Source organism: Pteropus medius, unplaced genomic scaffold (genome assembly GCF_902729225.1).
Source record: "Pteropus medius unplaced genomic scaffold, Ma_sr-lr_union100, whole genome shotgun sequence".
In the NCBI taxonomy this organism is placed as follows: domain Eukaryota; kingdom Metazoa; phylum Chordata; class Mammalia; order Chiroptera; family Pteropodidae; genus Pteropus; species Pteropus medius.
Window position 1 is genome coordinate 4,213,546 of NW_024354503.1, and position 72,089 is coordinate 4,285,634.

The 72,089-nt window shown below is 41.0% G+C and overlaps 1 protein-coding gene and 1 pseudogene across 1 annotated transcript; one reads left to right on the forward strand and one right to left on the reverse strand.

Moving 5' to 3' along the window:
* Positions 1–296: 296 nt before the first annotated feature.
* MACO1 (macoilin 1) lies at positions 297–52,066 on the forward strand. Its single transcript, XM_039854946.1, has 11 exons — positions 297–580; positions 14,004–14,145; positions 15,441–15,567; positions 19,217–19,340; positions 20,827–21,005; positions 22,253–22,754; positions 39,536–39,694; positions 41,003–41,185; positions 43,306–43,426; positions 46,163–46,337; positions 50,893–52,066. Exons 1-11 carry the CDS (start codon positions 501–503, stop codon positions 51,093–51,095), a joined length of 1,995 nt encoding a protein of 664 aa, XP_039710880.1. The 5' UTR covers positions 297–500; the 3' UTR covers positions 51,096–52,066.
* LOC120596491 (uncharacterized) lies at positions 32,475–32,593 on the reverse strand (annotated as a pseudogene).
* Positions 52,067–72,089: the final 20,023 nt, after the last annotated feature.

Here is a 72,089-nt window from a genome sequence, read left to right on the forward strand (position 1 = left end):
TAATAATGAAGTGTACCTTCGCAACAAGGCATAATATAATTTGTTATATTTATAGGGCCTATTTATAAGCCTCTATTTAAATCCTTTCTGATTGGCCCAGGCACCGGCCCAGACACCATAATGATTGGCGCATTTTTCTGTCCTTCAAAGAGGCGGGTCCTAGAGTCCGTTTTGCCTCAGCGGGCCCTGGGATTGGTCAGTAGCGGCATAGCGGCGCCTTCGATTGGTCCCGAGGGCCGTCCTTCGGAGCCGGGGAGGCGGGTCAGGAGGCTGGCTGGTGCTGGGGCGGGCGGGCCCCGGAATTGTCATTTCTTTGTTTCCGAAGGCGGAGGAGGCTCTGAGCCCCCCCTCCCTAACCAACCCCCTCCCCCCGGGTGCTGGCTCCATGTCTGTGTGACTGGCCCCAGGGGTAGAATCCAGGCCCGACGCGGGGAGGGCCGGCGGCGGCGGCGGCGGAGGTGAGAGACGGCGGCGGCGGCACCCGGCCCCCCAGCGGGAGGATGAAGCGGCGGAACGCCGACTGCAGTAAGCTCCGCCGCCCCCTAAAGCGGAACCGGATCACCGAGGGCATCTACGGCAGGTGAGCGGCAGCGTCCGCGCCTCCGCCGGCCTGGGCCCTGCGGCCCCCAGTCGCTCCGGAGGGGCCCGGCCCCGTTATGTAACCCCGACTAGGCCGCACGCCCGCGCCAGGGGCTCTCCGGAGGAGCGCTGCACTGGGAGCCCTAGCCTGCCCGCCGGGGGTCCGCCCCGGGGGCGCGGGATGTGGCCGAGGGCCGCTGGCGGGGCTGGGAGGGCGCAGCGGGCGCGGTCTAAGGGAGCCGCCGCGCCGCCGTTGGGAGAGCCGGGGCCCCTCCGGGGGGAGGGGCAGCGCGCCCCCTCCCCACCCGCATCCCCCAGCCAGCGCCGCCGACTCCTAGATCTGCTCACGGGGCGGGCGGGCCTCCGCTGGCCACCCTAGTCCCGCTCTGGTTTGGGAGTCGGGGGCCTGAGCCGGGAGGCTCGAGGACCATATGCACTGGGTGGAAAGGCTGACAAAGTTGGGAGCAGACACTGACTCCGCCGACCCCTGGGAAACCCGGCAGGTGGCCACGTTGCCCATTATTTTGCCATCTACTTCTTTTGTGGGATCTCAAACTTGACACCGAGGGATGAAGCCAATACCCCCAAATCATACCCTGTGGCCCCGCTCCAGACTCAAAAGTAGCTGATCATCATTTTCTCAACAAACATTATTTTGACAATTACAAGCGGATGATTTTCTTCCAACCTTTTCAAAAGAATTCTCTCTAAATTCGCAATTTCTTTTTCCCTCCAAAAGAAAAGCGGTGTGTCTTTGAATAGATATTGAATTCACTGCTCTGAGGGGGGAGAAGGACAACAGGTTCATCGGGCAACTTAGTGACAATCACAGCTTACCTAAGCAGAATTTATGTACGACTGTTATTTTTTGGTTCTTCTTAGACTGTTAATTCTAAGTGGTACTTGTCTTGATAAAGAAATTATTTCGATGGAGAGGTAATTAGTTTACAAAGGAGAATTCTCAGCATGTGGGTATAGGCTTAACTGAGTCCTCGTGGCGTTTTACAATTTAGCTTTTAGCTGTGGGACTTAAAGAAATATGTGAGGTAGCTGATGACACCCAAGCTGTCTTAGCATAACCTTACACATGCTGCTGTTTCCACGTATGGAATGATTGCTTTTCACAAGCAGCTGACTGTTGTAAACATTGAGGGTTTTTTTTTATTTCAAGTTTAAAAGCATTAAGAAGTCAAAGTAAAAAGTTCTTGTATATTTTCTTATGTAATGAGCTATAGATCATAGGAATAATTCATTCATTTAACAGATATATCCACTATGTGCCAGGCTCTGTTCTAGCCAGAGTAAAGCAGTGAGTAAAACAGAACAAAATCTATACTGAATCAATCATACCTTACCGTTTTCAATAAAACTGTAGAAGAAAAAAAATTTTCCTATGGATTTAAAGGATTGGGGGAGAGGTCTCTTCAAGTTACGCACGCTGTAATTCTCGAATAAAACAGGCTTTTTCCTGGCTATTGAAAAAGATTTGGACAACTAAATATTAATAGTGGCACAAGAATAGAAAAAAATATGTAAAACAGAGTTGGTAGACCAAGGACAACTGTGGCATTTGAATTGCTGCTATTTGCAGTAACATATGATGATGTACCTCCATTTATAGCAAAAAGATTGGGAATCCCATTTTGTTTACATGTCTTCTGTTGTATTTCAACTTCTTTTTGTATTTGAACAAATATGCCCAGTTTGGTACCTGCCCCATTGTAACGATTCAGTCGATCTGAATCAATGTGAAGAAGTGAATTCGTTGACTAATGAAGATTATTTTACTGATGGTCTTTTGGAATTTGAATTATACTAAAGATTAATTAAATACTTCATGCAAGTAATTTAGTATTTCACCTGTAAATTTTTAAGAAACCAACAATACTTCAGCTCTCAAATCTATTTGTTTTCCTCTGGCATTGTTTAAATTTAAAGTTAATAAAATACCTAAATGTATTTTTACCTATCTTTTCTGTTGGAGCATCATGTATCAAATGAACATTTCAGTTATCTGTTTCTTAGTTTATATTATGGAGTAATAGATCGAAGAACAAGATCATAGTTTTTTTTTCCAATTGTTTTTAAAAATAGATTTAGAAAAATTTTAATCATTTTTAAAGCAAACAGAATGGGCTTATTATAAATTGTAGTATTTGAGAATTTGTGAATATCAAATTTCTGTTCGTCATCACATTTAAGTCTATACTAAATCATTTTTCATACCATCTATTGCCCATTTTGTTCTTCAACATCTGGCCAATTTGGGTCTCATTAAACAGAGAGCTTTGGGTTTTTTTCTGAGGCTCTGTTGACAGTTTTGACAACTATTGTCCACTTTTTCACAGCATAACCTTTCATGGACTATTTTCATGTTCCCAGTCTGTACAACTTTCTGAGCTTTGGCATAGCCAAGAGGCAGCTGTGGTGAAGAGAGCACTAGACTGAGGGCATCAGGAGACGTAGCTTCAGACTCAGAATCCTAGCTCTGCCACTTTGGACAGACTGAGCATCCACAGCTTTGATCTCCAGTTCTCTCATCTGTTGAATGAGTTTTGAGGACCAAAGGAGTTTGTGAAACACTATAAATTCTAGCATGCTATACAAATATTTTTTGCCATGGTGTTATCCCATGTTTGGCTTATTCTTTCAGGAGTCAGGAAAGATTTGGTACAACTATAAACAAAAGTTGAGTAGTCAAAACAAGGGTTAGTTGCTGCTTGGTCCTGTTGGAAAAATCCTGTTGCTGATATGCTTTTAATTATGGGCTCTAGTCCAGCAACTGTGACTGAGGTGATTGTCAAATGATACCATTATTGTCAGAATAATGGCTGTGATAGAATTCTATTTCAGGGGCAAGGTAGAAGGAAAATGGGATTTAGACATTATATTCATGTTAGCTACATTCGAAAATTGAAATGTATAGAAATATGTTATTTCAGTCAAGCTAATCAAGAACGAGAGAAGGGAAACAGGAGTGGTGATCATTTTCTTTTATATAATTGACATTTATATAAAATTCAGTGTCATTTAAAAAAAAATCTGAGCCAACATAGAACCTGACAAAGAGTAGGAATTCAGTGCTTAATAAATGTCGAGAGAGTGAAATAATAAGTAAATGACTATAAGCTAATCAATTCTACGCATTTAAGAACCTGCATTGTTCAGGGAATTATGGAAGATACAGGATAAGACATAGTTCCTTATCTTCAAAGAGTTTATAGTCTAGTAGGCCATAATAATTTCCTCTTAAATTCGTACAGTGGCTTTGAGGTTCTAAAGAACTTTGAGTTCTGTTCAAGTAAAAAATATTTGTGTTGAATTAAATTTTCGTTTGCTGTTTTACTGGTTCACCTGATACATTAACAGCTTTATTTTGCCCTGTGCCACTTTATGAAGTAGACACTAAGTGAGGGAGTATTTTCTAACTCAAATGAGACAGATATGAAAGTACTTTGGAAGTTATGAACAAAAGTTATTAGTAAGAGAAAGTAAAATGAATAATTCCTGTTAACTATTACATTTCAGAGGTCCTTGGTTTTAAGGCAGTGATTCTCTCCCCTGTGTCTGCCTTCACACAGGCACCAGACACTCCCAACAGTAATATCTAATTACATGCAGTGATTCTCCAGGTGAGATGGGGCTAGAGTGCTGTGTAGTTTTTAAAAGCCTTAAGGGGATTCTGTGTGATTCACCTACCTTTTACCTTGACATACTCCTCACTCCCTTACACCTGAGAATTACTGATAATAGGAAGATGAGGAGATAAGATGTGGTAAGTAGAAGACAGATGCAGAAACATTGATGTTTAAAGTCTCTGCAGTTAAAATTGTTACTTACCTTAGTAAGTATAATAAAAATTTTAAGTAAGGTGTGTATTTTAAGCTTCAGGAAACTATTTTATATCTTTGTTACTGGTGGTTGAAGGAAGCACCTCTTCACTTGTGAATTTATGAATACTTCCTGTCATCATGCTGGCTTCTGCTTGTAACATGTTGCCTAAAGCTTAGGCAGTGCAATACTGCTGTACCTGACTCTTACATTTTTACAGTTGATGCCTTAAAACTAGGACTGAGGACTCAGGACTTCTCTTGCGTATATATCTTTTTTCATCTTTCTTTCAGAGAAGAGTTTTCGGGCCTAGAAAATTTACATCTTTCTCAGCTTCTTAATTTCCTTTTTCAGACTCTTGTCTAAATAATCTTGTCTCCAGTAAAGATTTCACTTTACTGTTTCCTGCCTCCTTAATGATGTTTCCTAAGCCTAGTTTTGGACTACTTTGGGCTATGCTTATTAAGTTTCTGCAGGCTGGCATGACCCTTGGCTTCCTTGATTGTACATGTGTTCTGCAACTGAAACCCCAGATACCAATGTTGCAACCTCACAGCCTAAAAGCATTTTGATAATCTTGGTAGGCTTTAACTTCAACAGTGCTGGACCTGACATAAAAGTGATAAATTTGGTACAGTGGAAAATTGAAATGTTTTCATTAACCTTTCCAGTGAGGTGTTTAGTTAAACCCTTTTCTTTGTAGTTTCTACGAAATACATTTAAACAAATCTGCCACACTAGAATTTTGTACTTAATTTTTGCTAGTAGTGTATTATCTTAAAAAAGAAAAAAAGTACTTTCCTCCAACTTTCGTTTATGATTCTTCTTTTCTGAGCACTCTTGGAAGTTTAGTTTCACTAGATGTTTTGAAAATCCCTTTAAATTACTGCTAAGAGTTGAGGCAGGGAAAGGAGAGAACGTAATCTATTTCAGATCATTTGCTTAAAAGCTTCCTGCTCTATCAGTGATACTCTCCTTTTTCTTCACATTGATTCCTTATGGCCTTTCTTGAACCTCTCTAGATTTAGAGATTGATTTTCATGGTAGGCTTAATAACTTAATAGTTTTTTTCACTTTCTTGTTATATGCCTTATATATGGTGGACCCAATTCATATTCTATAAGCATTTATATTTCCAGAGTCTTTTTCTTTGACCATTTCTCCCAGATCTCCTCACTAATATTAACCCTTTGGAGTTTTATAAGTGTGTGTGTGTGTTTTGCTCTATTTTGTCATTTTCTAACCTACCATCCAGCTAACACTTAAGAGCATATAACAAGATATAACTTGTAGAGTGTATCTTACAGAGTCTGGACGGTGAGATAGAAATTTTACCAACATAGTTAAGACCTCAAAGTGAAATACTGTAATTGGGTTACTTTTCCTGATGAAATTTAGTGTGTTCTTTAAATATACTGATTACTTTATTCTCTAGGCTTACTAGATTTGGTTGTACTTATTTTACTTGGATCCTTTTCAAGAAATGGGTCCAGAAGAAAAAGAAGTTGTCTGCTCAACAAGCTGCATGAGTGTAATGGTACATACCAACAGTAAAAACACATATTCTTTGCTGGACTATTTTTTTTCCATCATGGATTTCTTCAAGTACCTGAGGAGTGACTATTTGCTCAAGGTGTCTCACCTTCAGGCACATGCATCCTAGTAATGGGAACTTTCAAAAAATGTAATCAACTGTTAGAGTATATTCATTGAGGCTTTATATCTTTACTTTGGCATTTTATTTACCTGACATCAGATTGACAGCTCATCAGCCTTCTAAAATGCCTGTAATCCCTATACCTTTTCATAGCAATGGACTTCATTTCTTTGTATTTTTTCCTGTGCTGCCTTTAAGGACCATGTGCTCACATTGAGTCATGAGCTTGTGACATCAGAAGTAATTTATCCCTCACCCCATCTCTTCTATTGTCTTTTATTTTTCAGAAGTTTTATGGATTGAAATGGTGCAACTAATTTACTCTAGGTGTATCAGTAGAAATTACTAATTCATGTGAGCTGTTTGGGATCTGTTTCCTACCCAGCACAGGAGAGGTGGCTAGAAATAATCTCCCTGTTTTTAAATTGTATTATTACTTTGTTCATCTTCAAAAACACTTTTTAAAACCAGCTAAGTTCCTTAGTACTAACGTCAGTACTTTGCCTGTCTTGTAACAAGGACACTGGAACTCTAGTGAGAATGAATACCATGTTCATGGTCATACAAAAATCCTGTCTCAGATGAGAGAAATACAGGCTGGAGTCTTTTTAAGATGTAATAAATATTATTTTCTTGTATTTTTTCTAGACTTGACAAGCTATACCTCATGGTTCGTTATGTTTCTGACTTTAAAAAAAGGAGTTGTCTTTTTTTTTTTAAATTATTTGTTTTTCAATCATAGTGACCATTCTGGAAGTGTGAATATTGTTGGAAAGCAGTCTTGAGTTTTCCTGTCTTTTGTGCCATTTGTTATTTCTGTAAAGAACATTTAACTTACAGTATTTTTCTGCAGAGTTTCATAGTGTGTTTACAAATTGTTTACAAAATCATACTTCATGAGTTAAAATACTGAGGGTTTATCCTTTCATAAATTACATCTGCTCATTTTTTCAAAACTTGATTCTCTTGGAAAATTAAAGAATTATATAACAAATATGTGTGAAGGAAGAGATATAAAGAAGGAAAATAATATTTATTGAGCACCTAATGTGAGATGACAAAAGTCCAGTGTGATGGAGAAGCACATGGGCTCTAAAGTCATGTAAATTTGGGTACGAATAATGTTCTTGACACTAGTTGTATGATCTTGAACAGGTCATTAACCTACTTTAACCCTTAGTTTGTTCATCTGTAAAATGAGGATAATAAATAATATCACCTATTTTATAGGATTATTATAAGATTAACTGAGATAAGTCACATAAAATATTTAGCACAGGGCCTGACACAGAAGAATTGCTTAAAAAGTTATTTGTTGTTACTACTATTGTTATTACATTTTTATCTTCATTCTCTTATTTAGTTTCAGTAAGGGTATTAGCTTTGGTTTCACAGAGAGAAAACCAAGGTTGCTGGAGGTTAAGTTACTTGATAGAGACCCATATGTATCTAACCCCAGAATCTGTCCTCTTGTTTTACTGTATTATTCAACTTCATCCTTTCTGAATGGTGTTTATGTGTAATAACTCATGATTCTTTCAGACTCTCTGTAGGGAAAATGTCATCATCTTCAGTTTTCAGGTGAAGCAGCAGGTACCAAGAGTGTCTTATGCAAGGCCATTAACCTTTTTCCTTCTCAAAATGAGAATCTCTCTTTTTAAAAAAATCAATGTAGACATGACGACAATGCAAGATATGAACCTGGACCAGGATTGATTGATTGATCTGTTTTTCTGTCTGTTGGTCTTTCTGTTTGTTTGTCTGTCTATTGCTATCAAGGACATTAGTGAGATAATTACCAATATTTGAATTAGGTCTATAGATCACATAATAGTACTGTATCACTGCTAATTTTCTGATTCTGAAAATTGTGCTATGGTTATATAAGAGACTGTCCTTGTTTTCAAGAAATTTAGGAGTAAAGGGGCATTATGTCTACAAATTATATTCAAATGGTTTGGGAAAAAATAATATGTATACGTATATAGGGAGAATAATAACAAACTCGATGAAATGTTTTTATCATTTGTGAAATCTGGGTGAAAGATATAAGGGAATTCTTTGTACTATTTGTGCAACTTTTCTGTAAGTCTAAAATGATTTCAAAATGAATTAAAAAATAAAAGTAACATACTCGTTATAAAAAAACTAAAGCAATATGACACTGTATATGTATAATGTCAAAATCCTTAGTATTCCTGCTCTGGGATGGAGTCCTGCTCTGTTATATCATTTATTAAGTATAGTTCTCTCTTTTTTTTTATATACAAGTAAATGTGTATATCTCTTTCTTAACAAAACTAGGATTCTATTTTACATAAAAGTTTCTTGGCTTTTCTCGTCACTTAATCTCTTGTGTATTTCTTTACATAGAAATTAATGTTTTTTAGCAGCAACACAGCATCCACATGGAATTCACTCTGTTCTTTGCTGTCTCCTAACTCCCATTTCTGTGCTCTTTCAGCAGTGCCCTGCAGCCTATTAGTTCCCTGTTCCTCAGGTTTCTTTCCTATAAAATGGTAATAACTACCCTGCCTATTTCACAATTGTAAGGCTAAAATGAGATAATTAATATGAAAGCATTTGGAAAAGTTACATGTGTGATATAAATGTAAGATATGGTTAGGTAGATGATATTATTGAAGATACAAAGCATAATACTTGATTTGTTTATAAATTTCTCATGTTTATACAACATTAACACAGTTATTTTAGGGCCTGTGGGTTGTTTTCTTTCTCTTAATGTGCTTCTTAACCTCTCACCATCCCAAACTCTGTAGAGTCCACACTGTTGAAAGTGTTTTTGAAGCAGAAATTCTAAAGCTCCAAACTCGCCAGTTGCGTTTGGGTACAGTACCTGTCCTTGATATCTCTGAAGTCTACATAGTCCTTTATAAAATCACTATACTACACAGTTCTTAAAATCTTTTTTTTAGTGATCTCCATTCTAGGTTTGTTTGTTTTTTTTTAAATTGGGCATATTTCATACTGTTAGATTTGTTATTGCAGTGGCTGCGTGTGTGTATATATGTGTAAGTTTGTGTGTGTCTGTGTGTGTGTGTCTGTGTGTGTGTGTGTAATCGACTCTAGAAAGGTTCTCTCGCAGTCTGCAGGAGGCCTAACATATAAAACAGAAATATGGAATGGCTTAGGTCTTCTCGAGCTACTCCCCTTTTCTGGATTTTCCACAAGGATGGAGTTGCAGAATGCAGCACTGGTTCTGGCTCATTTTATCATGAGTCTCATGTACAACTTTCTGTAGTCCACCGTTTCTCAATTTTTTTTTTTTGGTCTTGGGACCTCTTTACACTCTTAAAATGATTGAGAATCCCAACGAGCTTTGGTTTATATGGGTTATATCTATCAATATTTCTTGTATCAGAAATTAAGACAAAAATTTTAAGTGATTACTTGTTCATTTTAAAGTAACAATAATAAATCCATGAGAAGAGCCATGTAGTTTTACATTTTGTGCAGATTTCTTTACTGTCAGGCTTAATAGAAGACACTTTGAGAAACCCTACTGTAGACAGAGCTAGTGGCAGGTAGGCCGAATGGAGTGATAGTCTGGCACCCAGGGCAAAGGCTGATTTGGTTTATTTTTCCTAACAAGAACAATCAGAAAGGATTCGGAGGTGCTTGGTAATCCTTCAGGCAGAATCTGTATTTGTTATCTTTGTTGATGTTGCTTTGTTCACATATCCTTCCCAGTCACCTGAACACCATCTCTCCTTCTACCTGCATTGTAAGTGTGTACTTTGGCAAAAGCCCTCCTGTTGGTCCTAAACACTCTTGTGCATTGCAGGTCATTCGTTCAGCAAATATTTGTTAGACTCCCACAGTGTGCAAGGTGCTGTGCTTGGCACTGAGGATAAAACAGGGAATAAAATGGACAGCTCCTTTGTTCTTGTGGACTTCACATTTAAGCAGTTAATCATACAGAATATTATTTAGTTATAATTTTGACTAAATATTTTTATGGCACAGGATGCTTTGTAAGCATACAGTGGAGTAACTGTGTTTGCTTTGGGGCCAGGGAGGGCTTTTTTGAGGAAGTGATGTTCATGCTGTCTGCTGAAAGATGAGTGAGTAGTAATGAAAGTGGGCCTCATTTAGTTTAAATAATACTTAGGTGTAGGGATCTTGTCCGTGAGTCAGAGAGAAATGTAGAAAAATGTAAGAATCAACCCTGAACAATTTGAATGATCCCAGTTGAAGGAAGGACAACTAACAGTTTGGAGATAAGTACTGATTACCTGAATAGATCATTATCTTCTTTCTGAGACATTGTGGAATTCGGTGGAAATTCCATGACAGTGAGGTTTAAATTATAGACCAGTACTTCTCGGGTTTTAAAATATATACAGTTGGTCTCGGAATCTGATTAAAATGCAGACTTAGATTAAATAGGCCTGGGTGGGCCCTGAAATACTTACTCCTTTTCTAAAACGCTCATACATGATGCCGATGCCATTGGTCCACGGACCACACTTCGAGTAGCAAAACTCTAATGACATAATAAGACTTAAGTAGGAATACCAACTGGACAAGAGGCTGGATAAATATTCTAGAGGTAATGTCCAATAGTGAGAGGTGTTTGATAACAGAAAAGAAAGCAGTTTGGTGCAAGAAGTATCACACTACATGCTGAAAGATAAAAGCAGTTCACAGTTACTGTTACAGAGAGGACAGGAAAGCTAAGGTTTGAGATAGATGGCCACTAGCACAGCCAATGAAATGTTCCACAGAGTCATTTCTGTGCTGAGGACCAAGTAAACTAAATGGACATTAGTCTGCCTAGGGAAAAGGTCAGGTACTGAGGATTGATGGCCACCCCGTGGTAATTATATGGCCTCCAGAAAATGGTCTAAGTGACAAGTAGCTAGAGATACTAGAGGGAAGGTGCACTCTACTTGGAAAAAGAAGAATGTTCAGTACTACTTTTCATTAATCATAGACGATTAATCCATAGAGGGAGGGTACTGCTAAATAGATTCAGGTAAAAAGCGATCGTAAATGGCAAAGGCAGGAATAGAATGGGGGTGGAAGAAGGAGTCTTATAGCTGATATCCACTTTGAATGAATACCACTATTAGGCCTAATAATTGCGCGTGTCTCTTTTTCATTTCGCTGGCACCCAGAATAGAAACTTACAAGATGGTCAAAAGACATTATTGGTCTGTCCTTGTTTTAATATATTATTATGGGAAATATCTTTCAGCTGCAGTTATGCTTTTAAGTTTTTGTTTAAGATGTTTTATAGTTCTTAGTAAATTTATTTGGATCAGAGAATTATAGTAACGTGAAGTAGACATAAGTCATTGTGAACTGTATATATAAAAATATTTTACATTTAATCATATTTTCTTCATGGTTTAAGAGAAATATTTTGGAATGTTATAATGGCTTAAAACCCTATCTCCTTTTCTCCCCCTTTAGATGTCATTTCTTTGAATTTGGCAAAATCTTATGACCTTCAGAACATGGAAGGAAAGGAACTAGGGTGTCTACAGTGATGAGCAGTTATTTTAGGATACTTGTCTTTCAACTTTTGCACATGTACCTAAAGAAGGATAGTAGGCATAATTTACTGATAAAGAAGGCTAAGAGAATCCTGAATCAAGCAACTGTCTAAACTTTTGTAAACCCTGTAAGATGGGATCAATAGAATTTAAGACTAGCCTAGAGTAGAATCAACTTTGTTAATTAGATTGCTTCTTGATTTTTTTTTTTTAGACGCAGGCCCACCTAAAGAGGGAGACTGAGGAAAGCTGAGGGTATGGCATATGTTTGTGAAAGATCAAGTTTCCTTAGATAACTGTACTTCTAAACTGTGACTCAGAACTGGGTGTCAAGGAACATCAAAGGTACGAGAGTAGTTGTTTGAAAAGAAATGAAATTTGTAAAAGGGAATACCCTTGAAGTTACAGAATTCAAGAGCAGTCACTATATTAAAGATGATCGTTTTTGTATTGCCTTAGGTTTAAATGGTCAACTTATTAAAAAGTATTCAACAGGCTGCCATTCTTTGGATAATGCTGTCTAAATAGTGAAACAGAATGTTGCCAGCTAGACTGGGATCCTGCAATGCCTTGAGAGCATTTGAGGCAGAGAGCAGTTGGTGGTACTGTCCCTTCTCTACCTAGGGAATGGTAATAACTAGACATGATGAGGTACCCACCACGTCTCATTCATATACATTCCAGAGGCAGCTCTATGGGAAAAAAAGATTCATCAGAGAAGTAAATACATTTCCATGCCATTTCTTAAATGCCTTAGAAACATGGATAGGGGGCTGCTATTTCTTTAAAACCTAGAAACAATTCTAGAAACAAAGAAAGAAAACCTTTCAGTTTTAAAGCCAAGCAGCTTGGAAATCTAGTTGCAAACTAGATTTGTGTTCCTGAATGCTTGCATGACTCAGTTCTTTCTAATAAAATATGCCTTGCTTTCCAGTGGACCAGTGATGGCATTTAATAAGTAAGAATGAGGGCCCCATCCTCATCTGGCTAATAGGACTAGTGAAATGAAACTAAAAGGTAGGATTTAGGATTCAAACCTGTGTTCTTCTGGTTTGCCTTGGGTTTCTCAGTTCTACAGCAAACCTCTTATTCGAAACTTATTATCAAGTCCAAAGAGTTCTACCAACAATTAGTGTTAGACATTGACCCTAGTTGCAAATTATGTATATCATTATGATACTGTATCATTGAAGGTCATATGTGTCTGTCCTTGACATCTTTTACCTCTGTGGCTTCAGAGGGCACAGGAAAAATCCTCAATGCTGGATCTCCGGCCTTTGTTGTTTCCCCCACAAATATATATCTTTTTGTACCTTATTTTATTTCAAAATTATTAGAAGTCTTGATTTTGTTGTTGCTAGTATATATTCAAACAGCTAATTGAATCACATCAGTATTGGAATATTTGTATTGCAAAACACCATGCAAGGTTCTAGCCCAAGTCAAAATGAATTTTAGATATCTCCAACCTGTGTATCTTAGAAAACTTTAAAAAAAAAAAAATTAACCTGCTCCAGAATTGATCAGGTTAAGGACATAGAATTAGGGGCTTATTAGTAGGTAGAATACGAAGACTTCTATTATCTATTATTTAATTAATGAAATAGAAGAATGGACTTTTAGATTATATAAAAAATATATATATTTTTAAATCCACACCCGTACCTTGTTTTGAGCTACTGTGGTGGTTAGATATTTGTTGTGACTGGCTTGTCAAAGTGTGCTTCTATTTAACACAAGTCCAGAGGGAATTGAGAGCTCATATTTGCATCTCAGCCAGAGCAAGGCTGGAATGCTCTAGGGCTTTTTCTCTATGTACATTTTTGTGCCCTCATAACCCTTAGTAGTGATTGGCATCTGCTTCCTAAGTTAGTTTCTATTTGGAGAAGTCATTTGTTTTTTATTTGGTTAATGCAGATGAATACTACACAGAGAGGCAAGAGGAGACAAGGGAAAAAATTTCTTCAAGCATGTAAGGATGTGCATCAGGCATTTCAAAGACTTTAAACAGATGTAGAGGGATGGGGAAACGGTAAATTTGAAGCCTTTCAACTGTGACATTTTCTTCTAATGAAGAACATCTTGAAAGCTATAATTTTGAGAATGTTGTAGTATTTTGAAGTCAGACACGTAGCACGTTTTTAAATAGTGGTACAATTTAACTTTGTTTCTCATGTTAAATGGAATTAAGCATACTTGGTCATCTTATTCCAATAGTGGCGGGTCTCAGAATGGATACCAGAGCTTTACCATTTTGGTGGGCCACGGTCGTGTTCCTCTGTCCTTTATCTCCATTGTTTTCTTGATGTAGTGAATATAATTTTTTGTCTCTTTTAAACAAGACAGTGCATTTTTCTTTTTCTAGTTCTTCACGAATGATCTTGAATTAATTTTTTTATTTTCATATTTTGCAGTACATTTTTATACCTGAAATTTCTGGTGGTGTGGGCACTTGTCCTCCTGGCAGATTTTGTCCTGGAGTTCAGATTTGAATACCTGTGGCCATTTTGGCTCTTCATCAGAAGCGTCTATGATTCCTTCAGATACCAGGGACTGGTAGGTTTATTAATACATGCTTTTCAAGTATAATGAATTTAATAAACCTTTAAAGAAAATCTTCAATAACTGATAATGAAATAATTTAAAATAGATTTTATTAGCAATACTTAGGTAACTTATTGAGCTAAGCAGGGCCCGTGGACTGAAACTGGGCCTCCAAGGCTATTTTGTCTAAACCCACGGATCAAATCATACTCCTTCCTTCTCAGTCATTCCAGTGAAAAGAAAGGGAAAGAGGGAGGACTTTGGGAGGGAGGCAGAGTAGTGAAGGAATAATTGCCTAGTTCTACTATGAAATATTTCTAAAGTATCACTATGTTAGCGATTAGGTTAGAGTTAGAGCAGTGGTTTCCAAACTTTTTGTTCTCAGAACCCCTTTACACTCTTAAAAATTATTGAGGACTCCAAAGAGCTTTTATTTATGTGGGTTACGTCTATCCATATTTACTATATTAGAAATTTAAAAGTGTCTTTATTAATTCACTTAAAAATAACAATAACAAATTCATTACCTGTTAATACAAATTACATATTTTAATGAAAAATAACTGTTTTCCAAAACAAAGAACTTAGAAGATTGACTACAGTTTTGCAAATTTATATGTGTGGCTTAATGGAAGACAGCTGGATTTTCATATCTGCTTCGGAACTCAGTCTTTTGTAATATCACATATGTACCTTCAGGAAACGCCACCATAATCCTGAGTGAATGTATATGGAAAAGGCAGATAATATCTAAGTGTTATTATGAAAATAGTTTTGACCTAGAAGACCCACTAAAAGCGTCTCAGAGACCATGCCTTGAAAAGATGGTTTTGAGCTCATGTCTTAATAGTAATAGGCAAAGGAAGACTGCATTATTAAAATTATTAACATCAGCATAATTCTTATTACTATTATGGTTCATCTGTGCTTCAGTAGCCTACCCTTTAAGAATGAGGCTCTGTAGGAATGTATTGTGATGAGAGAGGAGCCTTTTCTGTGTTAAAATCTAGTTCTTTTAGCTAACCTACCTGTGGAGTCCAAGTGAACTCATTGTGAACCAACCTTAATTTGTTCTGGTCTAGTTCTTCATGATTTGAGAGCATAAATAGAATTACTCTTTTATTGTTAAATTAATCACTACTTATATGGTTGATTCTAAATGTTTAAAATTTTCTGTTGTAATTTGCTCTGTAGTTATTATTGCATGGCAGTTTCAGAGATTTTGTACAACATACATTTAATAATCTCTATTTGAAAATAGCAGGTTCTAAGATGTGTTTTTTATTTTGTTTCGTTTTTCCCTTTAGGCCTTCTCAGTGTTTTTTGTTTGTGTAGCATTCACATCAAATATAATATGCCTGCTGTTCATCCCCATACAATGGCTTTTTTTTGCTGCTAGCACATACGTATGGGTTCAGTACGTATGGCACACAGGTAAGTCTTAATGGTTTCCTAGATGGGTAGAAATCTTAGATTCAGACTTTTTAAATGTGATTTCTTTGAATAAATTATTTAGAGTTGAGTTTAATGTAGACATTTTAAAGTTGCCTTTTCCTAATAGATTATAATATACCTTTAAAATATTTTTATCTTTTTTTATTATTGAATCAAAAGTTTAAGCCTTTATGATTTGATTTCTCAATTGTAGACATTTTAGTTACCACTCTCATCATGAAGATATCCATTTTTTTAAAAAGTTGAAGTAATTTCTATTTAGGGAGACTTGAAGACAACCATGTTCCAAATAGGAAAAATGTTCTTGGAGTTTCAGCATTGAAAGAAAGTCAGAGGTCATTTAGTTGAAGCCTTATTTGGTACAAGAATCCCCACAGCATCCCTGGCACATGGTGGCTTAATCTCTGACTGAAAATCTGCAGTGACGAGGAACTTACTACTGTTGCTTTTGGGCAGCTGTAATAGAAAGTTCTTTCTCACAGCCCAAATTTTCCTCCTTTCACTTTTGACCCAGCAGCTCTTGACTTTTGGGGGGCTTGCTGATCTCTTAGAGGCTGTAAAGAGGCTTTCCCCACAAAAATATATGGGAATGTACAAAACTTTTCCTTAAAATTTCAGGAGGCCTAGAGACCATGCCTCAAGGCCAAACATTAGACTCCCCTGCATTAGAGCCACACTGAGTAAGTGTAACGTCCCATCCACATTAACATTACTTTAGAGTTAAAAACACTGTCATGTCCTCTCAAGTTTTCTTTTCTATAGGCAAGACACCTCTGGTTTTGTCAGCTCCTCCTTGTATGTTTTTTGAGTACGTCGCCATTCTGATCTCCCTAGTTCTTAGTGGTTCTCTTAACCAAAATGTACTGTTGCAGCTATTTCCTGACTTGAGTGGAGCTACACAATCTACTCCTTTCTTCTTAGAGCTGTACTTCTATTTCAAACTAAGGTGAAATGAGATGTTTTGACAGCTCAGGTCCATTGTGAAAACTTGGACGTAGGATGCATGGGGCTGTGAGGATGGCTCTCAGATTGTTACACTTGTCTGCAAAGATACTTGAAACTTGATTCTTAGGCCCAGCTGCAGCCTATAGGATCTTGACCCTGAGGGAGCACCAGCTAATAAAGGATCCCTGGAGCAATATTCATCCTCTCGGAGGTGCTAAGAGGATGATGCCAGCCCAAGTGGAAAACACAGTTCAGCTCTGTTGTTTAAAGTATTCGCTATGAGCATGGTTTTCTCCATCTTTAGCACTCTGTCATATCTTTCTTCACTTATAAGCTGGCATGACGGTTCCTTAGTCTCTTTCCTCTAGTTAAAGTGATTTTTCTACATACCAATTTTTACTTGATTTCCTTGTTTGGGGCTTCAGTTTTAAGTGAGTTGCCGTTTACACTTGTCACTCTCTCTAGGTCTCAGTTTCTTCTTTGTCATATGAAAATGGAGTAATCTAGATAATGTTTAAGGGAGATTTCCAGCTCAGATAATCTTTGACTCTGATGAACTGTAATGATTCCCTAAATTACTTTAATAATGTCTTAGTAGTTGTGAAAAAACTACTCATAGGACTATTAATAGAACCTATTGGGAACGAGTTCAATGGGTGACGAGTTCAGGACAGCAGTGAAGCTAATGTCATAAATGATACTGATCTCTTTTTAGCTCTAGGTTCAGAAATATTTGTTGGAATAGCTAAGCTGTGAAGTATGTTTTAATTTGGAATGATTAGTGTTCAAATAAACAAAACAAACTTTGTGTTCTTACTGGGCCCAACAAATACGAGTGCAGTTTATATAACTTGGGATTAATTTCTCTTGCAGTTGTTAAAATTTAAAATTCTTCCTTAAGAATATTAGGAATGATTGATGAAATTAAATATTGCCACAAGAGAGTGACAATATTATATCATAAACTTTTTTAACTTGATGTTAAGAGGGGAAAAAACTACTCATAGGCTACTTACTGTATGTACAATATGACTATTACACTTCAAAAATATTTTCAACATGGTTTTATTATTTGATAAATTTAGAAATAACAGGTATTTTGTTCACATGTTTCTATTCTGTAATGTGCTGCTTATGTTTATAATAACTTTAGAAATTAATATAGGGAGTAGAGAATACAAATTTTTGGAAACGCATTTTAAAATGAATTTGAAGGTGCATTATCCCAAAGGTTGCTGTGTGTCTTCCTACATTGTATGAAAATACCCCTTTTTTCTGTATGTTAAACCTGTAAGAATAATTGAGGCTATTAGCTGCCTTCACAGAGCTTAGAGTGTTTTCCTTCTTTATGGAAGAGGTCTAAGGGGACTTGGGTACTCCTTAGAAGTAGACTCAGTATTATCTCTGTAAACTTGGACCCAATTTGCATAAACTCTGGGCCTCACTTTAATCTTCAATAAAATGAGGAAATGGAACTAAATGATCTTTCTAAGATGCTACGATTTTTCTTTTGTTTCATCCCAAAGATCCTTAGCAAAAAGTCCTTCAATCACTGATTTTTCCCTCCTCTCTTCTGTAACTTGTTTGCCTTATACAGTTTCAAAGGCGCTCTTTTCACAGTTACTGGACCTTGTGCCTGTATAGTCCATCTTTATAAAATACCCCATTTTCAGTCATGTTCTGACAAAGATAGACCTAGCCTGCAGATTTTGATTATAAAACCAATGAAAATTATCCCATCATTTGCATCTTATTTATTTGTTGCAAGTTGCTTTTTCCTCCCTTGAAAATTGTTTTTAATTACAAAAGGAATACGGGCTTGTAGTTAAGAAAAAATTTTTTTGGACAGTAATGTCAAAAACATTTCTTTGTGATGTAACTCATTCTTAAGAACTTATTTTTTTACATATCATTTCATGTTAGTACAAGGCTTCATTCTTTTGAAAACTGCATCATGTTTTATTATATAATTTACCAAAATTAAGCAGTTCCCTGTTGATAGACATTTAAATTCTATGTTTTTACTATTGCAAATAATAATAATAATAATATAGTGAATATTCTTATATATTTATCCTGGGGCTCTTTTATATTTTCCTTAGGTAGATTTCTGGAATTGGAATTTCTAGGTCAAAGGTATAAGTATTTCAAATTTAATTATATTGCCACATTGCCTTCTAAAAAGGTTGCCCCAGTTTATATTACTGCCAAGTATGAGACTAAAACTTTTCTCATACCCTCCCTATACTATTCCTCATCTTTTAAATTTTTGCCTATGTAATAGGTTTAAAAAAAATATAGAATCTCATTTTTAAAATTCGGATCTATAATCAGTATGAAATTGAACATCTTTTTGTATGTTTTTAGTTATCTATATTTTTTCTTTTATGACTTGCATTCAGTTGCCTTTGTATTGATTTGTAGGAGCCCTTTGTATGCTAGGACTATAACTTCTTTGTTTTATATATATCGTAAATATTTTCTGCCAGAATGTTTATCTTTTATATCTATGATTCTATAGCATCTTTTGTCATATAAAAGCTTTCAGTTTGGATCAGATCGCTTTATAATTGGCTTGAAAGTCTTAAGGAAAGTTACTGTAGTTGAACCGGTCTCCCAAACAACTGTCTGTTCTATTAGGTAATGGATCATTGATGCTTGTCTCTCTGCTGCTTTCCCACAGAAAGGGGAGTGTGTTTGCCAACAGTGTCCCTCTGGATACTCTTTGTTTATATTGAAGCAGCAATTAGATTTAAAGATCTCAAAAATTTTCATGTAGACCTTTGCCGTCCATTTGCTGCTCACTGGTGAGTATTATGTATATTCTTAATCTATAATTCAATGTTTGTTAATGTAAGTGGTAAGTTCAATTGTAAAATTTTTCTTAGAGATTTTACACAAACCCAGAAGACAACATAACATGATGGTAAAGAATAACGAGGTCTTTGTTCAGGCAGATAGGTATTAGAATCCCGACTCTGTCCCCTAACAGCTTTGTTGCCATGGACATGTCACTCTCTAAGCCTTAGTTCTCTTACCTGTATATTGGGAAAGATGAAGTGATATATATAATGCCAAGCACATAGGTGTCTGATAAATGTTATTTGTTTTTATTATAATCATATTGATTCCAAAAAGTCTTGATAAAATATACAGCTATTTCATAAAGCTTAAATGAACTTAAAATTTCCTTAGCCAATTTACAAAAGCAAGAGAATATTATTAATACTTTTTAAAGGAATATTATTTTTTTAAAAATATAAATGAATATTAAGGTATTTTATTCATTTAACCTTAACCATGAAACTTTTTTTTTAATGAACTTGATTCTTATTTATACCTATTGTGGAAATCACTACTTACTGAATGTTTCTTTCAAAAACATCAACTTTTGCTAATACTCATGTCAGGAAACAAACAGGAATCAACTGAAAAATAGTTTCCAATATTTTTAGTCTTTTTCACAAATAAGTGAATTAAATAAACCTAGTCAATAAAACTAGTCACTTAAGTTTGTAGTGAGATCACTTTTAGACTAATTATAATTGATAAGTTTTAATATTAATGAAGTTTAATATGTGTTTTGACAGTGTTTCAGAGACTTTGAAAACAGACTGATGAGTTGAATGAAAATATGTCAACTTTTTATCCCAGAAATTTGAGTTGTATGTACAGCTGGTTTAATTTGGTGCCACAAACCAAATGTTGGCACTGATAATATCATACTTATTTAAATGATTCTTGAATTTATGCATGACAGAGTATTTATAACTAATTTTCCAGGAATAGCTGGCGTTAGTACCTCTCAGGCAGCAGGAAGATTAAAGTAGTCACCTGAATTTGACCCAGTCTTCTAGCATTAAAAATCAAATGATGTCCTTTTGATTTTTTTTAACATTATGTTTACTTTTGACCACCTACAAAATCTCTACCCTGTCAGTTCTTAAAAGCATACAGATGCCCAAGGTCTAATGCACAAGGCAGTTCAGTGTTAATCAACAACATTAGCCACTGTATCTAACTGTCACTGTGGTAACTTCTTGAGTTAGTTTGAAGGATACCAAAGTCAGATGGTCAGCCTCTTAAGCTCTAGCAGTCTTGCTGTTCCCTGGGGGGTTGTTCTACATGCCAACTGCCTCTGATTTCCACAGCAGACAGCACATTTATTTATGTGTTTACTGAATGCTCAACTATCATCATCTTAATTTCAGTCATAGATGTCCCCATGTGCTTGATGCACGTATTTTTTTGTTTTTAACTTGCAATCACTGGCTGGATTGTCATCTTTTCTAGTATTGGGTACCCTGTGGTGACTTTGGGCTTTGGCTTCAAGAGTTATGTAAGCTACAAAATGCGGTTAAGGAAGCAAAAGGAAGTGCAAAAAGAGAATGAGTTTTACATGCAGCTTCTTCAACAAGCCCTCCCCCCGGAGCAGCAGATGCTACAGAAGCCAGACAAAGAGTCTGAAGAAGGTAGGTCTTTATTCTAAAGCTGTTGGCTTAATAGGTCAGTCATTATTATATCTATCAGTAGATTTTTTTTTTTTTTTTTGAAAAGTTGCTAGGACTCTGGAATATTACCAAGGATTTCCTGTTTTCCGGTGTTCCTCTTTAGGGCCATTGCTTTGTTTGGTCATGAAATACAGAGTATGGATGATATTTTCTACCTAGTGTCTGAAGACGATGTGCCTTTAAATAAGTAAATATGTTTATTTTATTTTATTATTTTTATATGTTTTATTTTTATAGCTTATTTTGTATTTTAATATTTTATTTGTTTTTAATAGTGATTCTCAGTAGCAAAATAGTATGTAAAACTGTGTGAGTCTGTAATTGCCAAGAACTAGAGTATAAACAAGATAGAGATGTAGGCAAACTGAATTGTTTTATAAGTCAACATTTTTCTGAATAGAGCAAAGATGGATAGGTCCCATTTAAAATAGTTCATATAATGCATTGTGGATCTTGAACCTTTTCCAATAGGACCTCTCTAATGAGCATATAACCAATTCAGTAGATGAATTGACAACAGTACCAGTTTTCTTTGGTTTGAGAGTTGGAAATTTGGCGTCATATTTTTAGTTGATATATGCCAAAATCTTATTTTCTCGTGTGATATAAAAACATCTCTTCAAGTAGACTTTGACCAATTGGAATGTGTAGACCTGAAACAAAGTTTTTTACAAATGACCTAATAAATGATTCAAACTTCTTATTACCTCAGCACTAGAGTCAAGAAAAAATATAGATGTCCGTATCCGAATATCACACTTATTCTTTTGTTTCATTTAATATTGTTCTTTTCAGTAAGGTTATTAACAATTTGTTTAATCCAAGCCCTTTTAAAATGTGGCCTCTTAAGGGTATGATTTGCCTGTGTCCTCTCTCCCCAGTGATAGACAAATTTGGTTTGACTGATTAATGAAATATGTCTTAATTATAAAATCCTCATCTTATTTTCAAGGCAAAAACATTAATGGCTTGGTGTTTATAAATGATGGTGATTTTCTAAAAGTTTAGCTTCTCAAATTTATTTGGATTTGCTTCTTGAAGTTAGCATAGTATGGTGTAGTTACTGCTTCTAAATGAGTTTGCAGATTAATGTTGTAAGTTTCTAAGCATAAATAATGCAGTTTGTTGAATCAGTCTATTCTGTGTTTTTATACAACTAAATATTCCAGTGTGGGTTTTTGTTTGTTGGCTTGTTTTTGGTATTGTAGCAGCCAAAGGATTACCTGATATGGATTCCTCGATCCTTATACATCACAACGGAGGTATCCCAGCCAACAAAAAACTCTCCACAACTTTGCCAGAGATAGAATACCGAGAAAAAGGGAAAGAAAAAGACAAGGATGCCAAAAAACACAACCTTGGAATAAATAACAACAACATTCTACAACCTGTAGACTCTAAAATACAAGAAATTGAGTATATGGAAAACCATATCAATAGTAAAAGATTAAATAATGATCTTGTGGGAAGTACAGAAAATCTCTTGAAAGAGGACTCATGCACTGCTTCTTCAAAAAATTACAAAAATGCCAGCGGAGTTGTGAACTCCTCACCTCGAAGTCACAGCGCCACAAATGGAAGCATTCCTTCCTCATCTAGTAAAAATGAGAAGAAGCAGAAATGCACCAGCAAGAGCCCAAGTACTCACAAGGACTTAATGGAAAACTGTATTCCTAATAACCAGCTAAGCAAACCAGATGCACTGGTGAGGTAAGTGTGCCTGCTGTGTCCTTACCAATACTTTCCAATAAACTTGAGTTAGGTCTTGAAAAGCACATTGTTTATGATCAGACATTGTGACTATTAACTCTGTGGCATTCGACATTTTAGTGTTTGTTTCACATGGGTTTGTTGGCCACCCCGTGCCACTGTCCTGAAGCACTGACTCCAGCTCTTTACAGTGTTCTGGGTAAGAGGTGACAGTGACAAATTTACATGTAACTTGATTTTTTCAGCGGTATTGAGAAGCATATCTTTAGTCTTTCTCTTTTCCTCTTTGCATACCCCAAAGTGCTTGTGGCATAGACAGAAAAAGAAGAGTTTGTGCCCTGTTTATGCAAATCTTTGTCAGACCAGATACAAAAGGGGGTGGTGGAAAAAGTCGTCCTTACCACTTTGCTTGTTGTTGTTTTTCCACTTAAATGTGAATTATCTCCAAATAACTCTGGGAAAGTTGGGTTTGAAAAGTAATCTCTTTCTAAATATTTTATAGGTAAATACAAAGTTAGAAATGACTTTAATCAGAAATGTTCCTTTTCCCATCTTTAATTAAAAGAATAACCTTATTGTATTACCTTGATTGGCTCAGACTTAAAATTTTGCTGTTATTTTATATATTTTATGTATTTTATAAAATACCCATGCTCCATTTACATCATATCTTTCAATTTAGAAACTGGGATCAGAACTGGAGCTTTTTTTTTTATACATAACTAGAGAGAGTAATTGGAACTCCGTCCTTCCACAAAGTTATCTTAAATTCCTCATCCTTTGGCTTGCTTAAGAGCAGACAGTTTATTCTAGGAGGTAAGGTTTCCAGAGTTATAAATTACATAAACTAGATTATTAGTTTGTTTTTGTTTTTTGATTGGTAGCTGGATTAAGGGAAATATGTTTGTGTTCTATTGCTAAAAACCCTTGAGGTTTTATAGCACCAGCCATTTTTGGAAGCGAACATGCTTTTACTGATGCCAGGCTGGCATCCGCAACTGTTTGTTATGACATTCTGCCTCTTGTGCCCTGCAGAGAAAACAATCCACAGAGATCCCTCCTCTAAGTGCCTACGGAAGAAAGAGCAATTAGTTGACTTTCCGTATCAAAGGGAACATCTCACAAATTTACTATGTGTTAATAAATGAAACATCTGCCACAAGCTTTTTTATACCATTTCTCCTGCACAATTTTAATAATAGCAGTCAAGTAAAAACAGTTTCCCTCTGCTGGGTGTTGCAGAGAGAGCAGTCAAGGCTCAGTCTTGAGACACCATCTCACTTGGGCCCCAGTTGGAGTGCTGATTGCCTCTCCTGCCTGACCTGCCTTAGTAAAGAAGTTCAAAGACTCACTCAGATGGCCAGTTTTCCAGTATGTGGGTCTAGGGCACCCATGCCTGCTCCTGGGGCTCCACGCCTCTTCCTGTGGTCACTCGTGATATGCCTGATCTGAAGGGTCCCAGAGTAGTACTGTGTTTCAAAGAATGCTTGCTGTCAAATACATAAACAGAAAATATTATATTTAAATAGTTTTAGAAGCTTCCATAGGATTATTTTCAACTTTGAATGTAATATAAAAAATAAGAGGATTATTTAAATATTCGACAATGGGGATTAAATAAGTTATGGCTCATCTATTTGATGGACTTTTAATACAGACCTTACAAAATCATACTTTGAGCCATATTAAACAATATAGGGAAGTGCTCATGACATGACATTTTTTAAAGAAAGTAGAAAGCAATTTTATTAAAAACATTTTGTTTAATATACAGAAAAAGTATTTGAAGGGAAAGGAACCAAAATAATAATAATGGTTTTTTTCCCCATGGTAGTATTGGGCCTTTATTTTTTCTTTTCATTTTCTGGATTTTTACAATTTTTCTATGATGAACAACAATGAAGGTTTATAAAAAGAAAACTATCTATCTGAGCAAATTATCCAGCTTGGCTGTAGGAGGCCTTATCACACTTCCTCTTGCCCTTCTTGGCCATCTCCAGTTTCCTCGTTTGACTTTGTGTATGTTTTGACAAATATTAATAAGATTGTAATTGATCCAAACCTGTCATATTTAAGTTTTTAGCTAGAGAGTGGGTTTGTTCTCTTCAGGTGGAGAGGGCTGAACTCACTGGTCTTGGGTTCCTTCTGATGTGAACATAAATGGCCTGACACTATACATGAGCCCTCTGCTACTACAGACACACCCGGGGTTTGTGTACAGGTTCTGGGTGGCTATGGGGAAAAGATTGAACTACCCTTTTCAGAATTTTATTTTTTAAATCATTTGAAAGTCATTACTGTATTAGTAGTAAATTAATTGCAACATATTTCTACAGCTGTGTCTGTCTCAATATCATATTTGAGAACTGCTATATTTGAGGAACCAATTCAGTGACGTTTCGAGGGGGAATTCATTAGTACACTACTTTCAAAGAGAATTCTTGTAGATCAGTGTGGCTGTCGAAATAAAATTTGATGGCCTTTCTCTGTGAAGGAGCAAGCGGTCCTTTAGGTCTTTTCTCTGCTTCTCCAAGCTCCACGAATGTTCTTTAGTGTGCTGTATATCACAGGCTGGCAAACGGCTGCACAGGCCAAATCTGGCCCACTGCCTTTTTTTTGTAAAAAGTTATATTGGAACCTAGCCACATTCATTCATTTCCGTAGTGTCTGTGGCTGCCTTTGTGATAGTGTCAGAGTTGAGGAGCTGTGTGTGGCCTGCAAAGCCAAAGGTGTTTACTGTTTAGCCCTTTACAGAAAGAGTATGCTGATCATTAAGGTTAAAGAATGTGGGGGAAGGTGGGGAACTTGGGAATGAGTGTTGCCTGTAGGACCCCTCCCAGGAAAAGTTTGGGAACTTGCTAAACCCTGTTTTGGTTTGAGAAACATATATCTTATGAAATGATATGATTTCTGCCAGCTTGATTTCTGAATTCTCTACTCAAGATAGTTAGAAACAGACTTACAATGTCAGTAGTCAAAAATATTTTTAATTCTGACATGAAAAAAATTCTAGACAACAGAAAAAGCAGTGAGAAAGATTAGGTTTTTTGGTTTTTTGGGTTTTTTTTTTAACTAGGTGATGGGTTAGAAGGAAATAATGTAAATTAAAATGAGGTTTGCTTAAATTTTTTCTTCAGTGGCCATTTAAAAAATATTTTAAGGGTGAACACATGATAGAAAATTTAGGTAGAGAAAGGAGGAAAATAGTCTCACCACTATGACTAAAATTACTATTAAAATTTTGTTCTATTTTCATCAACTAAAATTATAAAATTGTGGCCATAGCGTTTGTGTAGTTTTTGTGTTCTGCTTTTTTCATTTAAATTATATTGAAATGATTTTCCCAACTTAGCCTTACCCTCATTTTCACTTGATGTGGAATATTCCATGGCAGGTCTGTGTGATCATTCAGCAGGCATTCTAAATCCAGCAGGTCAGTGTGCGACGCCTGAGCCTCCTTCCTGCAGTTTCTGGGCGTGCAGGCAGGAAAGCCAGCAGTTTTGTTTGCATGTGTCACAGAGTTCCCTCTAAAATACAGCCTGAGTCTGTGGGGTTTCTCCCTAGTAATGGTTACTTGTTTTTGTTTTCCTGGTTAAGGGAGAGAATTAAAAATTTTTGGAGTGTAAAATGTAAAGTGATCCATATTTTGTAGAAATGTTGAAACAGAAGCCTTTTCTTGGTTATTTCCATTCCTTTTTTTTGTACCCAAGACAGAAGATTCATCTTTTTTTTTTTTTAGTGCTTATTCTTAATGAGATGTCAACTTTAACATAGTTGACTAATGTCTGATGTGAAGAGCCGTAAAGGAAAAGTATCCAGTTTGCCTAGTAGAAATGCATTTAACAAAACTGTAGAATTTAGAATGATGGTTTGTGGTTTTTTTGGAACTGCAAGAAATCTAAGAGACATCTAGACCAGCCTCCTCAACCGTGTGCTTTTATCTGTGAAATAAACAAGCCCTAGAAGATTAAATGGCTAGTCCAAGTGACCCAGCTAGAGTGTCAGTGCCAGGACCAGAACTAAAGTTTCTTTTCTGTCATACCATGCTGCTTTAAAAAGTTTATCAATGTGCTTTAGTTTTCTGCTTCACATTTTTGTTTTTGTGTTTTTGTGTTAAATGCACATACAGCTAAAGTTAGCTCAAGGATTGGCTCCACAGAGCTAGATTTTGTGTTCCAGTAGCTAAAATTTGCAGAAGAAATCCTTAGAATTTCAGAATTCATTTATTTTCCTTTCTTCTAGAGAGGTGCTGTTCTAAATGTTTTTAAAATTCTTGCTCTTGCCAAAAACACAAGGGCATACTTACATCTGAAGAGAAGGGGGCCATCCACTTGTCTCTGAGAATTTAACTCTGGTTAGTCTAGCTCAGAAGTTAGTCTAGTCCAGACAGCCTAGAGCCACCCAGCTTGGAATTTGCTCTTTAGAGATACTTCTGGGATAGGCTTAGCTTGACATAGCCCCAAACTGAAAGACTTAAGACCAGGGATATAACCATCAACTTATCTTGAGGAGAGGCCACTACTGACTGTTTGGAAGGCTTGGGGGCCTGGGTTGTGGTCACAGCTGGTAAAGTTGGAAGCAATGGAATGGAAGAGAGCCTTTTCTTCTCAAGAAAATGGAAATCTGGAGAAAGGAATATATTGACTACTCACTCTTCTAGTCCTCTCAACTCACTTGGTTATTTCAGGTATATCTTGCAGGATGGGGGTGGGGAGAGAAAACATTTATCAGGACTTTTCCTATAATCTCTAAGCAAGTGGTAGCCCTGCTTTGGGAGGGAAGGGTGGGGAGAGAAGGGATAGAGAAGCACTTGAAGAAATTTTAACTCATTCACTTATACGAAGAAACTAACTTACATTACCAGATCTGAGTCTTAGAAAAATATTTTGGAGCATATAGGTTGATGCCAACATACTTTATAAATAGGCTGTGTAATGTTCTTGTCCATCAAAGAGTGTATTGATTAGTATTGTATTTTAGCAGGCCGTGATAGGAATATTTGTGATGCTAGTTTAAGCTAGTGGGTAAACAAAATGTCATTGCTCTTCATTCCACTTTCTAGCCCATATAAACCTTGTATTTAAGTTTTATGATTTAGGTTTCTCTTAGAAAGGGGGATGAAGATAGCAAAAGCTAAAAAGAGCCAGCTTTCCCTTTTGATTGAACTTGTTGGTGGCACAGGTTGCCCAAATGCAGTCTGACTAGCAGCAGTTCGGTCTTTTTGTACTTCTGAATTTAATCTTATCTTCCATAGTCCAGCATTTGAGATTGTTGTATAACCTCTGACTTATATAAGGCTCCTTAGTGTGGTCTTGCTGTTGACAGTTTACAGTAGTTCCTGTTTTTTATTTCCCCACATTTTAAGATGTTTGTTTACACACAATCAAAAATTATACATCCATTGAAAAGAAAGGGTCAACTTTTAGATACTGATTTTTAATAATTAGTGCATTTAGTATGATTTGGTGTGAATAACTGAAAAAGAGCAAAGTGAAGAGAATGTAAGAAGCCCATATTTTGTCAACTTAGGGAAGCGTTTCAAAGCAACAAGGAAAATTGAGGGCTAATGCTACTTACCAAAAGAACAAAGAGACACCAGGTCTTCCTACAACTGTCCATCTTTCCTTTCCCTTGTAGGGAGCTGTCTGCATTCTGACCTGGATCTTACTGAATGGGGGTTAGGAGTGAGTGGGGCTGGCTCCAGGGCAGGGAGAGGCTCCTAGCTCCAGGGCAGGGAGAGGCAAGGAACTCCCTGGTTCCAAGTTAAAGTGGAGAAGAGGATTCGAAGCATGGAGCCCAAGATTGTAGGCACAAAGCAGGAATAGAACCCAAGGCTCTGAAACCTGACTGTGGGGAAGAAACAAGACCCAGCAGTCATTTCAGGAGGTAAAAGCCTATGAGGTTTCCTGGTACCCCAGGGGGAGGCGGCCTTTTATAGACCATTCCAGGCCTCCCCCAAGGCCCTGAAGCTTCCTACAGTAGTTTAAGTGGGAAGGGTCACAAAGGATTCTCTTGAAAGTTAGAAAACTATTTTAAAAGAAAGTAATGAAAAGACTCCCAAGATTGATTATTAAAGGAGAGGAAGTAGCAAGACAGATTATATAGTATGAACCCATTACAATATAGGGTGGGTATTGTTTTCATGTATACGGAAAGTTATTTCAAATAGTATATACCAGTCATTTGTATTGGATTAAATGGGATGTTTACTTTCTGCTTTGTCTATTTCTATATAGTTTTGAATTTTTACATGGGCTTCTTATACCCATAACAGAATGTAACTTTGCGAGGGCAAGGACCTCCTTTTCTCCTGTCTGCCACACAGTGCACAGTGCTTGGCACAGAGAAGATAGTCAAATAATACTCGTTGAACGACTATTACTTTTGCACATGGAAAATATTAGAAAGGGGGATGGGCCTTAGTAACTTCATTGCATGAAAGTGCAACTCAAAGTTGAGTTGTAGTGTAGCTCAAAGGCTTTTGAAGTTAGAAAACCTAAATATTACATTAGACTAGGCCAAGGGCCAGACATCCAGTGTCAGACTATGCGTTTTTGGGTAGGTGGTTGTTGATTTTATTTCTAAAAAATAGACTTTTCACTCTACTTCCCTTCCCTTGGTATGTTCCAGGAAGTTTTTAAATTCAGTACTCGGTCAGGACTTTTTCCCAAGGATGTGCAGGAGGTTCAAGAATTCCTGGAAGTTACAAGGGACAAGGGGAGAAAACTCTGAGGGACTGCTGTTGGAAACGCCATTTGCTCTGGCCGTGATGGGTTGGTTGTGCTTCAGGGCCAAGGAATCTAGGCACAAGCCACATCTCAACCAGGAACTGGGAGGGAATCCCAGGTTGCCTGGTCTTGCTCATCTTTCCTAGATCTTGCTCATCTTGCCCGCCCCCAGCCCTGGCCATCCTCTTTGTCTTTGTGGTATTGTAGTAGCTGGAGAGATCTCGGATCCTGTGTTTCTATTCCAACCTTTACTCCAAGGAAATCCCCCAGGTTAGAACATGTGTTGACTGCTTATGTATCATCTCTGGTGCTAGAGAATAGAACATTCTCTTTAGTTCTCTTTTGCGCTTGAATATGTTTTGCTGTGTGTTAGGAATTGTTTGCACAAGAAAATCTGACCTTGGGAGACAGTGATTTCGGGGTCGGGCCTTTACCCTGGCTGCTTTCCCTCGTGTGCCATCTGCACACGCAGTGCTGACAACCTATGGCAGCTAAAAAGACTAGCTTGACACCCTCCCCAGTGAATGCTGGCTACCAAAGCGGGCCTTTCTGCTTCTACAGGTAAGAGTTTATTTGTAACAGAAACATTTCTAGCTGAGAGGTAAATTTTAGTAAAAACGTATGACATTTTAGAATGAAGATTATGAAAACTGAATACTAGAGATTCTAACTGGATTAAATATGTTGGCTATATCTGCTACTAAATTATTTGGAAATTGCTAAGTGGAAGAAATAAGAAATATTTCTATTTAGTAAGTTTAGTGTGTTTGTTTTCTCTCTGGAAACATGTTTGGTTTATGTTTGTCTAGCATTGCCTCTAAGCAGATATATGTTCTCAGACCTGATTTATTTTCATTTTCTGCCTTGCTTATAATATTTAAGGTACCTATAAATTTTACTTGGTTAGCTCTGATTACATTAATCCACAACATAATTTGAGTTTATTTTAACCATTGCAGTGATTTAAAACTATAATCTGGGGTATAAATGCAGTAATAGAAGCATGATAATTTTATGCTTAAACAAGCTGTTTTGTGACTTGAAACCCTTCTAGCACTTTAGAAACTAGGCATTAATGAATTTAAGCCAGCAATTTCCCTAATGAGTCCATATCCAGGTGAGCAAAGAAGATAATTATGTTGAATGGAAATAAATTATAAAATAACCCATAAATTATTTGGAGGGCGGAGTCCTTATTAGAAACATTTTTATTTGTGCACTGAGAGTTTATTCTAACAAAACAGGGATTTCTAGTTAGACAGTTGGAAAGTTTCCTCCCTAGAATTCAGAAGGAACTAGAAAACTGCGTTACATTCTGAGTCAGGACCCCCACTGGCACATAATGAATTGAGATTTCCAGCTAAGGGGATTAGGGGTAGATTCCCTGAAGGGGAGGTACTCCAAGGAAAAGGAACTGTATTCTTTAAATGTTACTCACGCTGTCATTTAGAAACTGGCTGTTTGAATACTTTGACAGCCAGTGCGTATACTTCAGTTTGTGCAGATCTCTCGGGGATCTCTTAGACCTTTTTTCTAGCCAGCTGGGACTCTCAGGATTAAAACGCATTTGAGTTTCTTTTTTATGGGAAAAATGACAACTCTTCTTTCTCATAAGGTACATTTCACGTTTCTTGGGAGAGTGCTGTACCAGATTTAAAACAGAAAGACAGAATAGTGAAAGGACCATTGCCCTTATGCTCTCCCTGGCTCTAGAGCCGGCGTTGCAGACTCAGACACCTTCTGGAGCATGACAGGGCACAGGCGTGAGGGGGCAGTGCCGCACCGAGCACCCGGGAGTTTGGGAGCACGTACCCTTCCAAACAGGACAGCCAGTTGTGGCCGTGGGGGATTGCAAGGCCCAGGGTTGCTAAATCTTCTGATACGTTGAAAAGATGCCAGAATGAGACATCTTTATGTGCAATCTCCGAGTTAAAAAACATTTTTTTTTTTACATCATGTTGGGGAGGGTCAAACAAAACATATTTCTGGATCAGCAGTTTGCCATCTCTGCGCCTGACCTTTCCTGTTATCCTTATATTTTGTTCCCTCTGATCCCACTGATCAAAATTTGATTTCTATAGGAAGGACTATTCTATTAGGGAATGTTCTAGTAAATACTGTGAACTAATCTGCTGTGTATTAATGGGACTTTTTCCCCTTCTCTCCTTCAGTTTCTTGTGTTCCTGGAAAACATGTACCCGTTGACAGCGCCCCACCCCCAGTCAAAGGCCACCCTCTTTGTTGTTGAATCCTCCTCCTGACATGGGGCTTTTAGACCTCTTAGAAGGAGAGGGGACAGCCTTGTGATAAGAAGGGTAGTTTGGGTCAAACAGTATGGTGCAGAGAACTGCTTAGGTCTCCTGTACCTGGGACCAGTGACTTCTTCCATGCTGAGATGTTTTTCTTTGATTTATAGCATAAAATACACCAAAACCTGGGACATGGACCCTGTTCGTTTAGACTTCACAGGGGAGCTGGTTTAGAATCTGGACCTCCCAGCACCATCCCTTGTAGCATGTATATAACCTCAAGCTCATGTCAGAGCAGTGCGTGCTCTCCTCTTTCCTAAGGGACCCAGAGCAGGGCAGTGAACTAACTGTAGCTGTAGAATCTAGATTGAGAAAAACTATTGTTTTGAATAGGAACTGGTGAATGGGAAGTAGTGGATATAGATTTAGGAACCGAAGTATTGTCTGCTTCAGAAAGCTAAGTTCCTCTTTTTTTGGAATGACCTAAAAAGTTTGTAAAGCAGGAGTTGGATTTTCCCTGAGGCCTTCAGGTACTTCTGAAACTGATCTGTGATGTGGGCAAATTCTCAGAGCAACAGTGAACATTGAAAAGCCATGGAAAGCAGATTAACAGCTTCCTTTTTTAAAAAATTTTTTCTCTCAGTTACAAAATAATAATTAAAATTTAAAAAATAAGTTTTTTATGTTGATTATATCCAGCTTTGAGGATTAAGAAGAGATAGCTACTCTTTTTTTTTTTTTAACGCCTACAGCACCTGGTCTTCCTAGGTGGTCTCCCATCCAAGTACTAACCAGGCCCGACTCTGCTTAGCTTCTGAGATCAGATGAGATTGGGCACGTCCAGGGTGGCATGGCCATAGACAAGATAGCTACTATCTTAATATATAGCCTCTTAGTTCTTTCTCTCTTGCACACATACATATTTTTTTACAAAACAGAGTTCATACTATGTATAATGTTTTATGACTTTATCATGAGCATTCTCCCTAGTCATTGAATATTCTTCCTCAGTGATTTTTTAATGGTCGCATGTCAGTCAGACACATAAATATATAATTTATTTAGCCAATCTTCTATTGTATATTTAAATGTTTCTGATTTTTTTCTTATAAATCATGCTTCAGCAAATACTTTTACATAAATCTTAGTGTGTATCACCAGTCCTCTGAATAAATATCTGGGAGTGGGATGCTGCATCAACAGATAGGAACATTTTCAAGATTTTTGATACCAACTTTCAAATCTGACAACATCCTTTAAGACCTTTATTAAAAATACTGGTTTGTGGCACTCATAGCTTTATTTGTGAAGGGCTTCAAGAAGTCAGTTCTACATTTCCCTAAATGACTAGTTGTATGCAAGCCTCTAGAATTTTTTTTCTGCATTTCTTTGCATTCCTCAATGAAAATGAATGTTTGCCTTTTGTGTTTGACAGAGTAGGGAGCCAGAGATATAAGGTACTTTGTAATATGCTTTCACATAGTAATCAGGTCATCAGGCTGTTGCTTATTTTAGGAGAATTGTGCCTGGTAAGCAATTGTAGTAACCACACAGTAAGACCTGAGGCAGCTTCATTTCACTATTTCCAAAGCTGTGGTTTATAGTCTATACTGGAGCGGCTTCAAATCAGTGATGAGATACCGTCATGTTTTTATGTGAATGACCCATGCTCTCATCGGTGTGAATGAGCTGGAAAGGGGGAAGGGGGAGAAGCTGGTGGAGAGGGTAAACAGTGTTTTTTGTGGGGACAGAGCTTTATGATTTATGAGCTCAGCTTTCTACATAGACAGCTGTGTGGTCCCTATTAATCATACAAGTCTCGTCTTGTATGATTAATGTATACCAGGGGATTTCCTAATGGAATTAGGTACTTCCTGAGATGGGGCAGTTGCTCTTCATTCTTTTCATGTGCACCTGCCTTCTCGATAATCAAACACCCATCTGCCCCTGTCTCCTTCAGCCACTATTTAAACTAGAAATCTGATGGCCTGCTGTAGACCCAGAGGTGCGTATGTCATAACACTGACCCTGTTCTGTCTGAGCACCGAGGAGATGGACATGGTGAGGGTTAGCGACGTGGTCTGGAAGGATTGGAAGAAACTTTAGAAATAGAGTTCCAGCTTCTCATGTTATAGCACCGTTGGTCTGTAAGAACTTGTAGTCTTTTTTAGAAATGAAGTACATACACAGGAAAAGAATAAAAACCAGAACAAATTAAAAAGTTGCGCAGGATGATGGTTTAATGCCAAACAAGAAGCACCAACAGTAAGGGCTTTCAGATTTCAGAAGTAGAAGGAACTTTGAGCCTGGAGATCATTGCCTCATGCAGGAGAGGTGTTTAGTTTGTTTTTGGTTTTTATTTTTTAACTGGGCCTTGAAAAATAAGATTCGAAAATTGGAAGCTATTCCTCCCACAGGGGTAGTATAATTAAAGGCGGAAGATGTCTGGAAACAAGGAGTGGGTCTTTTGGGTTTATGTGATGGGTTTGTTAGAAAAACTCATTTTTTAATCACTTGGCTGTGTAACTTTGAGATGACCTTCTGAAGCCCCTTTTCTTACAGAGCAAGCAGAATTGTAAGTTCCGTGTTGTCTTGCAGGGCCTGCAACATCTTCGTCACTGGTTCTTCAAAGTTCAGAGACAAGCAGCAGAGCTGAGGCTCCCTGTCTTTCTGATGGGCTCATGGGTCAAGCCAGCAGTCCACAGAAATACACACTTGGGTAGTTTTCTGGAGTGGGTATGGAGTGTGACTCATAGAATATTTGGGGAACCAAGTCATCCCTAGGTGAAGTCCTGGCTGCCCCCTCTTTTTTTTTCTTCTGTAGGACTTACTTCCCAGGGAAATTTACTGCCTCAAAGCTTTGAAGTTCCTCTGTGCTCTCAGTCAGGCCTCATAAAGCCTCAGGCTTTATAAAGCCTTTAAGGTACTGGCAGTACCCACTGGAGACTTTTAAACTTTCAATGAAGTCGTAGTACTGTGGGCTGTAATTCAAGTAATTCACAAAAGATAAGGATTACAGACATCTAAACAGAAACATCTACTTTTTCAGATATTTAAAAACAATAATACCCCTTTCAGCTAAAAAGGGACCCTTGAGTACTGCCTAACTTTGCTTTACTACCAGGTGTACTTCAAGATGCTTAAAGATGTTTTCCTACTTAGCCTGCTCAAAAGGCTATTGTCTGAGCTTCATTCCTTTGGAGATTACCCTTATTAAAATAAAATGTTAATCTTTTTCTATTAAAATCAAATAATTAAATCATTATCAACCATTTCCACTGTAGCTTACCTTGGTTGGGAGGGGTGAAGGTGAAGATGAGGTAAGGTTAAGGTTTGGGGTGGGTAAGAAGGATCCTCAGCTTGGCAATTTTGCTTTGAAGTCAGCCCAGGCCGTCGGAGTTGGAGACCTGAGAAAGTTCTGTTCTAGACGGTCCACCTCTTGCTTGTGAGCTAGGTAGTCTGCTGGAGTTCAGACGTAGCTTCACAAGGTTAGAAGTTAAGTGCTGTCTTCTCAAATTATCAGTAAAGTGGCTAAGAAAAGTGCCTGGACGTACTAGGTAACATTTTGAGTTGATTAAAACCCTTGCTTAGAACCCTCATCGGGCACAAATAGACATATTTATTAGACACACAGACTCCACCTTTGCCGTGGGCCCTGTTTGTATCCTAAATGGTGACACCATTGGGCAGTCTTTGCAGGGGTGAAAACTAGTGTCACAAGAGTTGGGAAGCAGGGAGTGCATTTATGTAAGCCTTACCAAAGTTTGGTTAAGGTCTGTCTGGCCCAGTTTTTTTTTTAAATGAGATTGCAGCTCTTACAGAGGAAATTTCTCTTTTACCCCTTAATCGTCTATTATGTAGGGAAGAGAGTAGGATTTAGTTCTGCTAAAAGGGGTCTGAGCTCATAGATGAACTTTTTCCCTCCTTTCTTTTGATCCCTATTTACTGAAATGAGTTTTAAGGTTTATAAACTATTCTGTCTTATTTTCTAACTGACCACGTGCTTCTTATTTAGGTTACAGCTATTGACATTTCGATAAAATCCCATGAATACATTCGAAGGTTTTGCATTAACCTCTTAACACCATTTAATCAGCACTCTTCTTGGTGTTTCATACCAATAAATTATATATCTGCATTTTACTTAATTGACCTTCAGTGCCAAAGGGTTTAAGTATACCATTAAGACAAATAGTAGTTATTTGTCTAATAAATGACCTTGACACTTGACTGGCTTGATTCAGCTCAATTTACTAATTCACATAATTCTTTTAAAACTCATGCATACATTTTTCTATTGAATATATGCAAAAATTGAGCTATATCAGAAAATAAGATTATATAGTATATCCACACAATGAAATATTATGCAGAAATTAATTTTTTTGTGAAAATTTCTAATGTGGGGAGGTGCTGAAGATAAGTAAAACTATGTGGTACTCTGTCACCAATATTAAAAATATTTACATGTGTGAAGAAAGAGAAAGAAAGACGACATACAGAAAAGAAGTAAACCAAATGCAAATAGTGAATGATTCTGGCTGGATGAGAGGATTATGAATCACTCACAAATTTTATTCTTTAACTTTTCGGTTGTATGCAGCTTTTTTATATTGACTGGGTATCACATTTGCAATAAAAAGCAAATCTAGTAAGAGATTGTAAATCATTTTATTATCTACCTCAAGATTTAAAATATAGGGACTATTCAAGGTTAAATTAATGCTTTCTGTGGATAGACAATGAAAAATTTACCCTCATAAATTTTAAAAATTATTTTGAATTTACCATTTAGCATTTTAAGTTATTTTACATGTCATTATGTAGTGTCTGTAGATCAATGTTTCTTAAACTGGAGAAAGCTGGTTCTAACTCACAGGTTTGATGCAAGTGTTTGGAAAATAATAGTTCATAGTTTTACAAAATTAATGGTAGCCATTATGAAAATCCTGAAGCATTTTAGTTCAATGTCTTATGAAAATATTTTATTTTTGAAAATAAGCTTTTAATTGAAGTATACCACATCCAGCAAAAGTACACAAATCTTAAGTGTACAACTTATAATTTGGGAAATTTTCACTAAGTGAACATACCCTTAGAACTACATCATTTAATTTTTTTTTAATTTTTATTTTGTGCTATGTCTAACAAAATTTTCAGTTCTACATAAAAATGTATATGTATTGTGATTCCATGGTCTCCAGAAGTTACACTCTAGGTATTTTACACTTTTTGATCTTATAACTGCATTAACTCTTTGGGTTTTTACATTTTTCAAGGAGCTCTAAAATTTCATTCAGAATACTGTTATTCTTAATTCATGGTAGGAAATTGGCTTTTATCGATTAAGAATGCAAAAACGTAATGACTTCAAATTATTGACATCTAGCCTGTGCAGATTTAATTTTTCTTTCATTCCCAGTATGGCACATGCTTTGCCTCAGGCATCTATCTGGTTATACGGAACTTGATTCCTGGGCCTCTGTATATGATACAGCTTAGGTTGCTAATCTGAAGAAGCAGATCAGCAGCCAGCAGTAAGTGTGTCAGGCCTAGAAATCCTAGACCAAGCTAGGACGAACTTGAGAGATCATTAGCCTCAGATGGGGAAACTGAGTCCAGAAAGGTTACATGCCTTGCCCAGGGTCACAGAGTTGGCACCAGAGCTGAGTCTAGAATCCTGATCCTAAACCCCATTACTAAACCATGTTAGCATTCCCCGTTCTCATCTTAAAACTTAACCTTTCTACTAAAAATGCAGTCCTCAAACTGTGAAATCGACTTCTCAAGAAAGATAAATTACCTGACATGTTTCTCAGCCAAATTTCTTAATGGAGCTAACCTGACAGCATCGACCTGTTTTGGAAAATAGCCCTTGGGTTACTTCGGGTGAATGAGGGATGGTGTGAGGTGGTATAAATGCCAGTCTGTAATTGTTTAGAGCAGTTCCGGGAGGACAGTCAACTGGAATAACCCTGGCAATAGGGAAAGTGTGGTGTGATGTCAACTTGTGACCCTTCCCTGGGGAGCGAGCTATGTCAGGAGACCCAGCAGTGCTTCAGGAACACAAGGTGCTACTGGTCACTGGACAGGGGGACTGGGTACTGTGCCTGGAAGAGGACCATCGATGTTTTATGATTTTTGTTTTTGAGATTGTTTCAGTTGGCTAAAGGTAAATAACGCTGCCCTTTGGTGGGCCCTGGGGACTTCGTGTGTAATAAAACACGTCTGTCAAAGCTTAGTCTGTGCAGCTGGCAGTCCCAAGGAGAGGTCACCATTGCCCTCCAGAAATCCTGGTTCCGTTGGCATGTTGTATTAGTGAAATGTGTACAAGAGTCTCATCAGAGCAAACTGATTTTTGCCTGCCTGTAATTTTGTAGGAAAATATGTCTTCTGAGTCTACATGGCAGCCATCCTTACTTAGCCTGACCTCCAGTGCCAGTCTCCACAGCCCCATCCACCAAACCATCCTGTGCTTTCTCACTCTGTTCCCAGAGCATAAACCTTCCTCAGAGGCCAGACTGATTGCTCTGTCCCTCAGATATCTACAGCTGTTCCCTGTCTTTGATTGTTTGAGCATGTTTTCCCCCTTAGAACACCCCTTTCTCCCCTTCTGTTTCACCAAATCTGCCCAACCGTTGAGGCCCAACTCAGTTCCCATCTTCTCTCCTGGGAACTCATGTGGCACTTCTACCCATACCATGATGCTATGGAGGATTAGCTAAAGTTCAGCCTCCTGGCGAAGCGCGCACTCTGGAGCTAGACCGCCTGGGTGACCTGACGCTGGGCCAGAACTTCTCCTGAGTCTAGATTTTGTCATCTATAAAAATGGGAGTAATTATTTCACTTAGCCATAAGTTGTGCAGATTGAATGAGTTCATACTATTAAAGCCTACAGAACAGTGCCTGGTACATAAGTTCTCATGAAATATTAGTTATTATTCCTTCTAGCCTATATTTCACCATGGCCTTCCTTGTGTTACTGTTTAATCATTTTAAATGTCTGTTGGCCTTTAGTGAAATTGTAAAGTCCTCTCATAAAGAAAGGGGCTTAATTTTATACTTTTTGTTGGCCTTTTTCAGTCATGCATGTGCATATAATAGTTCCACAATACATATCATTTAAAATGAAACTTTTACTGTATTAAAGAAAATAGATGGAACGGGAATAAGGAATTGAAAAAGTAGCTTCAGTTCACAGATGGAGTTTTCTTGTGATTCTTAGAGCATGTGATTTGTCCTTTGTTTTCTTTTTTAATTGTTGTTGAGTCTAATGAGCTCTTGTGTCACAGTCCCCAGAAGTGTGAACATGATTTAGCAGGGATGCTAGCAATTTCAGCAGGTTGTCTCAGACACTGTTTTCTTCTGGGCCTGTGCTGGGAGGGAATCTCAGCAGATTCTGATCTATCGGAGTATCTCAAAGCAGGTTGGTCCTGAGCTAGGTGGTCATTGACGTTTCTCCCTTGTACAGGAAATTCATCAGTCAGGAGGGACCTTACCCTTCAGCCACCCTGTCTCTGCCTTCCGCTCCTCTTTTATTAGCAGCTCATATGCTCACAAGTACCATCCTTACCTGTCAGCGTTCGCGAACATTTGGGGAAAATCAAAGGTTACCTACCCTCTGGTGGAAAGAGGTGGGGACCCAGGCGGAAGGACTCAAAAAAGAGCCAATTGCAGACAGGAGTCGTGATGGCAGGAGGGGTCCCCCACCATCCACCCAGCAGTCCAAGAGGTCAGCTGGGGTCTCCCACAGAGCCCTGTGGGTGCCCTCTCTGTGATGAAAATGCTGCCTTTCTCCCTCTAGGCTGGAACAAGACATTAAAAAGTTAAAGGCTGACCTGCAGGCCAGCAGGCAAGTGGAACAAGAGCTCCGCAGTCAGATCAGCTCCCTCTCGAGCACCGAGCGAGGGATCCGCTCAGAGATGGGCCAGCTCCGGCAGGAGAATGAGCTGCTGCAGAACAAGTACGTGTACCTTTCAGGCCTTTGGCGAGCCAGGTAGCCTCACTGTTCCTTCTGTTTCCAGGGATTGAAGCACAAGACTCACGATGACAAAGGGACCTACCTAGAGTACCGGAGAGTCAACGCGTTATAAAATCTATAAAGACTTATTTCACTTCAGAAAAACGATTTATTAATGTTACTATTTTACCTTCCCTCATTGAATTACTTCTTCTCGTAGTTTAAAATAGTTACGGGGCTTTTGTGGTAATATAAATAAAATTGACGAAGTATTTCTGCCACAGTTTGAAGTGCTTGCTGCTTTGAGTGAAAGTTTCCAGAGGATTAGACTATTTACTTTGATTTCCAAAACTATATAATTACATTCAACTTTGATTATATTTGAAGAGGCAAGCAAAAAACCAGCTCTTGTGTGCGAATTTTTTATACTTTCCATTAATTCATTCTGGAATTACTTCTTCACTCAATGTGGGTCTGTCCTTTTTTTAAACCTCTAAGCAATGTGTGTCTGCGGTAGTGATTACTATTATAGGTTCTGTGCTTTCTGGGCTTGCCCCGTTGAAAGTGGTGTCCTTCAATATTTTTAAGGAATGTAACTCAAAATCTAAAGCATTATAGCAAATAAATAATTAGCATTGCTTCTAATCGAAACATGTGATGGCTCTAGCATTGATACATAGAGGACATTTCACCTTTATTGATACACTGAGATAAACTCACATCAATATGTAAAGCCGGGGTGGTGGTAGGCAGGGAAGGAAATATGGCTGAAATTTCTATCTGAAATTAAGCATCCTGTGACTCTAACTATAAGATCTATTTTGGGATACTCTGAAAAAACATCTCACAGCTGTAAAGGAAAGGCTGCAGTGGAATTATATTCAGGCAAAAAAAGACCTCCCCCCTCCTACCCTTTACCTTTGTTTCAGTCGGGCTGGTTCCATCAGCTGTTCCTTGGTCAGACTGAAGTTCTTTCAGGGTGCTTTGGGGCACCTGAATTCGTTCTACGGTTGTCTTTCCCTCTGATAGAAATCCTGTTTCCTGAATTACCTTCTGTAAATCACTTACCTTGATAGAGCTGAGGCTAGGTCTGATTCTGTATCTCGTACGGCTTCTTGTTTGTTAGTATTTAGGAATCGTTAAACAATAATGACAATGTGTTTTCCCTGGGTGCTCTAGGAGTTGACATTTACAGTTTGCTATTAAACCTATTTACTTTGGCCTTAAAATGATAAAGAGGAGCCATGTTTTTCCAGGGCATATAGTGGGCGTTTGTAATTGTACAACTGTATGACAATCATTTCCATATAGGTTACATAATGCTGTGCAAATGAAGCAAAAAGACAAGCAGAATATCAGCCAGTTGGAGAAAAAGCTGAAAGCTGAGCAGGAAGCCCGAAGTTTTGTAGAAAAGCAGTTAATGGAAGAGAAGAAAAGGAAGAAATTAGAAGAAGCTACTGCTGCCCGGGCTGTTGCATTTGCTGCTGCGTCTAGGTATGTCCATGTCACCTGAGTGCTTAATCCACGCTTGGCTTTCCTTGTACCAGGACAGCCATGGGAATTTGATGTCTTGGGAAGGATTGGAAATAAACAGTCATGCACGGATGGATTGCTTTTAAGTATGGTTTTATTGGCTGATTTAAACTCTATCTGTGCAAGCTTGTGCTCTCTTGTGACAGCTTCATCCCTCGGTGACCTCATCCGTAAAGTGGGATGAGGGAATCACCATGCCTCCCACACCTGGAGGCAAAGTGCTGCTCATAAAAGAGAGTTTCCAGTCACTTTCTTTAAGTCTGATAATTACTAAATGTTTTGAAAGAACCAGTCTGGAATTTTGATCCTTTTATAGACTGTCATTACACCCTACTCTTAGGTGTGTGTTTCTGGAGTTTTTATCTTAAAATGGAAGAAAGATAAAATCTTGGTTCCCCCAAGAACTGCGTACCGACTGCTCATGTCTGTGTCGGATAGCAGCAAATTGTCAGATGAGCTGGAAAAGATGGAAAAAATGAAACATCATTGAATTGTGTAGTGATGAGAATTAGGGACTCCTTTCTATACCATTGAAAAGTATGCAAGCATTCTAAAACCTGATATGGAACTGCCATCCGAATCCCAGCAAGGAGAGATGATTAAGAGCCTTTTTGTTTGTTTTTTGGCTTCTACTTCACTTTATCACTTTTTCTTTCTTCTTTGTTTTCTTGACTAGTGAAGTCCATCTCCATGGTGGGGATCAGTTGTGGGTTTACTGATGCAGAGTGAGGGTAAATTATTATTATTTATTTCACTTTAAGTTTCTATCCAAATTGTATCTATGTGCTGTAATTTTGCTTTTTGGTGTGTTAATAGCCTTCTTTGGGGTTCTGGCATTTGCAGAATAATTGCTCAATCATCATTTTACCTTTTAGGAAGTAACAGCAGGCGAGAGCTCTTCTTTCCTGTGAGATTCTGCCTTCCCCCAGCAGACTCTGTCCTGCAGATGGCTGAGCTCACTGGGCCCATAGGCATTTATACAGACTCACAAGACCCTTTACTAGTCTGTCTAACCCTACTCCTAACCTAATGTGGGTTTTTTTTGTTTGTTTGTTTGCGTATTTGTTTAAAGATTTCTAAGCATTTCTAAAGCAGGAAATTTTCCTGAATAATTATCTAGTGTGGCTTGTGCTGCCCTTAATTCATCCAGCACCTACCTGTTTTTAAAATATCCACTGAAGCGGATATGACCATTCCTTAACCCTATTGTTTAGTGTTTCTTATGCCTGAGAATCAGTAAATTGGTTTTAGTCTGTACTTTAAATCCTTTTTGCTTCCGGTTAAGCTTATTTGTTTTGGTCTTATCCTTGGATAGTCCTTGTTTGTCATCACTTTATGTAGAGGCTGGTTTTATTCTTAAGTAAACTTCAAGGTGTTAACGTCTCTCACTGGGCCTTCCTTTTTGATAGGTAAAGGACACCTTTCTCCACCAGGCTGTTTCTTGACACCTGAGCAGTTATTTAGCTTTGAACTGGCCATTGCCATCATCTTTTGTAGTTTATCCTTAGTATAGCCCTGAGAAGCCACATAACACTGCTCCCTTCTTTTTCTGTTTACTCCAGGCTTGTGGCAACTTTATAACTAAAGGAAAGTGAAATTCCCATTGCATAGTCCCTCAAAAGTGAAAAAAATTGTTAGCTCACTGCCCTCTGCTGGGCATGTTCAGCTCTGTCTTGCATTGTCTCAAGTCATATGGCCTGGTGAGAAGCTCACTAGATAGTGAAGCTGAGAAACCTCAGTTGTTATCCCAGTTTTGTGACCAAAAGCTAGGTGACCTCGGACCAGTATTATATCTATGTGGCCTCCATTTTCTTATTCAGAAAATGGGATAATATACCCTATCCCCGTAAAAAAGGGAGTGCGGATAAAGTACTTAGCCTGATGCCTGATTCGTATTAGATACCCAGTTAATAATAATTATTTTAGATCATTTGTTGAAATTATCAAAGAATAGAGAGAATGAGCAGACCGAGCCAAAAGCTAATACCTGACTCTGGAGTATAAGAGAAATTCAGTTCTGCAATATAAGTAAACCTATAGTCTTTCAAAACCCTTTATTTCCTTCTCTTCTTTTTCAAAAGGGGAGAGTGCACTGAAACCTTACGGAATCGGATCAGAGAATTAGAAGCAGAGGGCAAGAAGCTCACAATGGACATGAAAGTGAAAGAAGACCAGATCAGAGAACTAGAACTGAAAGTGCAGGTAATGGGGGGGCGAAAGGCTTTCTCATGCTCTCATACTTGAATTCCTCTTCAGTGTTTGATTTGTGGACTATGATAAAATGTGGAGATAGTGCCTTTCAACACAGGCCAATCCCATTGCATCTGAAACCTTCTGTATGACAAAAGGAAGCTCTAATTTTGTCCAGCTCATTTATGTCCTATTTAATTTAGCTGGATTCTAATATGTTACACCAGAATTTGATTTACCATAGATTAATTTCACTTTTTCAGATTATAGGCCAGATTAGTGTCCTTTGGAATTTATACACCTCTTCTTAGTCCTCATCCTCTGTCCCTTGCCAGGGAATTGAGCACCTGGGTGTTTCCGAGCCTTGCAGATTGTAGTTCTGAGCAGTGCATGGTGAGGAAAGCTGCCAGTGTGTGGAAGTAGTTTTTTGGGCCATATGTACCTTAACCAAGTATTTGGCATTGGCTCTTCAAAGGGACATTTAAAACTAATGTCAAGTATTATAAAGTCACAGTCATTTGAATCACGTGGAACTGGTAAGAAATTCCTGGCAGATCAGTGGAGTGGAATAGATGACCTAGAGACAAAGCCTCAAGTGTGCAGTAAAGGCGGCATCAGAAGTGGATGAGAACGGTGGAGATTAGTCAGTAAAAGGCTTTGGAACAGATAACTGGAAAAAAAGAGTAAAATTAGAAGGTTATCTCATACCACAGAAAAAGAAATTCCAGATCAAAATGAGAATGCAGAAGAAAAAAGAAGCATTTTGTTACAAACTGGGTGAAAATATGGAAGTTATTTGACCTTGAATTAAAGGAAGGCTTTCTAAACAAAAATAATGGAAGAAATCAGAAAGCGAAAAAAAATCAATTGGGGAGGGTACAGATATTGCAACAAATATTATAAAAAAGGAATTAATACTCAGTATGTAAATAGCTTGTAAAAATTGCTAAGAAAAGCTCAAATATACAGAAAGATAGGCAAAGGATATGAACAGATAATTCACAGACAAAATAAAAATGGCTGATAAGAATCTATCCTTGTCAGTCACCAAAAACACAGATTAAAATTAGATGTCCTTTATTTCCTATGAAATTAGCAAAGAATTTTTAAATGGTAATGTCAGTATTGGTGAGCCTGTAATGAAATAGGCCTCATACATTGCTGGTGGAAGTGTAACTTTCTAGAAAAGGTCATGTACTTTTTAAGTATTTACCTTCTTAGGACTCCAGCCTAAAGTAAATATTTTAAAATCTCACCAATGATAAATATACAAAGATGTTCATCATAGTGGTATACAAATGCAAAAAACATGGAAACAATCTTAACAAAAGTTATTTGTTTAATAAACTGGTACATATACATGTGGGGATATTATACAGCCATTAAAAATTACATTTTCAAAGAACAATTAAGACTATATAAGTTTTTTTTAAACTGTATAAAACTGTACATATACTATGAATTCAGTTATGTTAAAAGATACACATATGCTTAAAAGACTAAAAGAAAATATATCAAATTTTTTACAGTGTTGGGATTGGGGTAATTTTAATTTTCTTCTTTGAATTTTATTTATTTATTTTGATGTTTCTTTTTAATTTTTATTAAGTTTATTGGGGTAACATTGGTTAATACAATTATGTAATTTTCAGGTGTACATTATAATTTGACATCTATATATTCTATTGTGTGTTTATCACCCAAAGTCCATTTTCCTTCAGCTACCATATATTTGATCCCCTTTACCCACTTCACCCTCCTTCTACTCTCCTATATTTGACCCCCTTTAACCGTCTACCTACCCCCTCGCCCCTTCTCTCTGTTAACCACTAGTCTGTTGTCCATGTCCATGAGTCTCTGTTTGTTCGTCCTATTCATTTGTTGCTTTTAGGTTTATATCCCACATATAAGTGATACCATGTGATTTTCAACTTTTTCTGTCTGGCTTATTTCACTTAACATGATTATCTCAAGGTCCGTCCATGTTGTCGCAAGTGGCAGTATTTCATCTCTTCTTATGGCTGAGTAATATTCCATCGTATATATGTACCACAGCTTCTTTAGCCAATCACGTAGGACACTTCGGTTGCTTCCATGTCCTGGCCCCTGTGAATAATGCTGCTTTGAACATCGGTGTGCAAATATCTTTTTGGATATGGGTTTTCAAGTCTTTGTCTTCTTTGAATTTTAATATATATTTTAATTCTGTGTAATAAGTTTGGATTTCCATCTTAAAATGAGGAAATTAAAATATCTATGTGTATATTTTGGGGGGCTACATTACCAGGCGTTTTAAGTGGGTTTATTCTGCAGTATGCCCTGTCAAAATAATTAACATTTTTACAATTTTTATTGCAGGTTGAGAGTAGAGTTTTGGCATATTTGGCTACAGCATTACAGTAACATTCGCAACTGGCAGCAAGGCAAAAGTTCTTGGGCCATGTGTACCTTAGCTAAGTGGTTCTGAATTAGGCGTGTAAGAAGTGTTTTATTTGGAGACAGAGTCCACTGTTATCTAGAAATATCCCAACACAGTCAAACTTATCTACTAAAATGTTTTTAGATGCGAATCACCATATAAATACATTTGCACTCCAAGTGGTAAGGTCTAAACCCATGAAATACCAGCATTCTATGTTGTAGGAGCAAGGTCAATCATAGTGAGATTTTATTTGTGGTTTCAGACTAATTTGTAGACATCGATGCCAAAACTATCTTGTAACATTGCTGCTTTGATGATATTGATAGGAGCTTCGGAAGTATAAGGAAAATGAGAAGGACACCGAGGTGTTAATGTCAGCCCTCTCAGCCATGCAAGATAAAACGCAGCACCTGGAGAACAGCCTGAGCGCAGAAACGAGAATCAAGCTGGACCTGTTCTCTGCACTGGGGGACGCAAAGCGACAGCTCGAGATTGCCCAAGGTAGGAGAACAGCGAGTGTGAGGTGGTATGGCTAAGAATGCACAGGGAAGCAGAGAGCAGCGTTCCCTCAGAGCTCAGAACCAAAGGCATTTTAGTTTTTTTCTCAATTGGTTTGATGAGTGCCCATTGTGGACGCTGAGGAATCATCACATCAGTTCATTATGCAGACATATTTTGAGGTGAGAACCATTCAAGGGCAGGGCATACAGAGAAGAGTATGAGCTGCTGTGCTCAAGGAGTTCACAGTATTATTAAAGAAATAGAAAAATGCAGTCACCCAAAGGTGCCAGTGCAGCAGTATGTCCAGGGTCTGTGGAAGCATAGACAGAGGCAGGGACTGAGGCAATCTGGGGAGTGAGAGGGCTGTTTCTCAGGGGAGCTGATGTCTGAGCTGAGTCTTGAATAATGAGAAGGGGTTAGCCCAGTGAGGAAGCAGCGTAGCAGGGGTGAGGGGTGGAGAGGCATCTAAACAGAAGAAACAGCTTGAGCAAGGCCAGGGAAGCTAGCAGGGCCTGATGGGTTCAGAGCTGCAGCTGGCTCTGCTTGGCAGGAGCGGAGGTTACAAATGAGGGAGTCATGGGAGGAGAGTCGGGAGAGCTGGCTGTTCACTCAGCAGATATTTCTTGAGAACTACTACGTGGCAGGCACTGTGAGAATCCCTGAGAGGATAGACAACAAGCAAACAGATGTTGAAAATGATGCTACAGTGAAGAAAATAAAGCAGTGTTAAGGCAGGTTGTGTGTGAGGTGCTGCTAGTTTGACATGGTGGACGTGGAAAATCTTTAGAGTAGATGGCCTTTAAGCAGAGACCGAAAGGAAGAGAATGAGAGAGTCATGTAAATCTGGGGGTGGGTTAGCACTTCAGGTGGAGGGAGCGTGCGTGGTGGCCACTGGGGCTGCAACCTAAGTGATGGAGTGAGAGTTGTCAGCCTCAGAGGAAGCAGGAGCCACATTCTGCCAGACTTTGTAGCCCATGGAATGGACTTTGGACTTTACTCTGAGTAACATAGGATGCTTTGGAAAGCTTCCAAACAGAGACAGGACATGACCTGATGAAAAGAAGTTTGGATTTTGGCCAAGAATTTGATTAGCTACCAATAGATTCCTGAAAAAAAGTTCAGTTCACTTAGAAAGAAAAGAATATTTCGACAAGTACTTACAGGGTGTTCACACTTACTCTGTGTGACGCATTGTACTAGAAGCTAAAGGGGAGACGGTGAACAAGACTTAGTCCAGCGGGTGTACTCTTAAAATTATTGAGTACACCAAGGAAGTTTTTTTAACTGGATCAGATCTATCAGTATTTATCTGTTAGAAAACTTAAAAACATTTATTAATTCATTTTAAAATAACATGAATGTATGACTTGTTAACATATTTTTATGAAAAATAGCAATATTTTTATGAAAAATAGCAATATTTTTATGAAAAATAGCAATATGTTCCAAAACAAAAAAAAAAATTAGTTAAGTGGCATTGTTTTATATTTAGCAAATCTCTTTAGTTTTTGGCTTAATAAGAGATAGTTCAATTTTCATTTCTTTCTACATTCAATCTGTTGTAATTTCACTTGCCATATTGTTTCTGGAAGATTCTACTTACACCCATGAGGGAATGAGTGTGAAGAAAGCAAATAATGCCTTAGTGTCGTTATGAAGATAGTTTGGGTCCTGTGGACCCTGTGTGAGGGCAAGCCCAGCAGCAAGGCCTGTTGCCGTTAGGTAGAGGCAGAGGGCTTGCAAGGCCAGAGAAGAGATCAGGGTGGCTTTATGAGGGAGGGGCCATTGAATGGGCTTTGAAGGATGACTTCTGAGAGCAGAGAACGGCAAGGAAGATCACTATTACCTGAGGGAATAGTGTAAGTGGAAGAAGGAAAGAAAGTGATGGGAATGTCCAGGTGAGCAGTCCAGTGGCCTGAAGCTGGGGGATGTGGAAGAGAGAGGGAGATTAAGAGGACCGTGAATGCAGCCACACTAGAGAATATATCCCCTAGATTTTCAGGAGGAAGGGATGACGGGTTCTGGCTGTTCTGTTGGAACTCTCTTTCCAGTAGCAGCGTGTGAAAGGTAGATTTGAAAGATCAAGTGGAGGCAGAAGCCAGTTCGGAAGCTATGGCCGTCTTCCGTCTAAGAGGCGGTAAGTGTCAGGGAGGAAGATGGAGCAAGACAGGTGTGAGGAATAAGAGAGAGCGAGTTTGGTTTGGGATGTTTTCATCTGGAGTTGCTTCCTGGACATCCAGGTGAAAGATCTTCATCGGTCATGGGGAGTTTGGGAGCTAAACCCCAGGGAGAGGACCAGAACTCCCAGGTTGGGGGGTGGGATACAGAGGTTATGAGAAATTAGAGGAGCCACAGGAGGGGCCCAGATGGTAGAGCAAGAAGAGAAGGGAGTTGAGAATCAGGCTTATCTGTGGACTCAGGGAAAGGTATTTTTTAAAAAAAGGTTCCTAGAATCCTGCTTTTAAAGCTGAACTCCTGATCATACACGTTTTGGTTTTTTTTTTGCCTGCTCCGCTCAGCTCCCTGAGAAGTGACCGCCCCTCCCTCCTGCCACATCTCATTTACTTGGACTTGCAAACTTGGAAGAGATCCCCCCACCCCTGCAGTGAAGCAGCACCTGGTCTCACAGTGGTGGAAGGGAGCTGGGGTTGTCATTCCAGGAATCCTTGTAAAGCAGCAAAGAAACAGAGAGCTGTCTTTGCCAAAGCTCTGGGAATATTTGCATATTACTGATTAAAGAAATCAAACTTAAATCTGCATGGAAGAAAGATCCAGTGGCTCATATATCAGATGCCATTATGTATTTTATTCTTCTGAGGCTTTTGTTCAAAGAGAAGGATTTCGATGCTTACAAGAAGGAAGTCGGAAGGAGCGGGTCCTTTCTACTGCCCTTTGCTGTTGGCCTTCCCCACTATTTCCCTCCACTGCCATGCTCAGAATATTTAATAAGAACCCAACTTCGTAATTGAAATCAAACCCCTGTTGCTTTTCTCCTTCCTACTTTCTATATCATTAGATTCATCCTGCTTTCAAAATGACTTTCATCTCTACTACATCCTTCTTAAGAATATGCCACCATGCTCTGTTACATTTTAAATATGTTACCATATTCTGTAGGACTCAGAGTGAGTGCAACTCAAATGCAGCCTCTTTTTTAAGCCTTTAAGTTTCTGAAGGGCTACTCCTCAGTGTTCTTCCCCTAGTAGACCAGGGAGCTTCAAAGCATGCTGGAAATTGCGTGAGCTTTGGAACAAAGTGGTCCTGGGTTAAAATCCTGCTCTGCCTCTTAAGAACTGAATGACTTTGGGTAAGATACATAACTCGCAGAGCCTCAGCTTTCTACGAGGCTGGGCACTAGGGATGTAGCAATGAAAAAAAAAAGTAAGTACAGTCTCTGCCCTCATGGAGCTCATGGTCCAGTGAAGATGATGGACACAAGTCATCACCCAAACGGGTACAAGAGACAGAAGAGTGCGGAAGGTAGGTAGGAGTGCAGACTCTGAAGCCAGATAGCAGAGATTTGAATCCTGGCTCTGTCACTCAGCCGCTCTGTATCACTCAGTTTCCTTATCTGTAAAATGGATGATGATGATGGTAATTTCTACCTCATAGAGTTGTTTGATACGTAAGTAAGTTCGTATGTGGAAGTACCTAGGACAGTGCCTGGCATCTACGTGTTAGCTACTGTAATTATTATCATTATTACAAAAAGTAAAGTGACAGGAAAGTTTAGGGTGTGTTGAGAATCTAGGAGCTGGAGGGGTAAGGTCTGATTTATATCGGGATGGGGAAAGCTTTGTGAAGTAGTGGAAACAGAAACCTCAGAGAGTTAACAACACAGAGCAGGAGAGATGCGGCAGAGCAGGAGAGATGCGGCGTGGAAGCAGGCCTGAGGCAGGCAGGAGCTGGTTGGATGGAGAAACCAAGCACAGTCTTGGTCTGAGGGCACTGTGCCCAGAGGCAGGGCCAGCGATCTCAGTCCCGTGAGAGCCCCCAGTGCAGCAGCCACAGAGCTCTGTTTATTTTCCATAAGAGAACTCAAGGCAGAACCTATTGTTGCGACTGATTCTGAGGCTTCAGTTGTTCTATGTTTCTTGATCTGACACTCAGAGATGGTCCATCCTCCGAGAAAAATATTCCAGCTCAAGAGGGAGAGCCATAATTCAACACCAGCACCCTCTCAGGTTGCCATAGGTAACTGCCATGCTCAAAACGTAGCTCCTGGAAACTGACCTCTTTTCCTAGTCACACCTACATAAACAGAATCCTTTTTTACCTGTAAACCATGGCCCACAGGCCAGATCTGGCCCACTGCCTATTGTACCACAAATGGGCTAAGAATGGTTTTTACGTTCTTCCATGGTTTAAAAAAACGATGACAAAGTATGTGGCTCAGAATGCCTAGGTGTTTACTCTTTGGCCCTTTACAGGAAAAGTTTGCCTACCCTTATAAACCATCAAATCTGGAGTCAAGTCCGCTTGGGATTGGCCCAGGAGGCCACTATGTTGAGTTAACCCTTCCCTTCTCATTAATGGTGGGTCTTTGATCTTCCAGGACAAATTCTTCAGAAAGACCAGGAAATCAAGGACCTAAAACAGAAGATAGCTGAAGTCATGGCCGTCATGCCCAGCATCACGTACAGTGCCGCCACCAGCTCCCTGAGCCCCGTTTCCCCCCACTACTCTTCCAAATTTGTGGAGACCAGCCCCTCTGGACTCGATCCCAATGCCTCTGTTTACCAGCCCCTGAAGAAGTGAAGACCAGCTGTGTGTTTTGCCCAACAGTTCGGTTACCAGCAGGCATTGCAAGGGAACGTCTCTGGCAGTCAAGATAAAAAAAAAAAAAAGTTTATATTGTATTTTGTGGGACTGTATATGTTGTTGTTTTTAAAAAAGGGGGGGAAAGATAACATCCAAGTCTGATTAGAACTGCCCATCAGTTTTTCTTGTAAATTTTTAGAAGACCTCACAGAACTTTGCAGTTTATTTTTTCTCGGCCAATACATTAAAACCATTCTTGGATTTCAAGTAGCCAGTTTTGCCTTTTATGTATTCTTACAGTTTCCTCTTGAAGAAACAAACAAACAAACAAACAAACAAACAGGGATTTTGCTTCTCAACCCTTCATTTTTGTTTTGTTCTCAAATAAGCAAAACCTGCAATTGGATTCACATGGGATGATAATGAAAATTTTTAGTTTTTAGAGCGAAAGGGTTACGTAACCTAACACAGCTTCGATTGTATAGCTGTATTAAAGAAGATGATTATTGATATGGCAGAAAACAAAAATTGATGACCCCTCTACGGACCACACAAATTCAAAGAGGGGAGAGACTCAGGGGATGAGACTAGCTGTGAGACTGCCACAGGGGTTCTGTTCAAATGCTTATATTCCCATCGGTATGTTTAGTCCTAAAAAATTGCTAGCAGCAGTCTTGTTCACAGTGCCTTGGGAAAAGACGTTTCAAGAGGAAACTTGATGATTTTAACCTATTTTCCCCCTTTGTCATCATCTGTCTTTCTGTGTCAAGCTCACCGCGGATCCTGCTGTAAAACTGGTGGGTAGTTGGGCTGTTCGTTGCCACCACGGCTCCATCTTCTGTTTTCTTTCATAGAAAATGCCACAGTGTTCTGGACTTGTCTCAAGGCCAGCACCTTGGGGAGGGGAGCTGGGTGGGGTTTGTGTACGAGAGGCTGCAATGAGCGAATAAAAGCTGGAGTTCTGGTTTTTTTTGTTTTCGTTTCGTTTTCATTTCATTTCATTTAACTGTGCTTTCCACTCTTTATCATCTTGTGTTTGAGGATTTAAAAGAAACTCGACTATTCCTCAGCTCTTGTGCCAAGGAGGATTTTGTTTTTTTTTTTTCCTAAGAGTTTTAAACTCAAAACTCTGCACAAAGATTTCGGTTTCAAGTGTGTATTATACATTGGTAGAAAAGTGTTTGCACTGGCAACTTTTGGAAGTGTTTTAAGAATCAGGGTGGGGTGGGGGGAGGGGCTGGGAGAGGGAGGGGCAAAGCAAAATTGTATTCGGAAACTAGGAAAATTAAGAAACCAAATAGATTGGTTTTGCTTCCTTGCCATGGATTCTGGAAGGACATAGTTCTTCTAAAATTTCCTGTTAATTGGCATGTATGTCTCATTTAAAGCAAATTAAGTAGGACAAGCAAGTCAGCAAAATAGAAGTATTAAAAACACTCATCCTTTTAATCACAGATCTTATTTTGGGATAAAAAAAAACTTCTAGCTTTAGCCAGGTGTGCATGTTGCTGCCATTTTGCATTTTTGAGTCATCTTGTGTAATTGTCACCATGAAAGTGTTACTCAGAATTGTCACAGATTTTTTTTCATCTTTGTGCAAAACATGGAAAATTGTCACTGACTTTGTGTCGAGGTTTCCCCCATTTTGCTGCCTTTTGGGACACTATTTTCGTTAAGTACTTGGTCTTGGCTGCATTCTTTTTTTTCCTGTGGGGTTCAAAAGAATAAACATTTTCTTACAGATAAAACTAGTTTTCTGCCTTTTTAACTTTTCAAGAGGGCACAACGAGGTAGACTGTTGCTCTTGTTCCCTCATCTGAGCTCGCTGTCAGGTGGCAGTGTCCCCTGCGGCAGGCAGGGAGCAGACACAGAATTTGGGTTGAATTCAGCCAGGGCCTCAAGCTGGTTTCAGTTCTAAAGACATTTCCATTATCATTCTCTTTCCCTCCCTCATTTCCCCTTCCTCCCTTCCTCCCTCCCTCCTTCTCCTCCCCTCCCTCGTTCTTTCTGGCATCTGATTAGAACCAAGGCTGACTTGTCTTCTGGTACGACCTTCCTTTCCTAAAAAATCAATTTAGTGGTGGGGTGGGAAGGTACTTGGTGGGAAAATCTTGAGAACAAATTTCCTTCCCATTTTCCAAAATCTTGTTGGACCACTTTGTGACCAATACCCTATTTCCTGTCTATTATAGATTCTGAGCTGACCTTCAAGGACCACTTCTAAGTCCTCCCTTGTTTCTAGAGACTTTGCTGTTTTCATCTTCCGAGAAGCTATGTGTCTCTCTTGGCTGTTGTTACAACCGATCTCAGCTCCAGGTTTTGAAAATTCTGCTCTTGGCACATCACCCTCTGTGTTCCTCTTGCTGGATACCCTTCCTGAGTCTCGGCCATTTAAGGCTCTCGCGGACACACCACAATTAATTCCATAAACAGAGGTCCCAGGGGAGACGCTTTGACTTGGCTTTTGCTTTTGCCTTCCCTGAAGAAATGAGTCTGCCTGCGGTGTCCTCACTGGCACGTTCTTTTCCACCAAGGAAATCTCCAGTTGCTGTCTTTGTGATTTCAGGCCCATCATAAAATGGTTACATTATACTTTATAATATATCACATGCCATAAAGCCATGTTTGCCGTTCTGAATGGTTAAATATTTGCAGAACGAGCGGGCTGAGTATGTTTTGACTGGCTGAATAACCTCCCTTTATTGACATCTCCCAACTTGACATAAGGAAGTAGCTGTCGTGTATGTCCGGTCTTTCTGTGATAATCTTTCCAAGAGGTCCTATAAAATGAGAATGAATAGTTCCTCATGGCTCCAGGCCTTAAGGAAGGGAACAGTCCTTTGGTCATCCCAGTTCCCGTGCTCACCCAGCCCTGTTAATCAGGCTATGGTGAGCCACCTGGGAGGGCTGAGCATTTCTAATAGCTACTATCACATCGCTTCTGGCAAAATTCTCGCCACACCAGAGGAAGCTGAAATGATAAACCGGAAACCTACCCCAAAGCCAATTTAGTGAAGTTCACTAGTAAAGTGTTTTCAGGTGAGTCCTGGTAGCTAGCCAGGTTAGGTTAAAGGGCCTCTGAGACCTATACATGCCTGCTTTCCTGTGACTCTCAGGTTTCCTGTTGAGCCAGCTTATTCACAGGCCAACAGCAACCCCCATCGAATGGCCCTAGTCTGCTCCAGGCCATGCGAAGCCCCAAGACGTAGGCAAACCCTCTAGACAGGGGTGGGAGTCTGCTCCCAGCTTTACCACCACTTGCTCTGTGACTTCCCTTAACCTCTCTAGGTGGGTGCCGTTTCCTCACCTTTAAGGAGTATTTGTGCTGGAAGGAGTTACTATGGGAACTGGCTGAAATGATGCCAAAGAGTGCTCTGCAAATTATCCAGGGCCTCCCAGATGGAAGTCCAGAACTGAGCAAGGAGTCGTGGTAAGGCAGGGACCTGACTAAGAATTCCTAAGAGTTCCTGGGCTAGCTCCATCCCCCACAGCCTGACTGACTCCTAAGTGGAGCTCCTCAAAAATGTGGTCTGCAACCTCAGGCCAGAAGAACCCGCATTCCTGGGAGCTCTTCCCCAGACCCTCAATATGAATCTGCATTTGAAGATCTCCCAGCTGATTCGGTTGCATGTTAATTCTTTAGAAACCTGATCCTGAGCTGCTTTCCTAACCTGAAGACTCAGCACTGTCTCCTCTAGTTAAGAAAAGGCCAGCCGGGCTTTGAAAATTCAGAAGAGCTTAATTGATTGGGGGCAAGCTGGAGATGAAGATCTCTTAAAGTTTTATATATTTTGCTTATTATCTCCCTCCACTATCAGAATGTAAGCTCTACGAGGGCAGAGACATTTGTCCATCTATTTACTGCTGTAACTCCGGAACCTAGAATAATGACTGCCACATTCAATACATACTGTTGAATGAAAAAAGATTAATTAGACATGTAATCTGAAATAATGTATTGAATCATAGCATCTCTAATAATTCTAGTAGAATGACTATAAATAGAACTGTTTCTAGAAGAAGAGGGGAAATTTTGAAGTGGCATATTTATCATGACATCTTCCATCTGCCTGTCTCTAGTTCCTGCTGAAACCTTGTTTTTCCTGTCAGATTTTCTCTACGAAATCTTGCTTGACTTAGCCAGGTGCAAAGATTTCTTAAACAGCTGGATGTACTGAGAACAATCACTTCTCTGTCAGGGAAGCTGCCAGAGAGACCCATCCATTCTTCACCCGATTAGAGCATTAGACCCCGTGTCCCCAAGAGCCGGCACCACTGCATCTTGAATCAATGTGGGGATTTTTCATCTTGACAGTAATTGAATTGTAAAGCAAGGCCTCTAGGAAGGTGACTGGTTAAGTGAATGTCTCAAGGATCTCCTTCCATCTGACCAAGGGAGCCACACTTCTTTTCTTGTCTTCCCCCTCCCTTGGACTCTGTTCCTGCTTTATTCCTATCTTAATGGTTTGTTGTTGTTGTTGTTATTGTTGTTCCTCTGCCTTTGCCTGAGGTTCAAGTCTTACATCTCCTCAGAATGGACTTGCTAGGGTTCCGGCATCTCCCTGTCATCATACCTCCGATCTCTCTCCTAAGAATCCCACGCTTAAATCCCACGATGTGGTGTGGACTTTCAATGAAAGCCCCGTACAAGAAACCTGGACTGGTTTACTTCGGCAGACGGTCCATTCCGCCCCTGTTCCCTAGCACTGCAGCCTGCAGACATCTTGGGGCTGGAAGGGAGGTGGGACTGAGTGTGGGCAGGCGCCCCTATGTCTGGCCCGGCGCCAGCCCCATCAGCATCATCGGTTCTTCACATTCCCTTCCCTTTTGTCTTCAGAAGCGTATGCTGTTTTGACACATTATCTGGTACCAGGCCCCATACTTATCTAGAACAACGGTTCTCAAACTTCGGAGTTCATCAGAACTGCCTGAATGGCTTGTAAAAACACAAATTTCTGGGCTCCACCCCTAGAGTTTCTGATTCAGGAGGTCTGATTCTGAAAAATTGTTTCTAACAAGTTCCCAAGTGAGGCTGGCTTCTGGGATCCCACTTTGAGAATCACTGACTTGAGAGCAAGGGGTGGCCCTCGGGCCCAATCCCTCCTGAAGCCATCCCCTCCAAATGCCACCAGAGGGCGCATGCAACCACGAAGGTCTTTTTTCATCGCCAGCAAAGGTTCTTCCCTAAAGATTTCTTTCTTTTTAAAAGTAATTTTTGTAATTATGTATTAGGAAGAAGAAGTATTGATTTAAAAAATAACGTGGATTCTCAGTCTCTCTGACAAGTATCAAAGGTCTGATAGACTAGTCTTTTGAGGGTGTCCCTGCTTTCAAGAAATTAAAGTCTGTTCCCCTGGAAAAGGCTTCCGGGGCCACCCTCCATCAGCACCCTGAAGAAGGGACTTTCAGAACATCCTGGAATCATTTTGTATTCAGAACCCGAGGGGTAGTTAAGATTATAGTTGATTTTTATCTTCTTTATACTTTATATTCCAAATTCTCTATAATAAACTCAATCTTACTTTTATAATAAAAAACAATAATGGTTTTAAAAACAACTCCAAAAAAAAAAAAAGTAGAAAAGAGAGCCAATAGCAACCCAAAGGGGAACTTGGAGTGAGCAACTTGGGGTAAAGAGAACCCCCCAGTGGGAACTTGCCCCACTCTCCTGCTTGTTGGTTATGCCCACGTATCTATTAGAGGCAAGGGAGGGGGTCACAATAGGTCACGTGCTCAGGAAAGCCCAGGTGGAACCAAGGAATAGACAGATACCTGTGAGCGCTCTGTCACCTCTGCAGTTCACCTGGTGCTAAAGTTTGTGGGCTGATGTCCCAAGCTATGCACAGCACTAAGCCACATCCAGTGCAGCTGTTCTCACACGCCAGGGGTTCCCAGGGGCCAAGCAGGTGGGGGAGAAGGCCAAAGATATTAAAACTTAGAGATTTTGTGGCCTAGAGGTTCTATTTACTGACCTGCAGACATATTTTGTTTGACCTGCATAGGATTGAATAAGTTTGAGCTAACATTTAAAAATGAGAAGATTTCACATTATTCAGGGGTTTTTGTTTGTTTTCTGCTGAAAAATCTGCAGATCTGGCAGCCTAGGGCTGGCGCCTTCTCCATGCTCTGCTGAGCTTGGGAGCAGTAGGCCTCAGGTCTCCACCCTGGCTGCTCATTAGAGCCGCATGGGAAGCTCTCAAAAATGCCCATCCCCAGGGCCCGTCCCTAGAGAACCTGATTTAACTGGCCTGTGGAGAAACTGGGCCTTTTTTTTTTTTTTTTAAATGCCCCAGGGGTTTCTAATGTACAGCCAGTTTCGAGAAACTAGGAACTAGAGGGTAATAAGAGAAAGCCACAGTCTTGGCTGGGGTCTGGAGGCTCAGAGGATACATCATGGGTGTCTGTGGGCCTGAAGCTGGGGTCAGGCTGTAAGTAAGGTGTTCTTAGCTGGCCAGATTGAGATGGGAGGGAAGCCGGTCTGTCTGCCTCCCTTCCCTGTGGAGACCCTTGTTGGCTCTCGCTTCCAGCCCTTGGGATAAACAAGTCCATGACCCAGCCTCTCTAAAGCAAGAGTCTTGGGAGACTCTGATAGATGCGAATTATTGCTCCCAATTATCCACTCCACCCCCACTGAGAGGATTGTACATCCACCCTCCTGGGTGTCAGAATTGGCTCACTGAATTGAGTAGATGTCACACATGCCGGATCTAAGCAGAAGCTTTAAAAGCAACTGAATGTTTCATGTTAGCCTCTTGCTCTCTCTGCTGGGAAAACAGTACTTCCCAGTTGGGGGCCACACCCGGCTGAGAGCTGAGCAGAGTCAAAGCCAAACCTCAGGCCTGTGAGCAAAGAATACATTTTGCTGGTATAAGCCACTGAGATTTAGGAGCTATCTGTTACCACAGCGAAAGTCTACTAATACAAAGAGTGCAAGCTGGAGTCTTATACCCTCACCTTGGCTGAACCCTGGGGTGGAAAGCAGGAGCCTGGGGGAAAGACATGCTGGGCCCCTCAGCTTCATGGTGGGAGACCGTGGGCACCCCCAAGGCTGCAAGCATGAACAGAGAGGTTTTTAGAAAAAAGAAACCAAAGTGCTTCTGAGTTGGGTGCCAAAAAGCCCTCACACGGCCACCACGCCAGTAATTCTAGTAACCAAATCCCAAGGCAATGAGTTCTAGCCCTCCTGCCACCAAGGCCCCTTTCAGTATCTTCCTCAACCGTGAGCTCCATTTTTTAAGGATTTAACCAACAAACAAGTAACTACATGTATTAATTCATGACTATCAATATTATTAGTCCAGGGTGTAAATGCTTATAGAACTTCTAATTGACCACCGTGGCCAGTGTGTCATTAAGCAATCGACCCTGAAGGTCCAATGTGTGCTCAAGACTCAAAGGAATGGGCCCAGAAGGGACCCCTCAGGCATAGTGGTAGGCCAGTGTGGGAGCCACCGGTGGCCTTCTGTGGGTGAGGCTGCTCTGTAAACCCATCGGCCTTGACTTTGAGTAAACTGAATTCCTTGTGAGAGCAGAGGGGTTTGATGTGGGCCCCGCCCCCAGGATACTTTCTGTTGGACAGAACTTGAGCCAAGTCACCTAAGCTCTCTGTGCCTCACTTTCTTCATCTGTCAAACGGGGATGATGGAAATAGTCACCGGAACACAGAGTGACTGTGAGAATCAGTGAATCGGTACGTGCCAGGCATTGGGCTAGTTAGCACTTTTCCTCACTCGTTAGTCCTAAGAGCTGTTAGAGGAGGAACATACAAGATGTGAGCTGAAGTGTCTGTTGCAAGGATGAAATGAGCTAAAGCAGGTAAGTCTCTAAGCTCGTTTAAATGGCTGTGCATTCACTTTCTCTCCCCTCAGGGGATCTCACCTCCCCAAATTTCAGAGTTTTAAATTCTGTTTCTTTGCTGATGACTCTCACATTCATCATCTCCAGCTGAGACCTCTCTCCTCAACTCCAGGCTTGCATTTCCAGATGCCTTTGGACATTTCTGGGATGTCTCATCGGCCCCTCTGCCTCAATATGTTTAAACTGAGTTCCTAATTTGCCCCAAGCCCCAATTTCCTCTTCCACCTTAGTTAACGGCAACCCCACCCTTCCAGTTGCTCAGTCTGTTCCTGGTTCCTCCCTGACTCCTCTCTTTCTCTTGCACTCAACAACTAATCCGTCAGCAGATCCAGTCAGCTCTACCTACGAAACGTTTCCAGAGCTCGACCTGTTCTCACCTCCTTCACTGCCGCCATCTTGATCGGATCCACCATCCTCTTCGCCTGGACTTCTGCAGTCTTCCTGCTTCAGCCCTTGCCCTGTGTGGTCCAGTTTTAACAAAGAACCCAGAGAGATGCTCTTAGAGCACAAGTCAGATAGTGCCAAGACCCTCCAATGGTTCTATATCCACCTCAGAGCCAAGGACAGAGTCCTTAGAGTGTCCTACCAGCTGTACATGATTCGTCCCCCACCTACCTCAGTGGCCCCCTCTCCTGCCAACTCTCAAGTAGTGCCTCCTTGCTAATCCCACCAGGCACCCTCCTGCTTCAGGGCCTTTGCATTTGCTACTCCCTCCTTTGATAAACATTTTATTTTAGAATAGTTTTAGATTTACAGAAAAATTGATGAGATAGTATAGAAGTTCCTATATACCCCATACCCAGTTTCTCCTATTATTAACATCTTATATTAGTATGGTACATTTGTTACAATTAATGAACCAAAATTGATACATTATTATTAACTAAAGTCCATATTTAATGCAGATGTCCTCAGTTTTTACCTAAGGTCCTTTATCTGTCCCAGGATCCCATCCTGAATACTACATTACATTTAGTCATCAGGTCTCTTTAGGTTCCTCCTGGCTGTGACAGTTCCGTTCTCTCTTTAGAATGTCTGACTCATTTCTTTACCTCTTTCTGATCTTTACTCAAATGCTACCTTCTCAATGAGCTCTTCCCTGATCAGCTAACCAAGTAGTCTCTATCCCTCTCCTCTGCTTTTTTCTTCTCAGTATTTATTTCCATCTATCATATTTTTTAGTCTTATTTATTTTAGGTTTGTCTCACTCACCCCTTGAGAAAAATGTCAGCTCCATGAGGGCAGGGGTTTTTGTCTGTTTTGTTCAATGTTGTATCCCTGGCACTTAGAATCATGCACGGCACATAGTAGGTGTTCAGTAAACGTTTACTGGCTGAAAGAATGGGCACTAGAATCTGACTGTAAGCTTCCTGATCCTCTTTCCATCCGTAGTCTGCATTCCTTTCCAACGCCAAGAGAAAATCTCTCTGAGCACGGAGAAAACAATAGGTCACACAGGCAGGAAGTAGAGAAGTCTTTGGCCTCTTTCGATCTACCAGTCTCCTTGAGACCCACATCTCAGTCCAGCCTGGGACTCCTCTTGTCATTTCACAGTTGGGAAAAGCAAGACCTAGAGCAGAGGCCTGTGTACAGGTTGGCAGGGGCAGAGTGATTCAGCCCAATCAGATCATCGTGCACATTCAAGGAGGGGTCTAGTGGTGCCAACCAGAGAATGAATGTACTTGTTAAGAAGGGCACCTGGTGGCTAACTGGGCTCAAATTTATGAATCGAGCCTAGCAGCCATTGCTAAACAGGGGCCTCCCATGATACCCTGCTTCAGGAAGAAGCCCCACTACTCTGCCTACTGCCTGCCTCTTGCCTTTTGTTCCCACCGCCTAAGCAGACCTTTATAAAGAAGCTTCTAGGCTTGTAAATCAACCAATGGTCTGAAGACCTGCTCTGGCCAGTTGGGCCTGCAAAGCTATATCTTCATTTGCATTATTACTAACCATTAAGAGTGGCTCCATTCTGACCAATCAGGACAGTGCTTTTCTGGACCACTCAAACTATGAGGATTTGTAGTCCTCATTTGCATGCAAATGGACCAATCAAGGACCAGGGGTGGGTACTATTCTCTATATTATCCAGCTTCATAGCTGCCTCACAGGAGTGTACTTTTAGTTTCAATGGAGGGTTGTATTTCCCTGGCTGGAGCTGGAACAGCTGGTGCCATCCTGCAGCCATGAGGTTCCACAGTTGAGCTGTTCTCTTTGAATTAAGTCTCCCCCCTCACTGTACCTCAAACTGGGGACTCCTGTTGGCCTTAAATTGGTAATGACCTTTGGTTGACACTGGACCTTGCCTTGGGTGGGACCTTCACCACAGCTCTGTGCAGATGAGCAGACTGAGGCCCTGTCCAAGCCCATACCTCCAACAAGAGAAAGAGTTGGGTGGGCAGGCAGGTTTCCTTGATTTGGAGGGGTCAGCAGCTTCCATGAGTGAGGGGAGACTTGCCTGGAGTTCTCGGCTTCAGGCAAAAGGGGTGAGTAGGCAGATGTAGCCACCTTCAGCATCAACTAGCCTTCTTCCACCCAGACCCTGCCTTTCCTTGTGGGTATTCTCTCACCTTCTTAGCCTGCTTGGCAGCGGGATTAACACCTCTCTACTTCCGGGCGTGGAGTCAATTCACCAATGGCATCCTTCAGACCACACTGATTGGTTCAGACATGAACACTCAACCCAATAAGGGCCGATGAGATGCAAGGAGACATTAAACGGCCTTCCACAGAATAGTACTTACCCTCTTTCACGAAAGCTACCAGCAAGCTCTCTCTTGTCGGGGACCACATGGGGTGAGGTTATAAGTTTAAGGTGGCCGAGGCCATTGTAGGCATGCTGTTGTGCGCTGTACCTGAATAGCTGAATGTAGAGCTTCACTCAAAGGCTGGCCAGGGTGGAGAGGGGAGACAGAGCAGTGCTCACCCCTGGTGCTCTTCCACCGCAGGGCCTAACAGGGACCAAGGGATCCCATAGATACCAGGCATCTAGCTGGAGCAGACTTATCCTGAATAAATGGACGGTAGATGAATGATGTCTGCTCCCAGTGCCCCATCCCAAATGAACTGCTGAACTGTCTCTAAGCCTCCATTTCTTAATCAATGTAATGTGTGTAATAATAGTATTAACCTCCTTGTATTATTGTGAGAACTAAACGAGTTAATATATGTCTGGCACATAGTAGGTACATAACAAGTGTCAATAATGATCATCATCTTCATCATCATCCTTCCCCCTGGGAGCCTCAGTTCTCTCAGCTGTGAAATGGGAATTCATTTTTTTATTCAACGAACAGCTGATCATCCTGCGCCAGGCACTGTGGTTAAGATCTGCAGCCGTTGCAAAGATGAATGGGCCATGGTCAGTGCTTGGAAGAATCAACGTTCTGGCGTAGCAGGCAGTCAAGAGTTAAAACCCAGTGGAGAAGAGCCATGATGTCTGGAAATTCTACCGTACAGATGTGGGTGACCTGGGGTGGTGAGCAGCTACTTCCAGTTGGGCTAATTGAGGGAAGGGGTAGGAGCTGACTCCACGTCCTTTGCTGTTTCCAGTATGTCGAGTTGGCATGAAAATGTTTGGGATGAGCTTTGTTGTTGGCCAGAGCCAGACAGAAGAGGGAAGATAGACCACCAGAGAGCCCGAGGTTTAGAGCAGATAGATAAAAAGATCATTTCCACCCCCCTAAAATATTTTCTTAATTCTTTAAAATTATGTGAAGTAATGTATAAATCTAGTTCTTTATACTTTTACCTTTTTTGAAAAATGAGTGAAATTTTTATTTTAAAGGGTAGAGGTTAATATCTAACATGAGTGGCCAAATGACACCGCCACCTGGTGGTAGCTCACCAAAGTCACCGGTTTGTTTTATTTGAAGTGAACAAAACACTGAAGCTTAATTTTTGGACATGATCAGAGGTACCAAAGCCATTCTCTCATTCCCCTTTTTCCCCACCCCTTTGGTAAACCCAGCTTCATAGTTGAAGCTCCCCAGTTCCCAGCTTTGTTCTTGACCCACACCTGCTCCAGTTTCCCAGCAGATGAACCAACCTACTGCTCTTCCCGGTCTCCTGCCCTTCACCAGGCCTGGAGAACCTCAGTCCCATCTTCCCTCTGGTTCTTCATCGGTGCAAACACCTCCCAAAGCTCTCAGCCCAGCCCCCAAGGGGAATGTGGAATAGGGAGAGAACCTAGCTCAAGGATAATGGTTAAGATGCTACACTTGGACTGATGTGGGTTCAAATCCTGGCTGACCACTAGTCACTGGTTGTGGGTCTCTGGACCTCTAAGGCCTCTCTGAGTCTCAGTTTCCCCACTTGAAAAAATGGGATGGAGTCTCGATTCAACAAGAGATTTCTTATTCTTTCTACTACATGTCTTTCTACTGGTCTTTTACAAGAGCTGGAATGGGTAGAAACAGGAAACAATGGGGAGGAGTGGGATGGAGAGGAGCATGGAGGCAGGATGCCCTTCTATTGCACTCCCCTCTCGGGGCCCCTCTCAGAAATAGCTAAGACCCATCCCCGCATGGAGCTCCATCCCGGTCTCCATAGCCTATCAAGTTCCCTCTCCCAAACTTCCTCAAGTCTGGTCCCCAACACCTTGCATCATTTTATAATCCACTTAGCAGCACTGAAGAGGCAGTAACTAAGTCCATCGGCTCTTCGTTGGAGCCCAGGGGGCAATGCCTAACCCTCTCAAATGGCTCACAAAAGGTAGTATTCCAGGCACCTGGGGAGGGAAAAGTTTCAGAGCTGGGCTTTCCCAACCTTGGTAATCATCAGAGCCTGTCTTGAAGCTTAGGAAACTGGCCTCACGGCCCGATGCTGATGCTGCTTGAATCTTGTTGTGTGTCCTTGGACAAATCATTCACTCTTGCTCGAGCCTCGAACTCCCCATCTGTAGAAGGGAACTCTATGACCCAGTCTAGTCCATCAGCATGGCTGCTGGGGATGTAGATAGAGCAGGCTGGGTGGGGGCATCCTCTCCTCTCCACCGCTTCCTTGGAGAACCCCAGGACCCTGCTTGGAGGAGGAGGAGGAGGCACCGTTTCCCCTGGGGAAGTGGATCCCAGGGGGACTCTGTGATGCTCCCCCATACTCGCTGTGGGCAGCCAGAATTTAGTGCTGTATTAATTATTACCAACTCCCTCTGGGAAGCAAATTCAAAGTGAGGTCACCATGGTAACCCAGACAGTTGCAATGTGACCAAATTTTTAAAGTGCTCAACATGTTCCAAGCAAATTACCTCTCAGTGGAAAAGGAAAGAATGGGGCCTCAATCCCACACCTCAGTGGCCTCTGAAAGAAAAGCCCAGGAGCTCCCATGGGGCTTGGAACCTCCCTACAAGAGAGGGTGAGGCGGGGACAGGGCAGGGAGATGAGAGGCCAGAGCAGAGCTGGAAGTGACATCCAGGGTCCTGAAGGAGGCCTGGCCATTCTAGTCCCAGCTCCAGCCCTGTCTTGTCTATAGCCCCAGGCTGCTGCCTTGCCTTTTCTGGGCCTCCATTAAAGCTTCACCCAGCAATATTTCTTTAAGGACAAAAGAGATGATCCAATGAGTTGTTAACCTCATGTATTTGGTGGGCGGGGGGGGGCGGGGGAGGGAAGGAGGCAATTGAGGGAGAGAGCGAGCCAGGGGGTTTTCCTTATCAGGCCTCCAAGGCAGAGAGACCTGGATTCAAATCCCACCTCCGCCACCCAGCAGCTATGTGACTTTGGGCCAAGGACTTCACCCTTCTGAGCTTTGGCATTCTTACCTGTAAGAGTGGGGCTAATAGTAGTCTCTCCCTTCGGGGTGGCTGTGAAGTTTAAATAAGATAATCCATAGAAAGCACTCAGCACAGCGCCCTTCACACAGCAACGGGCAGCAACGATAATGACACTAATGTCATTATCGTTGCTGCCCGTTAATAAGTGTCCAGTGCGCCAGGCTCTGAGCTGAGCAAGGTACACATGATCTGTTATTGAATCTTCACTACATTCCTCCAGAGATGGCTGTTATTATCAACCCTGTTTTACAGATGCAGAAACTAAGGTGAGCAGGTCAGGCAACCCATGGGTGGAACCTGGATTCCAGTCTAGGTCTGTCTGTCTCCTGAACTCAGGCCCCCAACCCTTTCCTACACGGCCCGAGGAGGTGATGAGACATGGGTTGAGTGTATGGTACACAGTAGGTGCTCATTAAATAGTTGGGCAACCATAGGCACATCTAGGTTTCATGTCATAGCCACTGTATTGCCCGTGACCCTTGCCTTCTAGGGCTTGGGGATCTAGGTATGGTAGGTTCAGAACTTCCATGGCTCAGATAGTGATGGGGGAATCAGAGATAGCGACCCCTGAGCAGGCCCCCTCTTTGGGCCACCAAGAGGGTGCCAGTGGCTATCTACACTGCAATGACCCTGCCTCATCCTCTCGCCTGTTCCTCAGGCCCTGGCCGCCCTCACACTGCTGGGACACAGCTACCCAGGAGCTGCCTCTGACCTCACCCCACCCTAGTTACTCTCTGGCCTTGCACGGCCCCCACTTACCCTTTACTGCTGGATCAGCACTCACCCCACCTACCCTCCCAAGCTCTCCAGGCAGACCTGGCTTTCCCAGGACAGAATGAGGTCAGGCCTCCCAAGTGACCTCATCCAGTCTCTAGTCCATTCACCCTGCACTGTCCCAGGTCCATGTAGGGGCCAGAGTAAGCCTCAGTCAGAGGAGGGAGTCAGATGGGTGGAGTCCACCCTCCCAGCCAGCTCAGGGCTCTGTAGGAGCCCAGAGCAGCTCAAAGCCGAAACCTCGGGTTATGATTCCCCAGTTTCAGCTCTTCTCTCTGATGGTGGTACGTCCTTGAGCAAGTGAAATACTTACGCTAAGTGAAAAAGCTCTTTTCTGAGCCTCAGTTTCTTCATCTACAAAATGGAGTGGCCAATCCCCACTGCCTGCTTCCTGGGGGTGCTGTGAGGACTGAGCCAGGAGCAGGTGTGATCTTGCTTTGTAAATCTCACTGCATGTAGAAGAGGTGATTCTGGTTCTTGATAATCTCAGCTACTCTCTGGGTTGAGTTCCCCTGCAGCAGCCCTGAGCCAGGGATGAGAGATGTTCCCCTGGGCATTGGTCCCAAGAAGAATTGGTGGGGAAAGTGGGGAAGTGGGCAAGGGAAAAAATAATTCAATTCAGGGTATGCTAATAAGCAGGCCACAGTGGAGACAACCCGGGGCTCAGCGCTTCTGGAGACCTCTGGGAGACGGTAGAATGGGCCTCAGATTTGCCCTAATCAAGAGGTGGCTAGGCTGGGCTATTTATCCACCAGCTCCCAGTCAACTTTGGTTGAGGACTGATCCTGAAGATTTAGTGTCCCACCACTTCTGGCTTGCCCTGTTAGGGGGCCGAGCATGCCCTCTGGCCAGAAAACACCCTCAGAATTGTAGGTACTTACATGTGCACAGGAGTGGCGATGCCGAAGGAGTGGCGATGCAGGCAGGGCTCCAGATACGTGAGCTCATTCTTTGTTATCCTCACAGCTACCTTATGAGGGAGGTACTAGTATTAGCCCCATTTTGCAGAGGAGAAATCTGAGGCTCAGAGAGGTCGCCCAAGGCCAGTGGTCCTCAACCTTTTTGGCACAAGAGACCCATGCTCCTATGAAAATCTAATGCCTGATGATCTAAGGTAGAGCTGAGACGGTGATGCCAGCTCTGGGGAGCAGCTGCAAATACAGATGAGGCTTCGTTTGCTTGCCCACTGTTCACCTCCTGCTGTGTGGCCAGGCTCCTAATAGAACCACGACCCAGGGGTTGGTCCACTGCCCAAGGCCACACAGCTCAGGGTAGGGCAAGCATTAGAATGGCTGCAGGGTCTCTGGTCTTTTTACTGCTTCCCAGATCAGCAGGACTCATTTGCATGTGGGTTGCAACCAGTAGCTGATAAATGTTTTAAAATGGGAGGAAAAAAACCCTGGCTTATAGTGTTTGCTGGTTGCCATGGTATAAATACTCCCACCTTGGCCAATTTCAAGCTACCAAAGTGATGTCTATCACTGAACACAGTTGGCAAAGATGATGACAATGGGCTCTCATGAGCTTGGATGAGCTGGCTCTAACATATCACTGCTTGGAATATTTTTCATCTCATCTCCTACCCAGATAGCCCTCAGTACTTAGACTGAATTTCTCTCTTGGGTGCAAACACATCACACCTGCTCCAACTCCCGCACTTTGCTCCTACTAGTTCTCCCTCTGGAATGTCCATTTCTTCCTCTCCATGTGTCCAGATCTTACTCACCTTTTATGAGCCTGCTCTGGTCCAACTTTCTCCAGGGTGTATTAGTCAGGATAAGTACCACTAGCTGCTATAACAAACAACCTCATAACCTCAAGAATTTAACACAATCTAAGTTTATTTCCCCCTTCAACTGTAGTCCACTGCAAGTGACAGGGTTGTGGGTGTGTGTATATTGGAGGGGGGCGGGGCATGGTGTTCTTGTCCCTGCAACCACTGGAACCAAAATTCTTTCATTTGTAAATGTTACCATCATTAACACTTCATGTCCAAGTTCACCACTGAAGTGAGAGAGAGCATGAAGGGATCCTTCAGGGGTTTAATGGCCAGGCCTGGAACTGATGCTCATCACTTCTACCTATTTTGTTGGCCAGAACCACCCCTCCTAAGTGCAAAAGGTGGTTTAGCTGGAAATGTAATTCTCTCCCAAGAAGAAAATTAAACCATGAAAATGAAACAACGCCAGTTTCTGCTTCTAATTAACCAGCTTCCATAGTCCAATCAACTTTCTATTCTAGATTCTTCTAGAACATACTCTCCAGAAACTGTTTTCTTTGGTCTTTGACGTGGACTTCTCAGCATGGTTACTGAGTTCGTCTTTTCTGCCTTTATAAACTCACAGAGGCTGAGCTATAGAAGGTCCCGTGCTGGCTGTGGATGTGAATCACCTGTGGATTCAGGGTTCCCAGGCCTGATAATGCAGGTCTGGGAAGGGCCCAGGAATCAGTATTTTTAACTAGCTTGTTGGATAGTTCACTTGTCCCACTGATCTGTTCCAAATGTCCCATTTCATGGATGTGGACACTGAAGCCAGGAGAAGGGGAGGAAATTGCCCTAAGCCATGGTGTAAATTAAAGCTAGATCTGAAACTTGAACCCAGGACTCCTGACTTTTAACTCTGGGCTCTGTCTGTACATTGTGGTGTGTCTCCCCTAAGAGACCTGACTGAAAACTCCACCACAAGACACTGGCAGATGCCGAGTCCATTACAGGTTCTCAAATGACCTTAGTGGTCAAAAGATAGTAAGTGGAATGTGAGCTCTAAAGGAAGGGATCTTGGACAAGTCTCTTTACCATTCTGAGCCTCGGTCTCCTCATCTGGAAGATGGAGATGATAATAGTATCTATCCCATCAGATGCTTAAGAGGATAAAATATACGAAAAGCGCTCAGCGCAGCATCTGGGAAATTCTTGAGAAATACTTATTGTTGGCTCTGATTATCTACGGAGGTTAGTGATTGTTCTCAAGGAGCATAAGGGGCATTTGAAAACAACCTCAGGGATGAGGCTAATCCAGGAGAAAGCCTCATCTGGGTAAAGTTTCAGCCACTGTGCAGATAGATTTTTCATGAAAATCGGCTCCCAAAATGTACATGCCAAGCCCTTGAAAACTCAAGCCGCACAGCTTGGTCTTGGTTTTTATCCAATTGGGCACTTTACTAATCATTTCAAAAATATCCCCAAGCTGTGAGTGTGCATATGCAAGCCTGGGTGTTGCTTCTGTGCACAGAGGCTGCATAGGTCCCAGCCCATGGTCGGGGGTGTGTCAGTCAGGGGAGGATAGGCTCTGCTGCAGTAACAAACAACTCCCGCATCTCAGTGGCTTAGAACCATGAAGGTTTCTTTCTTCATCACTCTCTACATTCATCATGGCTCGGCTGGAGCTCTGCTCATGGTGAGTACGCAGGTACATAAGGTGCATGAGCAGCCACCAACTCAATCATTGCTGTTCCTTGTGGCTGAAGAAAAGAGGGCTTTGGAGGTACGCTCAGGCAATAAAGTACTCTGGCCTGAGGGGCTTACATCATCGCTTGAGTCTGAATGCAGACACCACCTCGCTGAGGCAAATCCCGGGGGCCATCTCCTTTCCCGTCTGCATAAAAGGGATTAGAACAGTAACTACCTCGTAGGATTGGTGCGAGGGGCTACATGATGTGATGCTGTAGAAATCTTAGATTGGTGCCTAGGATGGAGAAAAACTTGATAAATAATGGGTTATAATAGTCAAAAAGCGGAAACAATCCAAATGTCCATCAGTGGATGAATGGATAAACAAAAGTTGTGTATCTGTACAGTGGAATACTATTCAGCCATGAAGAGAAATGATGCGCTGATACATGTTACAGCATAGATGAACCTTAAAAATACTCATGCTAAGTGAAAAAACTGGTCATATAAGTCTACATAGTATAGAATTCCGTTTATATGACATGTCCAGAAAATAGGCAAATCCATAAAGACAGAAAGTAGATTAGTGGTTGCCAGGGGCTGGGGGTAGAAAGAAATTAGGAGTGACTGCTAATGGGTATAAGATTTCATTTTGGGGTGACAGAAATGTTCTGGAACTAGATCGTGGGGATGATTGCATAATATTGTGACTAAAACCAATTGAATTGTACACTTTAAAATGGTGAAGTTTATTTTATATGAATCATGTCTCAATAATATAAAAGAGTAAATTAATAATAATAAATAATGGGTAAGAAATACTCCCCTCCCCCCCTACAGAGTTGTTCACCCCCTGCCCCCTGGAAACTTCGAGTCTCCTTAATAGTCCTTAACTTTATGTCGTATTTCTGTGGACTGGTCTGTCTCCTCTGGCCCAGGAGCCCTTCGAGGCCATGGTAGAGCCTGGTTATCTTTGTTCCTCTCTCTGGCTCCTGGTCCTCAGTGTCAGGTATGACAGGTCCTCTCGCACTCTCATTCACAGAGCTGTGTCTGCACGGTGTGTGCTTAGGGGTGAAGGAGCTTGGGCCTGGAGCCTGCACTCATATCCCTCCCAGGGCTGGGGCTGCCTCCCCTCTCTGGTGAGATGCGTGGGAGGAAAGAGCACTTGCCTAACAGCCATCCAGCCCCTACCATTCAGCAATGAGGACTGGGTCCAGGGAGGGTGCTTGTCCCACGTCACACAGTGAGCTGGCGCGAGACCCCAGGCGCCCCACAGCGGGCTCAGTGCCCCTCCGTGGTGGCGGTATGCTGGAGAACCAGCAGTAGCGCTGGGCAAGCTCAGGAAGGCTCTTGGGCCTCCTCCGAGCCCCTCGCACCAGACAGGTGACTAGCAGGGTATGTGAGGATATGAAGGGGACTGAGGGCTGCTGGGGTCAGGGAAGGCTGCAGTCAGGCAGAGAAGATCCCAGATGCTTGACACTTCCTGTTTTTGTCATTGCTTTCGTTGTGGGAGGCAGTTGTCTCTACAAAACCGCAGCACCAAACCCACTTGCTTCCCTTTGCATGTGCCCATCCCCCCTCCCAATGGCCTCTCTCTGGGATCATGGCCCCCTCCTCTCCCTCCGGTCCCACAGAATGGTGGTTACCCATGTTAAGGATGAGGCTGGACCCCGAGATAAACCAGCACCCCTGGGAGCCATCAACATAGCCAGGCCCACATGCTCACTGAGGACAATCCATTCTCTCTTCCAAAGACTCTATATTCATGCACTTATTGAGCACCTACTGTGTACCAGCTCCTATACCATGTGCTGAGATTAAAGGGCATCTAAACCGGACTGTCCAAGACTCCCTTGGGACAGGAGTAACTAGGCTGGGAGTACAGCTCAGGGCTTAGCCCATTCCCAGAGCCAGAGGCCTGAACTCCCCCAACCCCAACAACAAAAGGTAGCTCTTGCTGTGATGTGTCCAGGACTCCTGGGGGGCATATAGGTGAGCACAGATGCCACATTAAAGGACTGCAGACTCACAGAAGGAGAAAACGAGCCATTTCCGATGCTAAGGGACAGTCTCCGGTGGGTGTTACCTGTCTTTAACACCTTTCTGACCTTGCTAACTTCCCTTTGCCTCGGATTGCCTTTGCCTCGGATTCAGAGCCCCAGCAGCACCAGAATCCAGTTTTTTCAAAACGCTGCCTGATTAACATCGTACTCCTGCGATTGCTTACCTTCTATTTACGGCAACCATGCAGTTTTCCATTTACATAGTTTCCTTTGAAAATAAATTGTTTAAGTAAAGACAAACTGATTTTTCAAAAAATACCACCTAGCTATCAGAACAGGCGAAAGTGAAAGTGGTTTTGAATGTTTGGGCAGTTTGAGAAACACAGTCTGAGGTTTCTAGGGTTTAGGAAGTAGGAGTGATTTAATCCTGTTTTTCTCCTGCTGGAAGGACCCTGGCCTGGACGCATCATAACTGACTCACAGTGGCCCAAGTTCTTATCTCTCAAAGTGTCTGGGCGTCAGTTTCCCTGTCTCCAGAGCAACTCTGGGGAGGGTGGTGGTGGCCTTGAAGGCTGGTTCCTGGGTGGGTGCCACCCTCCCTCAGATGTTGCATCCTCCTCAGTGTGAGCTCAGCAGCCTGGCCTGGTGCTCCTGGGTTGCCTATGGCTCAGGACCCGAAAGCATTGTCCTCCTCTCTTCCCTACCCCTTCCTTATAGCTTTTCCTATAAATTCCTCAGATCACAAACAAGGGGTCTGATTATCTGGCTCTCGGAGCCCTTGCTCCCCTCCCATGGGCTGCAGGCCACCCCCACTATTCTCAGTAAGTCTGAGGTTCCTCAGCACAGAGCTTCTCTTGGTACCTTGTTTCTGGGACCATGGTCCTCCATCCCTGTGCCTCCTCTTTGAGTTTCAACCCTCTTGCATGATCCCCAGGTGCCTGGCTCCCTGCTGCTGAGAGAAGCTGCTCTCAGTGAGCCCGAGGTGGTTTTCTGACACCTTCCTTCAAAACACCACCACTACCTGTATCTGTAGGAACCCTGTAGGACAGGCTAGGACTAGGGTGAGTCTGGTGGGTTGCCTAGGGCGCAAAACTTATGGAGGCACCATTCTCAGGGACCACCCTGAAAGTGATGGCCTTCTTAACTTGTGTGCCCTAGGGTCCTTATTGCCCTACACCAGTCCCAGCCCTGCTGCAGACACA

Coding starts and splice junctions, on each gene's coding strand:
- MACO1 (XM_039854946.1), top strand. CDS start 501: ATGAAGCGGCGGAACGCCGACTGCAGTAAGCTCCGCCGCCCCCTAAAG. Junction 22,755..39,535: donor AAACCAGATGCACTGGTGAG/GTAAGTGTGCCT, acceptor TTCTCCCTCTAG/GCTGGAACAAGACATTAAAA. Junction 41,186..43,305: donor GCATTTGCTGCTGCGTCTAG/GTATGTCCATGT, acceptor CTTTTTCAAAAG/GGGAGAGTGCACTGAAACCT.